This window comes from Hypanus sabinus (genome assembly GCF_030144855.1).
Source record: "Hypanus sabinus isolate sHypSab1 chromosome 1 unlocalized genomic scaffold, sHypSab1.hap1 SUPER_1_unloc_4, whole genome shotgun sequence".
Lineage (NCBI taxonomy): Eukaryota > Metazoa > Chordata > Chondrichthyes > Myliobatiformes > Dasyatidae > Hypanus > Hypanus sabinus.
The window spans coordinates 484,417-556,505 of record NW_026778911.1 but is presented as its reverse complement, the minus strand read 5'-3'; the positions used below and the strand labels follow the sequence as shown (position 1 = coordinate 556,505).

At 43.0% G+C, this 72,089-nt stretch overlaps 1 long non-coding RNA gene across 2 annotated transcripts; it reads left to right on the top strand.

Moving 5' to 3' along the window:
• Positions 1 to 37,618: 37,618 nt before the first annotated feature.
• Positions 37,619 to 51,351, top strand: LOC132385401 (uncharacterized). Of its 2 annotated transcripts, none has more exons than XR_009509176.1 (5): positions 37,619 to 37,803; positions 38,051 to 38,251; positions 40,841 to 40,964; positions 43,079 to 43,232; positions 50,843 to 51,351. It is a non-coding gene; the product is annotated as an uncharacterized LOC132385401 (long non-coding RNA). The 2 variants fall into 2 exon arrangements; XR_009509177.1 differs by lacking the exon at positions 37,619 to 37,803 and adding an exon at positions 37,831 to 37,937.
• The last annotated feature ends 20,738 nt before the right edge of the window (positions 51,352 to 72,089 follow it).

Sequence of the window (72,089 nt, the reverse complement as noted above, 5' to 3'; positions counted from 1 at the left end):
AATCTGTGCAATTCATTGCCACAGAAGGCTATGGAGGCCAAGTTATTGGGTCTATTTAAAGTGAAGGTTGAGAGTTTCTTGATTAGTAAGGGTATCAAAGGCCATGGGGAGAAGTCTGGATATGGAATTGAGAGGGGAAGTAAATGAGTCATGATGGAATGGCAGAACAGACTTGATGGGCTGAATGGCTCAATTCTGCTCCTGTGTCGTATAGTCTTCTTATGGTTAGGGATTTGGACATTTACAGGAAACAACAGCCTCTCTGCTCACGTCAATCACTGCTGCTATGCCCATTTCTGCTCCTATAATGTATGGTCTCTTCAGAGATTTGTCTCACCTGGCTGGTCTGCACACTATCTGTGAAATATCCTTGTCTAGACATTTCCTTAAACCTATCCATTTCTTTCTTGACAACAGACACAACTAGCTCCCCTCCACCAGTGCTCTCCTTCAACTGGTGGAACTGGTCTTCACTCTCAATAATTTTTCCTTCAGTTTCTCCCACTAACTTTAGATCAAAGGTGTAGTTAAGCACACTCACTTAGGTCCCAGCTATGCCTGCCTTTTTGTTGGCTACTTGGAACAGTGCACATTCCAAGCCTATGTCAGTATCACTCCCAACTCTTCGCATGCTAAGTCAACAACTACATTGATGCTGCTCAACAAGAACAACACGCTGGAGGAACTCAGCAGGTCGGGCAGCATCCGTGGAAATGAGCAGTCCACATTTTGGGCCGAGAACCTTCGTCAGGACTGAAGAGGGAGGGGGCAGGAGCCCTATAAAGAAGGTGGGGGGAGGGTGGGAAGGAGAAGGCTGGTAAAACCAACCTCTGCTTAGCCTATTGCACATTACCCTGGATCCCCACGTGTGCTGAAGTATTATGTGCCCATGGACACAGGGGGTGTGGTTACTTACTGGAAGGGGGGGGGGGTGTCCACAGTGTGTGTGATTTGATCTACAGCACAGTATGCTGTTATCCTGTACTGTTGTCTCAGTATTAGCCTTCCACATCCACATGACCCCCTCTTCCAGTAACAACTTCTTCTCAATTGCATAACTTCGCTGGCCAACTTTCAGACATCTTTTGGTCTAATAAGTGTTCAACAATGTTTTTGAAAGAACCTGAGCACAAGGATATTGATTTGGTTCATAATAACTTGGATATATCAATATTTTGGCACAAATTTGACAGATTCCTGGATCTCCTCCAACATTAACTCCTTCACTTGTGAGGGTTGCAGCACCTCAACATACTCAAAGAAACAGTAAGGGTAGTGGTAGAGGGGGTGAGTGGATTGGAGATGGTGTTCTGTGTCTGCGACATCTTCAACCTTTAAGCATATTTTTGTGTTAACCCTTTGAATGCCCCAAGTTCTCATCTTTCATCATAAAGATGGGAACATCTTTTGGATACAAATCATCATATAATGAGAAACAAGAGAAAATCTGCAGATGCAGGAAATCCAAAGAAACACACAAAAAATGCTGGAGGAACTCAGCACCAGTCCATTAGCCCAACCACCACCCAGATTTAACAATGGGGACAGGTTATCATGGTGAGAAATATTTTGGTCTCACTAACTGTTTGGGGTATTCAGCCATCTCATGGTCTGGGACAGATTTGGACCTGAGGACCTGGGGGACTGAAAAAGACATCTTTGATCCAGTTCTCATCCACGGGTACCATCATAGACTCTCTGAGCAGCCAGGGCACAGTCAGGAGTCGGCCATAGAGGAGGGGGTCCTGTTACGAGATGAACCCAATCACGCCAGCTTCTGGTGTTTAGACACTATTAGGTTCCGGAGTTAGGATAACTGGCGAGGTCCCTTTAAGGGTTCAGGACCATCTTGCTAATTGGCATGTTTTAGTGCCAAGAATTCAGTATTTAATGTTCTCCTGAATGGAGCCTGAGTGCTCAATTGTAAGCTCAACTGGAGGTATTGTCCAGTGTTTGGTTTTATGTTCAGTTCTCGATCCAGTTTCATACCATGTCTCAATCTTTGCCTCAGGTACACCAGCAAATGGGTCTGAATCATCTTCGTCAAGGACTCTTGTCACACTGACAGGTGAGTCCAGGTGAGGGTGGAGGCTGGAGGTAGGTGAGTAGCTGGGAGGTGATAGGGAGAAAAGACAAATGACAAAAGAAGGAAAATGACAGTTGATAAAGGGACTAATTACTGGTCTATTAATGCATATCTTGCATTGGGAACACATTCCCAAACTTTGTCAAAGTGGAATACCATGTACCTCTGTTTAAGATATTGCACAGTACCCTGGATCCCCAAGTGTGCAGAAGTATTATGTGCCTATGGACACAGGGCGTGTTGTTATTTACTGGAAGTGGGAGGGTCCACAGTCTATGTGATTTGATCTACAATACAGAATGCTGTTATGTCAGTATTACCCTTCATGTGTACATCATGATAAAGGGTAATGTTGTTACTGTGAGCTCTTCCCATTTGTCGTGCCAAACAGACTTGCCCCAAAGTCTGCAATATTGAAATGTTTGCTTTCCACTCTGTAGACAATAAACATATCAATAGCAACAGCTCAGGAGTCACTGCAGATGTGCCTCTCTGTGACTTCTTCTTGTAACAGTTGTACCTCAGCCAGTTCTCCATATTGGCTGGAGGCCTCGGAGCCTTGTCTCTGTAAAATAGTCCCAGTGTCAGGGTTAAAAGCAGCTGCTTTGAAATATTGCTGTCCATTCTTCCACACAGCAGGATAGAATCTTAGACAACCTTCTCCACCACCCAGTATGCCACCAATTCTGGGGCCATCAGCAAACTTATGATTCATGCAAATTACCTTCTTACCCAAATTGGCAATACAGATGATGAACAGCAGTGGACCTAGCACCTTTGTACATTGCCCTCCAGTCTGAAAAGCAACCATTCACCACCACCCTCTGTATCCTACTGTCAAACAACTGATATCTGTTTGACTAGCTGACCCTGGATGATCATTTTTTGGAGTTCCGGTGATGTCATCATCAAGAATGGCAGCTTAAGTCACTAGCTGCTCCGGAAAAATGAGTATTAAGCCCCATCAACCCATCAAACCTAGTATTTTTTGAAAAATATTTGAACTGAAAAGAGGGTCAAGAATGGGGAAAAAGAATGGAAATAAAAAGTGACACTGCGGAGCCTGCAGCCGAGAAGAGTGCAGTGAGCTGCTCTCCTACCCGACCGCGTGCTAGCGAGGCAGACGCTGGGCCTCGTTCAGGCAAAGCGGCTAATATGATCAAAATTCTGAAAGATGTAAGGGAGTTCCAGAAAGATGTAAAGCAGCAACTACATGATATTAAGTCAGAGCACACCAACGTCAATCAAAAAATAGCGGTGGCAGAGACTCAAATTGAGAAGGTGGAAGATCACGTTCAAAACGTGGAATGGATACTGAGTAAGACAATATCTACCCAAGATAAGCCATGCTCAATAACAATTAAATTCCCTTGGTACAGTAGCAACGCGGAGATTCTATGAAGGGCCTGGGGTAAGAAGAGGGTGTTTTTAGGTGATAAATTAATATATTTTGACCAAGATTATCCCCCACTGTCCTGCAGAAACGTAAAGAATACTCTGAAGTAAAGCGAGCACTAAAGAAAAAAGGATTAGATTTCAAACTCTGTACCCTGCTAAACTTCAAGTGTTTTATGAAGACAAGACACGGTTGTACCAGACAGTGGAAGAGGCAACTACAGACATTAAGGCCAGAGGGTTGCCCATCAGCGTGATCAAACCAAGGGAAAGCCTGGCAGAGGAATTATCCCACTCCACTTGGGAAATAGTGTGGGAATCGAGAAGGCAGGAGATGGGAGGAGGCCGAGCGAAGTATATTAGGAAGAGACCAGGAGTTTCCCAAAGACAGTCGTCACCCTCTTCAAAAGAGCCATAAGGTTTGGCTAACTTTAAAAATGTTGAGAAGCTAAACAGAAGCAAAGGTAGACTGTGATATACCTATCTCGAGGAATACTTATTATAATGTGGATTTTATATTACTTAGTTGTTATTCTTTATTCACTCACTTACTGTTTTTCCCCCACCAAAGTGAGAATATATATGTGTGCATGCATGTGTATGTATGTAATATGCGTGTGTGTGTGAGTATGTATATATAGGAATATAGCAGGAGTACACGGGGAAATCTTTTCTATGTAATGGATTTTTTCACTGACTTTTAGGAGTACTGCAATGGGGGCCCTCAACTCAAAAGTAGGAGGGGTTATCCCCCACAGCTAGACATTTCTTCTAGCTCAATACAGGGTCATCTACCAGAAACCTCAGCCTTGGAATCACACGTTCGTTGCCATTTTTGTTATTATTTGCATTTCTTGGTTCTTATTTGTTCAGGGAGTAGGTCAATTATGTTTTATTCTGTTAATTTTGATGATACATTGACAGATAAATACAAATGGCTAAGGACAAGGTAAAATTCATTTATTTATATGTCAATGGGCTATTCAATCCAATCAAACGTAATAGAAGTTTATCCAAAATGAAAAGGAATAAGCCCATGTAGTATATTTACAGGAACCTCATTTAAGTAATAATGAGCATAGAAAACTAAACAGAATGGGCTTCACTAATCTGTTTTTCTCCTCATATAAATCAGGACATAGGAGAGGAGTAACTATTCTTATCTCAAGTAAGGTAAATTTTGAAAAAGTATTCGAAATGGGAGATAAAGAGGGTAAATTTATTCTGGTAAGGGGGAATATAGACGGAAATTCAGTTACTCTATTGAATATATTTGCACCCCCGGGAAGTGATATTGGTTCCTTTCAGAAAATTACTGATATTATGGTAGCGAAAACAGAAGGTCTCCTGATATGTGGGGGAGACTTAAATTTACAATTACAACCAAACTTAAGACTCTTAAAATAGAAAAACCTATGAAACAAAATCCTAACATAAGAAAGTTAACAGACTTTTTGAACAATTGATATATGGAGGGACCTTTCCCCGACAGAAAATGAAACTCATTATTCTGCTCCCCATTCTGTATATACAAGAATAGACTATTTCATAACATTTGGAAAAGACAAAGACAAAATAAACACCTGTGGAATAGGGACAATAGATGTAAGTGACCATGCACCTATATATTTACTGTTGATTTTGACCTACAACCAAAGAATACTCTTTGGAAACTAAATTCAAGTCTACTCAATGATCCGTACTTTAAGGAACAAATTAAAAAAGAAATTGGTCTGTACTTAGAACTTAATGATGATGGAGAGGATACGCTGAAGGCTGTCTTAAGAGGGAAATTTATAGCGAAATCTTTATATAAGAAAAAATAAGGAATAAAACATTAGAGGAATTACAAAATAGGCTGAAGGAACTAGAGAAAAAACACAAATTGAATTTGGCACAGTATACATTAGGGGAAATTAAAAGAATTAGGAATGAAATTAACTGGCTACACAAGAAATCAGGAAAAATTTAATGTTTCTGAAACAGAGACATTATGAAAGTGGATCAAAATCCATGAAAATACTGGTGTGGAAACTGAAAACAAAAGATAGCAGAACATACAATTCATAGAATTAGGGACCCAAGAACAAAAATGATAAAATATAAGCTAAATGAAATTCAAGAAGCTTTTGAAGTGTTTTACAAAACTCTATATTCCAAAGTTCCAGGGAGATGCATAACCCAAATTGACATCTTCTTGAATTCTGTAGAGTTACCCACTTTAAGTGAAGAACAAAATAGAACAATGACTGCTGGCATAACTGAAGTTGAATTAAAAGCTGCAATTAGTAGGTGCAAGTCACCAGGATCAGATGGGTATACAGCAGAGTGGTATAAGGAATTTAAAAATGAATTAATTCCCATTTTACTCCCCACACTAAAGTGGGCTCTAAAAAAGGCACAAATGCCACCCAGTTGGAAGGAAGCAATAATCTCAGCTATACTGAAAAAAGGCAAGGATAAAATGTAATGCAGGTCATTTAGACCAATATCCGTTCTTAATGTAGATTATAGATTATGTACCTCCATCATGGCCAAATGATTAGAGGAGTTTCTACCCATACTGATACGTAATGATCAGACAGGTTTTATACAACAACGCCAGACACGAGACAATATACAAAGGACACTTCACATTATGGATCATATAGAAAAAATAAAACCGAAGCAATAGTGATAAGCATGGACACTGAAAAGGCATTTGATTGGGTTAATTGGAATTTTCTTTACAGAGTTTCACTCTTTACAGAGTTTCCAAGACATAATTATTAAAACTATACAGACACTATATGACAATCCTACTGCTAGGATTAAAATCAATGGATATTTATCAAATAGTCTTACTCTAGAAAGGGGCACGAGACAGGGTTGTGCATGGTCACCACTAGTCTACGCATTATATCTGGAACCATTAGCTCAATACATCAGACAAAACGAAGATATCAGGGGAATTACTACTAAAGGGACAGAGCATAAATTGGCTTGTTATGTGGATGACATTTTGATCTATCTAGGGCAACCAACATACTCTTTACCTAAATTGATGAAATCCTTTGAACAATATGATCAATTATCAGGATACAAGATCAACATAGATAAAACCCAATTACTTTCATATTACTATAGCCCACCAAGAGAAATTGCAAGTAGATATCCCTGGGCATGGAACACAGAGTCTTTCAAATATTTGGGCATCATTCTGCCAAAAGATTTGGTAAAGTTATCAGAATGTAAATATCAGCCTTTATATAAAAAAAATTAAGGAAGATATGGCAAAATGGAACCTGATTCCTGTTTTCATTCTCAGTTGAGTCCATTAAAATGAATATTCTGCCCAGACTGTTATATCTCTTTCAGACCCTACCAATAGAGATTAATCAAAATCAATCCAATGAATGGAACAAGATGTTATCAAGGTATACTTGGCAGAGTTAAAGGCCTGGAGTTCATCTCAAAGCTTTGCAATTAGCAAAGGAAAAGGAGGGACGGGGCCTACCTTCTCTTAGTGATTATTATGTTGCAGCACAGTTGAGAGCTGTGATATGTTGGTGCTCAATGACGCTCAATGGAAAAGCACTGAGGAGCGGGTACTTCCCATCCCCATACAAACAATTTTGGCTGATAACAACCTGCAAAGATACATAAATACTATTGATAACCCATGGGTGAAATTGACTCTTAAAATATGGAAAACTACTATAAAAGAATATAATCTAGAGGGAGATATTGCAATTCTTAAATGGTGTGCATATGACTCGGATTTTAATGACTCGGATAAATTGGATACTAAATTTCAGGACTGGAATAACAGTTCTTTGCAACATAATGAAAGAAAGAACACTGTTCAATTTTGAAATGCTTAAAGAGAAACACTCATTAGAAAAGCAAGATTTTTATTGGTATTTACAGATGCGACAATATGTTAATAAGATGCTTAAAAATGTAACCAAGGCAAGTACATGCTTGATAGAGCTATTTAGAAAAGCATTTAATTCAGATAGCAGTAGTAGAATCATTTCAAGCATATATAAGGGGTTGTCAAATCTTAAAACACATTCGACTTCATACATTAAAACAAAATGGGAGAAGGAAGGAGTGATAATTATATCTGAGGAAGAATGGAGAACAATATGGAGGTATGAATGGAAGTGTACCAGTTCACACAAATGGAGAGAGTTTGGATGGAAAAACTTGATAAGGTATTTTATTACACCCTCTCAGAATTCCCAAAATGATAGAAACCTCCCTATTTGCTGGAGAAATTGTGGAAATCAAAATGCAAAACATTATCATAGTTTTTGGGACTGCCCTCTTATCAAAAACTATTGGAGGGGTTGTTGTGATGGAAAATAACTGGGTCTTTGAGTCTCAACAGTAGAGGCCTGGACACACAGTTTCAATAATAAGGAATATATTTGCAAGGGGACTGCAAGCAACAACAATACACAGGAAGTGGCGTGGGGACAGGGTACGGTTACACATACAAAGAACAAGGGAAAAGCACTACGACAGCTATCCCCCTTGACCTTGGATAGCTGCAGCTCTCTTACCAGGACAAATGATAGACCTTCCCAAACATAAGTCAATGTACTCACCTTCAATGAGGTGGTCTGTAAGAGAGACCGAGCCAGGCACGTCTCACCTTTTATAGCATGGGGCTGGGCGAGATAGTCCAATTAAGGTGAGCAATAATTTAGGTGTGTATTGATTAGTTGGGAGGGATCAAATGTTGATTGGCATGTGGTGTGTCCTCCGACCAGCCAGGTGGCAGTGCGTCAGTCATGTGGCCGGTATCTCTGGATACACTCCACCCCTCGGAAGATGCACCACATAGCCAACACACGTAAGAGGGTGAAACAATATGACATACCAGAAATAACCATTTTTAAGCAGCTAAATAAATTCAGAGACACTTCTAATCAGCTGGGATGCGCAACATAGTATAAAAATGGCTATGATTACAAGAATGAGTGCAATGGACCAGTGAATGACAGTTGCCCACCAATTGCCGCCCCATGAGGTGTCGTGCTGGAGGAGCTGGTCCCTTGATTTTTGAATTTTAGCCACCGAGTCCCGAATGTGAGCAGCCAAGTGAGTGATGTTGCTGGACTCATCAGGGATAAAGGTACAGTATTCCTTACCAACCACTGCACACGTTCCACCATCAGCAGCCAGTCGGTAGTCCAGTGCCATTTGTTTCTGCAGGGCGACCATCCTGACAGCTGTCAGTTCTGCTGCCGTCCGGGTGAGGGCGTCCTCCATGTGTTGCAGTGCCACTGCCGTCTCGTTGGCCAAAGTCTCGAGCACACTGGTCATCTGGATCATCTCCCGGGACAGCCGGGCCGGACCATAACTGGGAAAGGCTATCATCCAGAACCTTTCTGCCTCTGTAATGGCCCTCTTGTCTCGGTGGCCACTGTATGCCGGATGCTCCATAAGGTCATTCAAGGGATGGATGAAGGACACCACATATGCTGCAAAGCAGCAGCCATACCAGCTCGTGGGGAGCCACGGGTAGGCGCGGTGGCCGCAGATCCAGTGGGTCCCGTTTAGAGTCCAGGGAGCTCCCAGCTTAGCAGCATCATCGGCAGTGGTCACTGGGGCACCCGGGTACCAGTTTCGCTGACAGCTGCTGTGACCAATGGAAAAGTTAGAAGTGTGCTCATTGCGGAGTCTGCACCAGCATTTGTTAGGTTCTCACAGTGGTTGTGGAATATCTCTGAGTGTGGGGACTCGGGTGGAGGTCAAGTTGTAGGAAGGGAAATACCAGTTCCTGAAGCACCCACCCCATCGGGGGTCAAGGGACGAGATGTTGTGTAGTGGGGAGGAGAGTGGTGGGGGACTGCCAGCAGCCCCCCCCCCCCAAACAGATATACCAAAACCAGCAGGAGCAAACAGTCAGTGTAAACAGTTCATCTCAATGTCATCCAGCGGGATCGGCGTGAGTGGCAGCGCATCATCAGCGTGTGCCGGGGCCCGCAAGCAGATCCAGCAGTCTGATCGGTTGGTATTGCTGGTAAACTCGTAAGCGACCCTGAGGAAGGTATTGGCAGCTGTCACGGAGCCGATCATCGCAGCGACCAGGAGGGATGACTGGAGTCGCACCATTGTCCTGTAGAGGGAGACGGGGGTGGAGGGGTGGGGGTAGGTGTAGGAGGAAACTCATTCCCGTCTGGTTAAATGCCGGATATGTATACAGGACAAATCAGATTTGCCCGGAATGGCAACCCAGCGCGTGTCCCCTGGACCGCGCCCGCACAATTTATCTTTCTGGGGAGGCTCTGTGGCTGTCTGATCCATACTCTGCCCGTGTCCTCGGTCTCGGGTGGGGGGGGAGGTTCAGTGGTTTCCCAGTCGGGAGATGGGGACTGTGCCAGGTGGCGGGCCAGTGGGGATCCCCCTTGGCTAGTGGGCCGTGTGTTTAACCGGTCGACGGCCTGCTGAAGGACACTTAGCCTCCCCTGCAGCGTGCGGGAGGGTGTCAGAGTGCGAATTCTTTCCTTGAGCAGGCCGTTCATTTTTTCAATTAAGCCCGAAGCCTGGGGGTGGTGGGTTATATTGTACAGCCACGAGATCCCCGCCTCAGCCGCATGGGTCTGGGCTTTGGTCCCAGCAAAGTGTGAGCCCTGATCAGATTGAACCTCCCATGGGACCCCATCGAGAGAGGAGAGGTGCTGTAATCCTCTGATAGTGCCATTCTGGTCGGCCCTCTCTCAGGGCACCGCCACCAGGACACCCGAGTATGTGTCCACCATCGTGAGGACATACTGCTTCTTATTCAGTCGCGGGAGCGTCCAGTATATTCGATTTGCCATACCTGACCCGCTCCCGTGCCGCGACGAATGTGACCCGGTGGTCCTATCACCCAGACCCGTGGCTTGACTCGCTGGCAGATGGTGCAGTTATCTACAGAGGTTTTACATTGATCGAGTGTCAAGGCGACACCGAATTGTTCAGCCCAGCGCCGCGTGCCATTCGCCCCTAAGTGGCCACCTTTGCGGTGTATCCACGCTGCTAGTGCACTGGGGTCTGTGTCAGGGGTGGAAGTGGTGGCAGATGATATTTGGGCGCCTGGTCCACAGCAGCGTTAAACGTTGCCTCTTTATTATCTTTCCAGGTATGGGCATCCATATGGTGGAGAGAAATTTTTCTGTGGGTAGCCTGGTCCCAGATGAAACGCCAATGGTGCTGTTCCCCCGTCCGTGTATTTCCCACCCCATGTCTTGCCACCGGGCCATCCACACTGCAGTGCCGTTAGCTACTGCCCAGGAGTCAGTATAGATGTGGACCAGTCCGGTAGTGTTTTGGAGGGTGAAGGCTACTGGCGCCAGCTCGGCAAGTTGACTGGAAGCCCCCTCCCCCTCTGTGGTGAAAATTCTACCCGTGGCGGGAAGAAGTGCTGCCGCTTTCCAAAATTGTTTACCCGCTTTCCAGCGGCTGGAGCCATCTGTGAACCAGGCGCGCAGTTTGCTGCCGGGATCGAAGGAATCGAATCGAAGGGTTGACCCCAACATGCTGGGTACAACATGTTGTATGTCAGGGATGTCCGGGGCAGGGTCCTGGGACTGGGGGAAAGCCATGACTTGTTCATGGAGGCGTCTGACCCCTTCAGGACCGGGCTCAGCCACTTCCACTTTACAATGGAGGACCTCTGGGCACGGCTCTCCTTGTGGGTAGAATCAGTGGATTTGACCCATCGCATTATGGGGAGATGGGGGCGAAGGACGACAGGGTCGGTGCCTGTTTGGTGTTCTGTGGCGAGGAGCGTCAGGTAACAGTCTAGTAGCTGGCGCTCGAAGGGGCTGTAGCGCACTGCCGCTTCAGGTAGGGACTTAGTCCAGAAACCGAGGGGAACTCTACGCCCTGGGGTCTTCTGCCAGAGGCTCCAGTCGGCGACCGTTTCGCTCGCTGAGACCTGGGACTCAAAAGGCAGACCCGCCTGGCGGGGAGAAAGTGGCATGGCTTGTTCCACCACTAGTTTCGCTGTATCAAAGGCAGCCTGCTCCGCTGGGCCCCAAAGAAATGTGGATTTTTTCCTGGAGATCCTATAGTGGCCGGAGAAGCATGGTCAAGTGGGGTTTATGCTGCCGCCAATAGCCCAGGAGCCCCACGAATCTCTGTGTTTCAGTTTTATTCGAGGGGACGGCAAAATTTAAAACAAAATATTTTTGGCGGCATCGGGTATGCTTCTGTGCCCAAAGTTCCATTGTACTCCGAGGAAAATGACACCTCGGCTGGGGCCCTGTATCTTTTCCATATCAATGGCCCAGCCCCGTCCCCTGAGGGATTCGATTTGCATGTGAAGGGCCTTTGACACGATGGTCTCAGAAGGGCCTTGGAGAAGAATATCGTCTATATGTGCAATCGAAATCTCCGGCGGGAATTGGATGTTGTGTAAATCGCGGGAGACAAGGCCATGGCAGAGAGTGGGGCTGTGAATGTAGCCTTGGGGCAGGAGACAAAATGTGTATTGTCAGCTATCCCAAGTAAAGGCAAACTGGCCTTGCCTATCTGAGTGCAGGGGAATCGAGAAAAATGCATTCGCTAAATGGACAACAGCGTACCAGGGTTTATGGGGACGACCTGCGATGTCTTCAACAAGGGTGACAATGTCCGGTACAGCGGCGGCGAGAGGGGGTGCAGCCTTGTTCAATTGTCTATAATCAACGGTCATTCGCCAGGAGCTGTTCTTCTTTCGGACGAGCCGAGTGGGGCTATTGAAAGGCGAGGTAGCGGTTCTAATAATTCCCTCCCGTAACAGGGCTTGAATGGAGTCTGCGATTTCTTGGCGCCCCCCCCCCCGGCACTCTGTACTGACTGTTACAGATGATCTTGGGGGGGGGGATAATAATTGGCTCCCAATTGGCCGCCCCAACGACAATAGTGGCTCGCGCGATGCCGAAGGTGAACTTACCCCTGTTTGTTTCAAGCGATTGGCCCTTTAAAACATTGATCCCGAGGATACATTCCGGGGAGGAGGCAATAAAGTCTTGTACACGTCTGTGAAAATGGTTGCCTATGGCTAGGCCGGGGGTCGGCAACCCGCGGCTCCAGAGCCACATGTGGCTCTTTTACGTCTGTGCTGCGGCTCCCTGTTGCTTTGGGAAATAATTGGTTGTGGCGACCCTTTTCCTGGCACATCCGAACCGACTCACAATTAGATAGCCTACGGGGGTTTGCGAGCACAGAGCTTTGGAGCCTCTGCGCCATGGGGGGGGCAGGTTGAGGGAGGCTTAAAAGTGAGGCTGAAGATTTCGAATAAAGTTTTTTCCTTCGACTGCAGTTACCGACTCCGTGTCGTAATTTTAGCGCTGCGTGTAGCACACCGCTACATGGTCAGTATTTAATTAAAATGTATTTTATGTTAGTTTGTTAGTTTTTGAAATGTAATTCTAAATTTGAAGATTATGGTGATCTTGTACAATCTAAATAAGACGTTGTGGCGACCCATTTCCTGACACATCCGAACCGGCTCACAATTAGCCAGCGTTCAGGCTAAGGGAGATAGCCTACGGGGGTTTGTGAGTACGTGTCTTTTGCAGCATCCACGCCCATGGGGGGCGGGTTGAGGGAGGCTTAAAAGCAAGGCTGTTTAGTTCGAATAAAGCTATCTTTGACTGCAGTTTACTGACTGCGTGTAGCACACCGCTACAACGTGTTTTTATCGCTGGCTGTCCAGAGGGGAGGTGCTGAAACGCTTTGTCGCGTGTCTGGAAGAAGTGAAAACTTTCCTGGGCAGCAAAGGGCTCAACTTTCCTGAGCTGGAACAGCCAGAGTGGCTGGAAAAGCTACACTTCATGGTAGACATGACAGCGCACCTGAACACGCTGAACACAGCTCTTCAACGGGGTAAGGACGTACATGTTGGAGGATGTTTTGGCATTCGAGCGCAAGTTGACGTTGCTTGCCAGAGATTTACAGAAAGGCACATTGTCTCACTTCCCCAATTTGAGAGAGTTCAAACAAGGTCACGACATGATAAATTCGGAGTATTTACATTCTGCAATCATCGCAATGCAAACATCGTTTGGGAAACGCTTCTGTGAGTTCAGAGAGGAAAAAGACACATTATCCTTCCTGGTCACTCCCCTAAGCATCGATCCATCCCTACTGAATACGACTGCATTGTCAGGTGTGAGCCAACCTGAACAAGTATGATAAATATTTTAATTGCCTATTATTTTACGTATATTCATATGTTTTCATTGTTCAGTGAAATAGTCCTTTCATTTTTCAGGTTGACAGCTGGCTGACGTTATTTTTGGTTTGCTGCTGGCGGCAAATTTAAGTTTGGCGTTTTTCATAAATACAAGAAGGACTCAAATAGACGTTGAGTATTTTACTTAAAAGTAACCTTCAACCCAACGTCTTTTTTTCGGAGTTCAAAATGTTTTTGTTGCATGCAGAAATGTAATTTCGTTTTCTCTGCAGGAGTTCATCAATTTCATAAATGCAACACATTATAGTTTGTTTATACATAGCATAAAGGCAAAACAAAACGTTGTATGTAGTGTTATTTCATTTTAAATGTCAAACGGGTTTTGCGGCTCCCAGTGTTTTCTTTTCTGTGGGAAACAGGTTCAAGTGGCTCTTTCAGTGGTAAAGGTTGCTGACCCCTGGGCTAGGCGAAGTGTGACCTCCCTGGCGGGTAAAAGGGAGCCCCCCCCCCCAATCCCTCTATCTGTATGTCCGTACCCCTCCATAAGGCAGGATTGCCTGTGTCGACAAGCGCCATCCACCTCTGTGTGTTTCCCTTTCCCCAATGTACTGTGACGGGTATATGTAGCCTCAGGTCCCCTGGGCGGGAAAGGTCGAGAGAGCAAATGCGCCGGGGGCCCTGGCCTTCATCCTATGGGAGGGTGGAAGAGGGCTGTCACGCTGGGGGTGAGGCACTTTGCTGGTGGAGGTGCGACATTTCCTGCCCGTCAAGTTATCCGAGTTCTGCTTTGAGGGCCTTCGAGACAGTTTCAGGTAAGGAAGGCGCGGAGGGTGGCTCAGTGTCGGCATGGTCTGGCTTGGCGGTCCGGGGGCTCTGGACGCCCGCTGCATCGGGTATGGTGGTCTTTTTGTGACTAGTCTTCCCCCTGCAATGCTCCTTCCACAGGGCATATAGGTTGGGGGTGGGGATGCCATCTATATGGTTACAATCCACCCCTGCACGCAGCAGGTCCGTGTACAGCTGCCTGCGTGTACATCTGACATGAATAGTGTCCAGGGCCCTTGTCTCTGTCTTGCGGACCTGCGTAGGTGTACCTCTGCATATATTCTAATCCCTCCAGGAGGGTGATAGCATCCCGTACGGTCCTACCGCTGGCTGGTGCCATGAGGGGCAGGATTACAGACTTCAGATCGGGGCGCGCGGTGGTGACCAAGTATCCCGCTAGGGCACCAGTCACTCGTGTGCTTTCAAGGAAGGTACGGTCGCAGGCACCTTGATCGATGCCGTTGTCCAGTGCCCATTCCCGGATAACCCGGATGCCCTCACTGACCGTACCCCATTGTGTGCGCCCATGTAGATCCCACTCCAGAAGTGTGGGATAGCGAGCTCGTACCGCGGTCCCTACCCGATCCCACAGGGTTGTGCCGTCTCGGATTTCTGCTTGTGGCGCCCGCAGCGCATTGTTTATGCTCTGCTGGTCAGAGAGGCTTCCCAGGGCGCTTGCCTCCTGATGGGAGAGGCTGAGGTTGGGCCCCCCTCGTCTCACAGCCGGAGCAGCCCGGCGGCCAGGTGCTCGCCTGGTCGTTAGTGGTACCGATCCGCCAGTTGGGAACTCCTTGGGGGAGAAGTCCCGGATCTCTGTAGTCTCGGAATGACTAGGGGAAGGTCCGAGCATCTCCCCCTCGTTCCCTTTCTCCCTGCGGTGAATCTGGGACCGCGTGGTGACGGGTCGGGCATGTTGGAGCTCGCGTGAGAAGGGGGAAGGGCGGTTGTGGGACCTTGGCTCCTCGGGCAACCCCTCTTCGTCACTATCCAGGCAGATGCCCCCATCCCCCAGCCCTGCCAGCTTGTTGCCGCACTGGACTAAGGCTCGAACCTTTAATGGGTCCGGCTGCCAGCCAGACCGAGGGTCTGCACTGGCCTGCTGAAGTTTTATGAGGCGACGGGCAAGTTCAGTTCCCCTAACTTCAAGGTCGTTGGCTCGGGCCTGGGCAGCCTGTGCTGCTTCCTTCAGCGTGCAACAATGCTGACTGAGGTCTTCAATTTCCCTGTCCTTCCGACCACACAAGTGCTGCAGGTGATCAGTAATTCTAACCTAGAGTCTCAGCAGGGACGCAAACAACCAGAAGGCACCCCTTTGACTCCCCTTGGTTTTTGGGAACCCTGATTCCTTCAGGAGGGAGACCACATGATGGCCCAGCTTCTCTCCACGGGGCTCTAACTGCTCAGACCAGTCCACTGGTTTTCCGTGGTCTGCCAGCATGCTGGCCAGACTCTCAAATCCCTCCATTTCATCAGCCCACCCGGGGATCTTATCCTGGGAGCCTGCATTGGCTTTCTTCCCCTTATTCCAGAACATTATCCCCTGTGCTTGTGTCCAGCTAAATCGTATGAGACCCTGCTCTGCAGTGCCAAATGTTGTGATGGAAAATAACTGGTTCTTTGAGTCTCAACAGTAGAGGCCTGGACACACACAGTTTTAATAACAAGGAATATATTTACAAGGGGAAGTCGGGTCAACACACGCAACGACAATACACAGGAAGTGGTGTGGGGACAGGGTACGGTTACACAGACAAAGAACAAGGGAAAAACACTATGACAGCTATCCCCCTTGATCTTGGATAGCTGTGGCTCCCTTACCAGGACAAACGATAGAGCTTCCCAATCATAAATCAATGCACTTTCCTTCAATGAGGTGGTCTGTAAGACAGAGCGAGCCAGGCACATGTCTCACCTTTTATAGCATGGGGCTGGGCAAGATAATCCAATTAAGGTGACCTATAATTTAGGTGTGTATTGATTAGTTGGGAGGGACCAAATATTGATTGGCATGTGGTGTCCTCCAACCAGTCAGGTGGCAGTGTGCATGTCACGTGGCCGGTATCTCTGGATACAGGGGGATACACAATGCCCTACAAGACATCTTTAAATGTGAAATACCCTTAGAGAGTAAGACCATATATTTTGGATATATACCTCAGGAATGGTTGAAAATAGATAAATATTTAATGAATATACTGTTGGTGGCTGGTAAAAAGACTCTTACTAGGAAATGGTTATCACAGGAGAGCCCAACTTTAAATACATGGATGGAAATTACAATGGACATTTACAAAATGGAGAAGATAACAGCATCTGTTAATCATAAGCTGGAACAATTTGATTCATACTGGGAAAAATGGGTTAACTATATAATGCCTCATAGGCCTGATTTTATTCTCATAAATCAATGAACCTGTTGTAAAAAAAAAATCACTCCCTACCTGTATATCGTTTTTTCTTTTTGCTTGTTTTTTCTTTCCGCTCTTTTCTATAAGTGTATACCTCAGATAAATACTTTGTGGAGATTTGTGATATATATGTACAATGTCTGAAATACATCTTATGGAAATGTTTGTTTGATGAAGAACTTTAATAAAAAATAAATTACCAAAAAAAAGATTGAAAATTTTTGTGAATCAAAAAAAACCCTACTAAACAAGAAAAGTGAAGGAAAAAAAAGAAACACATTGGAGGTTCAACCCCGGAGCCAAACGTCAAGCAAAAAGCTTCTAAAAATAAACATCAAAGCACCAACAAGAAAAAAAGATATATCAAAAAAAAATTACATTTAGATTGTGCAGGAAATCTATCAATTAACTGTAATGATAATAACGAGCAAATGAGCCCCATATCTTCTCAAAATCAAATAAAGGTTCAAAGGTTCGACTTCTAATTTTCTCCAAGCTAAGACACAACATCACTTGAGAGAACCATTGTGACAAAGTAGCAGCTGATATATCCTTCCATTTCAACAAGATGGCCCTCAAAGCTATCAATGTAACAAACACAACAGCATGTTGGTCAGACTCAGAAATACCATGGATATTTTAAGGAATTATTCCAAAAAGCACAGTCAATTTATTAGGTTGTAAATTGATTCTGAGTGCTTTAGAATTTGTTGAAAAGACTGACTTCCAAAACTGTTTTTAATATAGAACTTGACCAGAACATAAGAGTCAGTGTAGCTAACTCAGTTTTACATCTCTCACAATACTTGTCAACATTGGAAAATATTTTAGAAAGTCTCTCCTTTGTCAAATGGTAACGATGTACAATTTTAAATTGTATCAGTGAATGACTAGCACAAATTGAAGAAGAGTTAACCAGCTTCAGAATCTGTGTCCAATCCTCCCATATAAAAGTCAAATTGAGTTCCTTCTCCCAATCCTGTTTAATCTTAAGTAAAGGATGCTTATCCCATTGTAATAATAAATTATAAATTCTTCCAATAGAACCCTTCAAAGAGGGGTTCAGATTCATAATAGTATCTAACAAGTCAGCGTCCAATATGTAAGAAAAATTACTTAAATATGTTTGTAAAAAATGTATAATTTGAAGATATTGTAAGAAGTGTGAATATGAAAGAGAATATATATCAACTGTTACGTATTCAGGCAACAATAAATATATGAGTTAGGCAAGGGTTTATATAACAAACAACACTTTTATTAAACACTGAAAACAAACCCCCTAAACGTAAACAATCACTAACGTAACCGGAAATCAGCTGCTGTGGAGCAGCTTGAACAGTTCTTAAAGCGATGTTGCAAAAACAGTTCTTTAAAGTAGTATTGCCACAAGTTCAAAATGCTCACAGTCCATTTAAGGAAGAGACTTTTTAAGACGATTTAAATTCTCTTTCACGTTGCTTTGCTTCAGTCCACGAAGTCGAACTTTTTCCCACGAAGAAGTTACAAAACATAACGGCTTAAAGGCACTGACCTTTCCTTTATCACACTGTCCTCAATCTTTCTGCTATCCCACAGAGATTAACACGAGAACAGTCAACAAATTCCTTCCGAATAAAGATTAAACAAGGTCGAACCCGTTTCACCATCGAAAATTGATTCTCCTCTATCTTTAACTCCTGAACTCCGATCTTCACTCTCCACTGATTCTCACCTAGCAGTATTGTAAAGAAACTGCTGGCAATGACCTTTTAAACTTTAGGTATTAGATAAAAACTTCATCCTTCAACTAAACTGCGTCATCACATTAAATCACGCAGTGGCATGAAGTCAACACGGCAAATCCATCTATGAACTGCCCCTCCTCACAGGGTGGGGCCTTCCTTTTATACCCTGTAAAAAAAAACCTGTCACATGAACTCTACTGGAGGGAAAATGACATCACTCCATCATCACAAGACCATTACCTCAAGTCCAGTATAGATTCAACCCCAGTCACGTGACAAGGGTACCACTGTCATGTATCACGAGTACATAACACGACTAATTGTACAAAAGACATCAATCTGCCTTCTTTAAATAAATCCAAAAAATTAATACCTTTATTTTTCCAAACAAAAAAATTGGATAACTCCAAGAAGGATTAAAAAAGTAATTACAATAAATTATACTACAAAGTTTAAATTTGTTTAAATTTTAAAAATTGTGGAACTGGAGCCAAATTTGTAAAGAGTGCTTAACCACAGAATATAGGTTTAAATTAGCAACTTTAGCTAATTATATAGTTAGAGCAACTCCTAATAATGAAGTTAAATAAAACTGTTTCACAGCTCTCAGTTCCAGGTCTACCCAAATTGGCTGAACATTCCTATCACCCCAATATAACCAAAAGGGCATATACCATAAATTAACAGCCCAATAGAACATTCTTAGATTAGGCAAAGCGAGACCTCTATCCTTTTTCAACTCTTGCAAATGGCATTTACCAATTCTTGGTCTTTTATTATCCCAAATAAAAGATAAAATAATAGAATCAATCCAATAAAAAAACTTCTTAGTCAACAAAAAACAGGAATATTCTGAAATAAATATAAATATTTTGGTAAAATCATCACTTTAACTACATGAATATGACCAACAAGTGAAAATGTAAGTGGGCTCCATCTACTAAAGGAATGATTCATAGAGTCCACTAAAGGAGGAAAATTGGCTTTATAAAGATCCTTATATTTTTTAGTAATTATAGCCCCAAAATATCTAAAAGAATCTGTAACTTTAAAAAAAATATTATTATATATAGAGACAGATTCATTTAAAAGAAGTAATTCACTTTTACTAAAATTTATTTTATATCCTAAAAAGTGTCCAAATTTGTCAAATAATATTAGCAAAGCAGGAATAGATTCTTCAGGCTTAGATATATATACCAATAAATCATCAACGTAAAGAGAGATCTTGTGCATGGTCTCATTCACAAAAATCCCATGAATATTTTCGGTTTCACAAAGAGCAATAGCAAGGGGTTCTAATATTAAGTTAAATAACAAATAACTTAATGGACAACCTTGTCTTGTCCCCAGTGATAGCTGAAAAAAGGAGACCTACAGTTATCAGTGACAACAGTGGCAAAAGGAGCTTTATATATCATTTTAATCCAATTATTAAAATTAATACCAAAACCAAAGTTTTCTAAAACATTAAATAAATATTTCCATTCAACTCGATCAAATGCTTTTTCACCACCCAAAGATATAACGCATTGTGGAGTTCTAGAAGAAGGCAAATATATAATGTTAAATAATCTCTGAACATTTGAAAAAGAATAACAACCTTTTATAAAGCCTGTTTGATCTTTAAATATGATTTTACCCAAAATACACTCCAACTGATTGGCCATTATCTTTGAGAGAATCTTAGCATCAGCATTCAATAATGAATTAGGTTTGTATGAGGCACAATCAGTAGGACCTTTATCCTTTTGGAGAATTAAAGAAACAGAAGCTTCATAAAAAGTAGAGGGTAAAACACTTTTCACAAAAGAATCTTTAAACATCAACATATATGGAGAAAGCAATTTTCCAAATTTTTTTATAAATTTCTACATGAAAACCATCAAATCCCGGGCCCTTACCAGTTTGCATTGAAAAAATAGCTTTATGAATTTCAGATTCAGTAATTTGGGCATCAAGAGTTTTTTGATCCTCAGCAGAAATTTTAGGAAAAGCAATCTTTCGTATAAAAGCATTCATTTCAGAAGAGTCTACTGGACATTTAGATTTATAAAGTTCAGTTTAAAAATCTTGAAAAATCTTATTAATTTCTTCATAATCCCGAGCCAGGGTACAATCTTTCCTACGAATTTTCAAAATTTGCCTCTTGGCTCCAGCTGATTTTAATTGAGATGCAAGTATTTTTATCTCCAAACATATAAAATTGGCTCTTTAACTTAAGTAGATAACCTTCAATTGGATGAGTTAATAATAGGTTATTTTGTGATTGAAGTTCCACCCTTTTTTTAAATAAGTCAATATTAAGGGAAGTCGCATAGATATTGTCTAAGTCTTTAATATATTTTGAAATTTCACCTAATTCTGCTTTAGTCTGTTTTTTAAGTTTAGCTGAATAAGAAATAATCTGACCCTGTAAAAATGCTTTGAATGAATACCATAAAATTAATTAAGACATACCTCCTATAAAGAAAAAAAATCTTTTATCTGGCTTTCGATAAAACTGATAAAGTCAGAGCTTTGCAATAAAATCTGAGACGTGCGCCATGGTGGACAGGCAAAAATGACATCGTCAAATTCATAGGACAAACTCAAAGGCGCATGATCAGATATAGCAACAGAGTCATATTCATAGTTTTTAAGATTAGGCAAAATGCAGGGATCAATTATAATATAATCAATCCTCGAATATTTTCTGTAGACATGCAAAAAGAAGGAATGTTCTCTATTGTCAGGGTGTAAATGTCTCCATAATTCGATCAACCCAAAATCAGTCAAAAAGGAGTTGATAACTGACGCAGAACAGTTTGGAAGTCTCTGATTAGTTGAGCTCTTGTAAATCATAGGATTTAAACAACAGTTGAAATCCTCAACCATTAGCCACATATACTCATTTAAATCTGGCAATAAAGCAAATACTTTTTCAAAAAAAGGATCATCTAAATTGGAACTGTACAAATTAAACAAAACAACCTTTTTATTACAAATCACTCCTTTAACAATTAAAAAATCTACCATTAGAATCTGATTCAACATCCTCTTGAGTAAATATATTAGATTTAATAAAGATAGACACGCCCTTAGTTTTGCTCTGAGAAGTAGCATGGAGCTGTATTCCATTCCACCGGTGAAAAAATCTATTTTGATCTCCCACCCTGATATGTGTCTCCTGAGCAAAAATTATATCAGGTTGGAACCGATTAATAATTTTAAAAGTCTTTTTTTGTTTAATAGGATGATTCCAACCACGTACATTCCAACTTCTTACATTAATCCATTTAACTGCCATACTATAATTTTATTCCATTTTGCTTTATACATGCACAGAACACATACCAATATGGGATTATCAAAGATGGCAGTAATGAAGAATACAGCCATATAGAAAACATACATGCCACCCAGTGATAAAAAAACCTCCTAACACTAAACCAACCCACCCTCCTAAAAGCCCGAAAAAAGGCAAGCAAACTAAGATAGATGTGAAGCCATGGGTTGCTCTGTTGGTCTCATCTCTCCCTCCCCCCCCCCCCCCCCCCCAGCCAGTACACAAAAAAAATAAAAGAACTTGCAGGAAAGACAGTAACGTCTCAACAAAGGAGAGTGTTTACATGTATTAAACAGAAAAAGAACAAAAATAATATAATCTCAGAGAGAAAAACCAGTGCCATCTTAAGTTTAGCTTTAAATCCCTAAGAAAACTTTAAATTAAAACAGATTAAAAAAAGATTAATAGTATATATAACCAAACAAAATTTATGAAAATGTTAATTAATAATATCATAGTAACCAAACCCTTCCAGATATATATATATAAAGATACCCTATTGGTAAGAAGATAACTACCAGTTTGTAAGTTAAGAAACAAAAAAAATCAAGCCAAATATTAGATAAAAGGAACAAATTCTTTTATCCTCTTTTCTCAGTCAAATATGTAATTAACCACTTAAACAGTCAAACTTGAACTGAAAATCTTTTTCCAAAAGAAAAATCCAATAGGATGTTAATGATGAGCAGGTTTTCTTATCTTTTTTTTATTAATCTGTCAATGAAAGATCCAGATAGCCTTCATATATCTGCTTTTCAAAACGTGAATAATATACAGATAATAAAACAGCTTTTCAAATAGTTCATTCAGTAGTAACATCAGTGGCGGTGACAGGTATAGCCTGGACAAAATCCAGCGCAACTTTTGGGTCAAAGAAAATACATGGGGAAGAATTAGGAGGAAAAACTTTCATTTTTGTCGGGTATCTCAAAGAGGGAAATAGTTTCGTATCATATGCTTGTTTCATTACCAAACCAAATCTTGCTCATTGTTCCATTACTTCTTTCGGATAATCTTCATAAAAACAGAGCTCAGACTCGTTGAATTTGAAAACTCTCTGTTTTCTTGCCTGTCACATTATTTGATCTTTAATTTTAAAGTGATGAAAGCAAACCAAAATAAATCTTGGTCTGAGTCTTTAAATTTCAAAGTGGACAGCCTGTGCATTCTTTCAATAGCAAGCGGCTGTGATAAAATAGTCAGAAATAGATCATGAAAGAGCTTACCAAAGTAAACCGTTAAGTCTCCATTTTCAGCTCCTTCTTGCAATCCAATGATTTGTATGTTGTTTCGGTGAGACCTAGTTTCCAAATCAATAATCTTATTGCAATATTTTTCCAAATGGGTTGTAGTTTCAGACAGTTTTTGCTTAGTTGACTTCAATTCCTCTTCATGTTTAGTAACTTGAGTTTCCACACCTTTTAATTTTTCCCAGAAATAACTTCATTTCATTATTATTCTTTTCCAGTTGATCTTTAATTGCCTTATTCTGATCTTGAATTGAATTCAGTGTCCGAACGATATCTTCAGCCCATGCTGCCATTTCATCAGATCTTTCCTTCGGCATCTTTCCTTTTCCATTACCTTTGTCAATAGGTTCATGCGGATTCTTCCCACTCCTCGTAGACATAGACATATTACTCCCCTTCAAGAACCAGCAATTAAAAATTTTAAATTCAAAATTTAAACTGGGGGGAGAGAGAGAAAACTAAGAGCAGCACAGAATTAGTGCTACTCCATCGACAGACAGAGGCGGTCTCCTATTTTAACAAAGTCATTCGATTTTGTGATGTGATGCTCACAACCCCCAATAAAGGGACGCAGCATGGTCATTAAGCATTGAAGCATATTCACCGGGAATGCACTAGATCCCTTTTTAACCATTTTTGACCTCACCCACATCCTCGCCCTCTAAGCACAAGTTCTCTTCTTCATCCTTGGGTGGTCCTGCCCTCTCCCCAGTTATCCTATTGCTCTGGATGAATGTGTAAAATGCCTTGAGATTCCCTTTACTCCGACTTGCAAAGAATTTTCATGGCCCACCTGGCTTTCTTAATTCCTTTCTTGAGTTCTTTTCTGACATCTGTGTAATCCTCAAGGGATCTGTTCGATTTTAGCTTCCTGAGCCTTATTTACATTTCCTTTCTCTTTTTGATTAAATTCACCACCTCTCTCGGCATCAAAGATTCCCTTGCTGTCCTTGTCCTTCCTTCTCACTGGATCACACCCATCCTGTATTCTGTGTAGTTGGTCTTTAAACAGCCTCCACATGTGAATGTGGACTTCCCCAACATCAGCTGTTCCCAATTAACTCTCCCACTAAATCCATACTTATCACTATCAATAGCTGTTTTGAATGTTAAGAAGTTGTGATTGCTGTTCCATGACTGTTCTCGCATTGAAAGGTTTTTACACCTTCCCCTCATCTACCAGGATAACTGTTCCTCGATGTCCCTGCAGCTGGGGGGGGGGGGGGGAGAGGGGGGGTGTTGTGGTGTCTGCAGTATCATCCTAGTGGAGTGAATGCACCTTTCTTACTTTTGAATTCTATCCATATAGTCTTAGTGGCTGAGCTCCATTATGTGCCCTCTGAAACCGACTGCAATATTGCCCCTGATTAATTATGTAACTTCACTCTCCAACCTTTTACCTCACTCCCCATGTTTTCTGAACCATCAAAGCTCCGGCACATGAAGTTCTCCTTCTTGTTCCTCTTTCAGACAAGTCTCATTATTGCCACAACATCATGGTTCTATGTACCGTGGTTTAAGTTCATCACCCTTACTCATAATACACCGCACATTAAAATATACACACACTTCAGTCTGTCCATCCCTTGTGTCGAAAACCTATTCTTACTGGTCATGAAATCCAACTTCCTCTCAATCCCTCCACTTCCTCTTCCTGCCAAACAAGTCTTCAACTTGTTTCAAACTGTCCTCAGGAGCACCAGTGACCCTCCAGTTAAGGTGTAACCTGTCCCTCCTTCTTTTGACGAAGGGTCTCGACCCGAAACGTAGACAGTGTTTCTCCTTATAGATGCTGCATGGCCTGCTGTGTTCCACCAGCATTTTGTGTGTGTTGTTGTTTGAATTTCCAGCATCTGCAGATTTCCTCGTGTTGTCCTTATCCCAACAGAGGTTCCAATGATCCAAGAACCTGAAACACTGTATTCTGCACCATTTTCTCAGCAATATGTGTTCTATCCTTCTATTCCTGCCCTGACTAGCACATGGCAACAGGAGAAATCCAGAGATTATTACTTCCGAGATCCTGAGTTTCAGCCTCTTTCTCAAATCCCTATTCTCACTGAGGAGGATTCTTCCCCCTTTCTACCAATGAGCACCATGACCTCTGGCTGCTCATCCTCCATCTCGAGAATGTTCAATAACATCCTCAACTCTGGCAACTAGGAGGCAACAAACCATCGAGGTTTCAGAGGAACAAACCAAGAAAATTAATAAAGTAGAATTGTGGAGGTCATCTACATGGAGTTCAGAAAAGTGTTTGATAAGGTACCTCGTGGGTCTCTCATCCAGAAGATTAAAACACATGGAATCTATGATGAACTGAAGTTTTGAATTCAAAACTGGTTTGTCCAGAGAAGACAGAGGACAGTTTCATATGGGACCTCTGCTGTCTGTGAGATATATAAATGACCTGGATGAAAATGTAGATGGGTAGGTCGGTAGTTTGCAGACAATGTGATGAATGGTTTTGTTTTAGATTACGTAGAAGACTGCTAAAGGTTACAGCAGAATATCAATAAGTTGCAGGTATGGGAGGAGTAATGGTATATGGAGTTCCATTCCAATTGTGAGGTGATGCCCTTTGGGAGATCCAATATAAAGGGACAGGACAAAGTTCATGGCAGGACCATTAACAGTACTGATATTACAGAAGCATGGTGGGGTCCAAGTCCACAGTTCTCTGAAAGTGGCTGCGCTGGTTAAAGAATGATAAAGAAGGTGTACTTGCCTTTATTGTTCATGCAGAGAGTTGAAGAGTTGGGAAGTTTAGTTTCAGATTTATCAAACTTGTGAAGCCACACATAATGTTGCACATTCTATTCAGTTTGCCCCATTGCAGGATGGATGTTGAGGGTTTGGACAGGGTGCAAATGATGATGCTTGGATTAGTGAGCATGTACTTTGAGGAAAAACTGAACAAACAAATGGTTTTCAGTGGAGTGGTGGAGGCAGATAGAGTTTATATGATCACAAGAAGTGTGAATAGAGTTGGCAGTGATTCTGTTTTCTCTACCACGCTTGACTCTTTTCCATGGATCAACATATCTAACAGAAAAGGGCATGCATTTCAGGTGGGTGGTGTGGTAAACACAAAGATGTGTGGGGAAATGTTATTTCTTTTGAACAGCATAAAGAGTGGTGGGAGCCTGGAATGTGCTGCCTGGGTCGGTGGTGAAGGCGGATATGAGAGGGGATTGTATGAGGCTCTTCAATAGACACGTGAATATACAGAGAATGGATGGATGGATCTGGACATTGTGTTGGCAGAAGGGATAAATTTAATTGGACGTTTAATCACTTGTTTAACTAGTTCAACACATAACCATGGACTGAAAGGCCTGTCCCTCTGTTGTACGGTTCCATTTTCCATGATGGACAGTGGAGAATGGTTTACTGCTCCTTGGCAGGTGGTAATAAATGTGGACAAATGGGAAGTGCATCAGATGGGATGAGAAACAGAAATGTGGTGGGGAGGGATGGAGTGATCTTGGTCCACAACTCAGGCCTAATGAGCAGCTTCAGAGTCACTGAACAAACACAAATCTTCTTTCTCAATAAGACAGCCAAGCAGTTCCCCCTTCTCCATCATGCTCCTCTGTCTCCAGAACTCATTCTAACCTTGAACCATTTTTCCTTCAATTCCTTCCACTTTCTCTACATTAGAGAGGTAGCCATGGACACCCACATGGTCCCCAGTGATGCCTGCCTCTTCGTTGGCAACGTAGAACAGTCCATGTTCCAAGCCTTCTCCCAAAATACTCCCCAACTCTTCCTATGCCCCACTGATAACTGCATTGGTGCTGCTTCATGCACCCACACTGAGCTCGTCAATTTCACCAACTTTGCCTTCAATTTCCACCTTGCCCTCAAATTTACTTGGTCCATGCTGAGCACCTCCCCCTCCTTTCTTGATCTCTGTGCCTATCTTTGGAGACAAACTGTCGACCGATATCATTCATAAATGAACAATTCCCACAGTTATCTTGACTCTACCATGTCCCACCCTGTCTCTTGTAAAAATGCTATCCCCTTTTCTCAGTTCCTTCGTCTCTGCTGCGTCTGTTCCCAGGATGCAGGTTTCCTCTCCAGGACAGCAGAGATTTCCTCCACCTTCAAAGAACGGGGGTTTCTCTTCCTCCACTGTTGATGCTGTCCTCACCTGCATCTCCTCCATTTCCCAAACATCCATGCTCACCTAGTCTTCCCAGTACCTTCACAATAATAGAGTTCATCTTGTCCTTTTCTACTATCCCATTAGCCTCCATTTCCAAAGTGTCATTATCCACAACTTCCTCATCTCTAAGGATAACCTACCACCAAACTTATCTTTACCTCCCCCACCCTCTCTCCGCTGTCCACAGGGATCGGTCCCTCCATGATTCTCCTGTTCACTCATCTGTCCCCTCTAATCTCCTTCCTGGCACATATCCCTGCAAACGGCCAAAGTGCTACGACATCGGTCCATTCACATTCACCCTCACCTCCAGTCAAGGCCCCAGACAGACCTCTCCGATGAGGTAACACTTCACCTGTGAATCTGCTGTGGTTCTCTATTGTGTCCGGTGATCCCATGCGGCCTCCTCTACTCTGGGAAACCAATTGTAAACTGGGGACTGCTTTGTCAAGCACCTCTGCGCCACCCACTAAAGGAGGGACTTCCCAGAGGCTAATCATTTTCATTCTGATTTCCATTCCCATTCCAACACGATGAGGCTGTCCTCAGGGTGGAGGAGCAACTCCTAATATTCCTTCTATGTGGCCAACCTAATGGCATGAATATTGATTTCACCTTCTGATTAAAAGGTTTTTCTCTCCCCATTCCCTCCTCTTCTACTCCCCACTCTGGCCTCTTACCCCTTCATACCTGCCTATCACCTCCCCTGGGTTCCCTCCTCCTTCTCTTTCTCCTATGATCCACTCTTTTCTCCAAACAGGTTCCTTTGTCTGCAGCCCGTTTACTTTTACTGTCTACTTGGCTTCACTTATCACCGAGTTGTCCTCTTGCCCCTCCACCCATCTTTCTATTGTGGCATCCTCCCCCTTCCTTTCCAGTCCTGAAGAACAGTCTTGGACCAAAACATCGAATGTTTTTTCATTCCCATAGATGTTGCCTGACCTGCTGAGTTCCTCCAGCGTTTTGTGTGTGGAATACAATGCTTTGTCTGTCTTTACTATCTTAGGTTTGGAATACCAGAGTCAATAAAACAGAAACAGAAGTGGATTGATGAACTGTTGTACCTACCTGCCCCTCCGAAGGAGGTCCCAGCTGATCACCAACCTCAAGCTCCTCCTTCCCATCCGGTCATCAGGTCTGGGATACCCATTCCACTGATTTTCCATTGAATATCCCCAACAACTGGGTAAACACATCTTCCCGGGGTAGAGATACAACAATTCACAACACTTCCTAATCTCAGTGCTCAATGCTCTTTGCCCCAGGACAGAAACCCCATTCCCAAATAATCATTACAGGGAAGGAATGGAAGCAGTGATCCACTGGCTATTTCATCATTCCAGCTCTCAGGAAAACAATAAATTCTATTGTGAGGGCATTCTCCTGGGAAAATCCATGGACAGAGTCCAACACAAGGTTACACATCAAGGATACTGTTCGGTGAACAGATTTTCTGAGCATTTCAAAATCAGGACAGAAAATGGAGATCTGGAATGTAAGTTGATCTTTGATCCACTAACAGATGTGAAGTCACTGACAGTCTCCATCTCTGCTACAGAACTGAACGGTTTCCCTGGCCAGTTCAGGGCATGGTGAAGAATCGACCCCTGGTGGTGTTGAGTAACCTACTGACCAGACCAGGTCAGCAGGGGGAAGGGTATCGTCACCGTCTCCACATCACACACTGGGATCAACACGTGCAAAACAGGTGACGTTGAAAACATTACTCACCCTGACGCTTCTCGATGGATGCTCTGATTTTCCTCATTGCACTTGAGTTGCTCCTGGGACCCTTCCGAATCTTACTAGCCGAATTCTTCTGTTTCCAGAGAATTCGGACAACCACAGTTTTATCATCAAACATTCCCTGGTGAGCAACATCCTCTGGCTCACTCTCCTTATCCAAAGACTTTTCCAGCAGGATCACAGCACAGATGTCTTCTCTACTCACCCCTTGTTTCTCTGTGATGGAATTACACAGATTTCACTCACCAGGTTGTACCCATCTTTGTTCATTGTGTTTATTCCGACACAACACAACCAAGTGGAGGGATCTCTGTGTGACCCAGTAGGAGACTGTCCCATCCACCCAGTCCTGTGATCACCAGGAGAGTGTCAGAACTGGAAGGGTCACAGAGAGAGGCAGAGGTGAGTTTGGGGACTTGATCTGCCAGTACTCCTGGCACAGCCATTGATTAACTGGCTACAGTTCCATCAGTCTCCAACTCTCCCATCCCAGACACATATCGGACACGTCCCTGATATTTCATGGGGGCGATTTACTGTGAAGAGTGAGGTGCAGCCTGATACTCAAACAGATTCTGTTTCCCCCATGGAATAAGCCCGGTTCTGTCACCATCGTATTCTCTGACCAACAGACTCACAACACAGATGTCTTCCTTCCATGCTGTCCCACCTCCTGAATCACAGAGTAGCATAGATTCATACAGCATTACAATACAGAAATAGGTGCACAGAAAGATCCACACACACCATTCCAGGCAGAGCAAGGGAGTCTCCAGCTCTATGTGTCACAGGTATTTAGTGGAAACACAGGGGACTGTAGGGGAATGTGAAGCAGAAAACAAGCAACTGGAGGAATGGTGTGGGTGAGGTCGGGTCTGTGCAGACAGAGGGATGGTCAATAATTTACAGTCCTGACACAGAGTTTCAACACCAAACATGATCAGTCGCTCTGCCTCTGCAGATGCTGTCTGACCCTGAGTTCCTCCAGGAGGTTGTTTTATGCTTCACAATTATTTAACAGCAGGAGAGAAGAGGCAGCAGAAATGCTGAAAGAGAAAACACCAGCTCACTGAGAGACAGGGAATGAGAGTATTTACCTATGACCCACTCGAGGGCATTTCGAAGATCCGCAGTTTCAAGAGACACTCTGTAGACAAACAGAAGACAGGGAACACCTGGATCTACACAATGGGTGATTTTCATCATCTTCACAATCTGCTCATGGACGTCTCCTCCACCGTAACACTGCACTGTAAAACACAGAACTGTGCTCACTCATCCTGACTCACACCAGGGACATTTCACTCAGGGTGATTCTCAGTAATGGAAAGGAAGGGGGGGGGGGGGTGAATAAATGTCTGTCTGAGCTCAGAGAACAGGCTTTGTACCAGTGTGAATCAGTCAGTGGAACAGGAGATCCCAAAGGATGTGAATGTCCCAGGCTGATTGTGATTTTACCTCAGGAGACTTTCATGTGATGCTTCACATGAGTGCCCAAGGACAGGAATCACACAGTGTATGGTCAAGACAGTGGAGGGATGGACGCTGATGGGATTGCAGGGAGTAAATCCACCTTCCCATCCTCCCAACATTCTGTTACCCTCCTATGACCCTCTCCCCAGAGCCCACTGCACCCCAGCACCCACTCACCCTACACTGGAACCTCCCCTACCACCACAGCACCTTCCCAAACACCTGTACCCCTTCCCCCCACTATCCCTCACCTCACCCCTCATACTCCTTACCACCCCCTCCTCGACATACAACAAACATTGCACCATCCTTTCCCTAGTGCTGGGGTCAGAAGGGGTCACAAAGACTTGCAGGGGTGCAGGATCCGGAGTGAATCACGGAGATGGGGAGGGGTGTTGAGCCAAAGGGGGGCTCACAGAGGTGGGAAAGGGTTTAGGAGCTGCAGCGGGTCACAGAGACGGGGAGGGTTGCTGGGTCCAAAGGGATTTACAGAGACAGGAAGAGGTGTAGAGAATGGTGGGCTTGGTGTCATAGAGATGGGGAGGGGTGTCGGAGAGTTTAGCAGACTACAGAGACAGGAGGAGGTGTAGAGACTGAGGGGAGTGTGGTGTCATAGAGACAGGGAGAGATGGAGGGACCACAGACACCCCCTTATGATGAGATATAGATCGGGGGTGATGGTGAGAATGCTACGGCTGGAAAAAGTTGGGACACTGCTGAGAAACCACTGTGAACTCAGGAGGCCTGTCACTGGCAGACTCTGGGGGTGGGGGAGACACAGTAAAGGTTATTCAGCCCATCGAGCTCACTCTCCTACCCCATTCTGTCACTCAACATTCTCCCAGCTCCTGGCGCTGTCCGTTCCCAAAATCAGAAAGTGCAAAGGATCTGATCCCCTGCTCGCCCTTGAAGTCTCGCCACCCTGTGGATCCTTACCCGACCCAAATGGACAACACATACACCACAGAAACCTGTTTCCCAGACCCCACTGGGGGTTCCCTGCCATGATCTCGCTCCCGACAGACTGGAGTACAGTTGTGTCCGTCTCCCATCAGTCAGACGGTGGAAGGGACGGACACCTACAGAAGTGCAGGGAGTAAGGTGGGGTTTAGCGGTGGGTTGCAGAGACATGGACAAGTTTAGAAACTGAACAAGTTACAGGATGGGTAAATGCGTAGAGCTGGACCCACCGTTGCACCAACGCTTCATCTTCCTCCGTCGCCGTCCCGATCCAAACAAAGCTACTTCCGCATTCACCGGGACATTCCGGGCGGACCCTTGCTGCCTACTCCATTGGACCAACCGGGAGCCACTCATCAGTGTACCGGTTTCTGAGTGGACAGAAAGGAGGGCGGGACAGCTTGGTGCAGGGACTCGGAATGTGATTGGTTCCAGTAGAGAGGGGCGGGGATGTTGGTGGAATCAGGTGTGGGGAATCAGGTTCGGGTCAAACAGACGAACTGGCGAGGGAGGAGACTCGGTTCTCAGACTTTTCTCGTCAGTCAGTGCGGTCAGGCCTCCAATCCAACTGTAATTTATTTACTTACTTATTTTTTCACTCTTTTTCTTCGTCTATAGTGTAACGTTTTGGGCGGGGTCGTGTTTGACAGCCCGCCCCTGCATTTCTAATAACCAGTACTGTTTATTGTTCTTGGGTTAAAATGGTTTTGTGCGATTATGGTGGGAAGTTCCAGTTCATTTATTGTTACATTTTAGCTTGGATTATACAGTTATTTGCTTGTGTATTTGTGGGTTGTGGTGAACTACATATACCTGTCTGGACACGCCCCCTGCTGTCTCCTCCTACAGACCACTGTATAAAGGCGATCAAGGCCTGAGCCCGGCCTCTCAGTCTCCAAGATGTAGTACGGTGATCACTCACTGCTTGTCCCTTCTTCCAGTCAATAAAAATCGATATCTCGCCTTACGTCTCAGAGTGAGTTATTGATGGTGCACCATGGGTCACCTCCCCCAGCTGTGTGAGGTTGTTTGGGTTCACCCTCCGGGTCATGGTGCCTCGTTTGTTTCGTGTTTATCACAATAAGTGGAGGGGGATGGAAGGGGCAGTGTCGAGGTTGATCCCCAGCAGCTGCGAGACAGGACTCTCTGATCGACGGACTGTTCCTGGGGACGCACACGGAGACCAACATCCGGTGCTGCTGGCAGATCAGCAACTCGGTCAAAGACGCCCTTTGGTCGGGCTGAAACTTGATGGTCTACCAGCACATGGAGATGTCCGTGGGGGAATGCTGCCGACTGGCACATTCTCGGCTGCAGGAGTACGTGATGAGGGACGCACTCAAACTCGGTGCAGCCACCGCAAGGGCCCGGTGGGGAAGGACCACAGTCTAGGGTTTTTCTCCCGTGGGAGTTGAGGGGTAGGGGTTATACCCACTGAATGTAAATGTGAAAGATCAAAGTGCCACGTGGGCAGCAAAACTTTTGAACTTTGAAAATGTAAAGACAGTAATGGTACCAACTGTAAAGAATTGAAAGTCTTTGAATGGTTATTGTATATAATTTTAATAAAACCATTGTTGAGTGCAAGAGCTTCTTCGTCTGTCATTATGGACCAAATGCTCGGCACAATATTATATGTTGTGTGGAACTGCTGCTGCTAAGTTACGCAAACACGAGGAAATCTGTAGATGCTGGAAATTCAAGCAACACCCACAAAATGCTAGTGGAACGCAGCAGGCCAGGCAGCATCCATAGAAAATAGGTGCAGGAATAGGCCATTCGGCCCTTTAGCCAGCACCACCGTTCTAAATGGCCTACCCCTTATTCTTAAACTGTGGCCTCTGGTTCTGGACTCCCCCAACATCGGGAACATGCTTCCTGCCTCTAGCATGTCCAATCCCTTAATAATCTTATATGTTTCAATCAGATCCCCTCTCATCCTTCTAAATTCCAGTGTATACAAGCCCAGTCACCCTAATCTTTAAACATATGACAGTCCTGCCATCCCGGGAATTAACCTCGTGAACCTACGCTGCACTCCCTCACTTTGCTCCTATACTCAACTCCCCTTGTTAAGAAGGGCAACATGCTTTCTTCACTGCCTGCTGTACCTGCATGCTTACTTTCAGTGACTGATGTAATCATGAAATCTGCAGATGCTGGCAATCCAATAACACACACAAAATGCTGGAGGAACTCGAAAGGTCAGGCAGCATCTACAGAAAAAAAGTACAGTCGATGTTTTGGGCTGAGATCCTTCAGCAGCACTGAAGGAAAAAAGACGAGGAGTAGATTTAAAAAATGGTGGGGTGGGGGGGGAAGAAGAGGGAGAAACACCAGCTGACAGGTGAAACCTGTAGGGGGAGGGATGAAGTAAAGATCTGGGAATAGATACAAGGCTGGAGACGGGGAAATTTAATAGGAGAGGACAGATGGCCATGGAAGAAAGAAAACGGGAGAGGAGCACCAGAGGGAGACGGTGGGCAAGGAGATAGGGAGAAGGGGAAAAGGGGGGTGGGAAATGGTGAAGTGGGGATGGGGGTTGGTCGGGAGGCATTACCAGAAGTTTGGGAAATGGATGTTCATGTCATCAGGTTGAAGACGGAATATAAGGTGTTGTTGCTCCAACCTGTGCCACCTTATTGTGGCAGTATTTGAGGCCATATCAGGATTGGGAATGGAAAGTGGAATTAAAATGGGTGGCCACCGGATGCAGGAGTGACCCCAACAGGCCCACAGGTGAAGTTTCACCTCACCTGGAAGGACTGTTTGATGCCCTGAATGGTTGTGATGGAGAAAGTGTAGGGGCAGGTTAGCACCTGTCTGACTACACCTCACACTCCCACCATCACACCAGGGGTAGTGTTCCTCTTGTCCTCACCTGTAAACCCACCAGCCTCCATGCCCAGCACATAGTTCCCTGGAACTACCATCTCCAAAGGGACCCAACCACCGAGTACATCTTCCTTCCACAACACTTTCTGCTTTCCACAGGAATCACTCGTTGCATGACTCCCTCGTCTATTCATCCCTCCTCAATGATCTCCCTCCTTGCACTCATCCTTACAAGCAGAACAAGTGCTATACCTGCCCCTACCAGTACCAGGCAGCCGTTGATCCCGGGGGACCATGGGTTTGTGCCTCTGGTGGACTGTGTCCACTCCAGGGCAGAAGCCAGGGTGAAAAATTTGAAGAACCGGCAGTTGTCCCTGCAGCAGATTCCCCTCTCCACGTCACTGATGTAGTCCAAGGGGAAGGCAAGCACCAATACAGCTTCACACCAGTGTCGTCTCAGAGGTTGCTAGAGTGAAGTTGTAAACAACAACAAACTGCCTGAGGGACCCGGGCTCCAGATTCCTTCATCAGAGTTTACCCCAGAACCTTTCCCATGGGAGGACATGGCTGCAAGGCAGCAGAGGTTTGAAATCAGAGTTTTCCTTCTCCTACGCGGGCTGCTGTCCAAGGCTGATGAGCCCCACTTACACAAAGCAACTGGTTTTGAGGCACCAATGGTCCAACTTTGCACCTTGAAAATGTGCGAGGAGGATATATGAGAACTGTATAAATCATGAAAGTGTGTGAGGAGGAGATACTAGAACTGTGTCAACCATGACAGTGTGTGGGGAGGAGATACCAGAACTGTGTCAACCATGACCGTGTGTGAGGAGGAGATACTAGAACTGTATAAGCAGGTACTGTGTCTGAGTACGGATACATGAACAGGATAATCCAAACTGAAATAATTCTGAAGACACTAGAACACCATAAATTCTGTCTGTCTGTGAGGGGAATATACTAGAAATGTATAAAAACCGACAGTGTGTGAGGATGAGATACTAGAAACGTATAAATATGGACTGTGTGACGGGATCCTGAATTGTCCCTATGAACTGAGCTTTTCCAGAGAGACGGAGGTGTCCAATGCAGACACTTTGTTATTAAGAGAGAGAGAGGTGCAGACGGCTCAGAGATGGTGTTATGGTTTCTCTGCAGCGTGTTTATATTTCTGCAAGGACACTGGCAGCTTCTGTATTCTTAAAGAGAGAGAAGGGTGGAAATGCTTGATGGACCGTTGGTGTTCAGCACGGTGAGTTAAATAGAAGGTCAGATGATAGACTCACAGACACATGGTTTTGGACATTGAGTGAGCTTTGTTGTGCCCACAGAAAGGTGGGTTTTGGAGGAGCGATCAGGAGAATCGATCAGTGGCTCTCGCGGTGACACTAACTGTGTATAAAGAGGAGACACTATTACTGTATAAACACTGACTGTGAGGAGAAAATACTGAAAACGTATAAACATTGACTATCTGTGAGGAGGAGATACCAGAACTGTATAAACAGTGACTGTGTGTGAGTAAGAGAGACTAGAACTATATGAACACTGACCGTCTTTGCGGAGATACATGAACAGTATAAACACTGATTGTTTGTGAGGAGGAGCAGACACTAGAACTGTATGAACACTGAACATGTGTGAGGAGGAGATACTAGAAATGTATAGTGCCTGTGATGGAGCTGACTAAGATTACAACTCACGTCTTTGTTAGTTTTCCTGCTTCTTCCTTTGGCTATTTCAAGGGCCCAATTGGTTTTCTTCACCCTGTAGCCATTCTGTAGGAACGCCATGCTTAATCATCTTATTTCATCCTGCAACTCTCAGAGTCTGAAATAGTTTTTGCACAGTCAAAGTAGAAAGGGCCACTCTACCTTGGGAGATGTGATGGTGGCTGTTATTGTTTAGGTACAAGTCCAAGTGCATGTGTTTCTCACAAGGAAGCTCAAATCACAGGTTATGCAGATCAAAGACAATATGAGACTCAGGGCAGTTGAAGTTTACGGGATTCCCTATGAATGCAGAGCAGTGTATATCAGCAAAATGGGGCTCATGACATTGAGGAAGATAGGATGTGTATCCACCTGGGTTACCCGGAGATATCGGCGGTAGCAGAACATTGCATTGACAATGCTCTTAGGCTTGACTTCAGTGCCACAAAGGCGTTGGGAACACATGGTGAAAGAAGCCTGTAACACTTACCCAACAGGCAGATATATGTCTAGGGGAAAAGGAGATCCAGCCACACACCAACCCCATCTCCCGTACACGCAGGTGCTGTGAGAATCAAGTTTATGCCGCGCATACACACACAATATTAAACTCACACCAGATACTGTTGACAATGCTCTTAGGCTTGACTTCAGTACCACAAAGGCGTTGGGACCGCATGGTGAAAGAAGCCATTAAAATATAACTAAAGGCAAAGAATTTTAACAAAGATGAAGATCTCACTCTAAGTAAGAACTAGAATTGAATTGTAAGCAAGTTGAGAGCACGGAAACCTGGTTGGATGAGGACTAACCCATTAGGAGGGATAGGGGTGTATATACCACTGGACGAGACATGCCCCCAGGGAAGATGGCAGATTTTGTCATTGAAAAGCTGACTAAAGTCGATACCTGTACCCAGCTGGAAGCCCGAGAAGAGTCTATTTGTATACATTGGTTGATGAAGCATTGTTGTTCATTTAATTAACCCAATATGGGGTGTGTGTATAAATACATAAATTGCATGTGTCATCAAACTACCACTTGGTATAAGCGCACCTCGCTTAAAGTAAACATGAAGTTACATCCACATTTTCAAACTTTCATGATTTGAATTAGTTTAATGTTTTGAAATTACAAAGCATTACAATTGCTGTAGTTATAAAGAAGATGAGTGATATGGGAAACTATGACAACATCAAGGAGCAAAGATGAAGCCGACGTGTTGGACAGGGGAGGGGCGTGAGGAGACTGAGCACAATGTCCACAGACTCACAGGGAAGGTGAAGGAATGGGAATTCGCCAGTAGGGTTGGAAGTCAACAACATTCCCTGGTGAAGCAATGTGACAGAATTTTATAGTGGAATAATGCGACAGATTTTTCCAGATGGAATAATGCGACAGAATATTCTTGATGGAACAGTGCGACAGAGTTTATTCGGTGGAAAGTCTCGTCATGTTTCCCTATCGTGGATGATAGTATTGTAAACGGAAAGGATTCTTTTTTGAGAGTTAACCTGTGTCCTGGGTGGCGTTGTGGAATCCGACCAACAGCAAAGACGGAATGAATGTGATGTGACTGTAAAACTCTTTATTGGTTCCTGCCTGACTTTGATCATCCTGACCAAGTTAGCGTATCGAAAGTGAAAGTGCCAGCAAGAAACAGACGTGGATCCCGCAGGCAGAAGCGCGGTCACTGGGTTTACACAACGCCAAACATGGAAAGCGGTGAGTTTATGTCTTCAATCCGTTGCTGAAAGCACCCCACCCCCCCAGATAAAAACAAAGAAATTAATGCTTTCACATTGTATTTCGGATTTTTCGAAGGACGGCTGTTTTCACTTCCCAACCATGGACGAGCGGTAGGTTCGCATAATCAGGCTGCGTCATCCTGACCGGACAGAGATCACTCTGTTGAATTCGTTAACCCGTTTCACCCAGACAGCTGATGCTCCGTTTCTCTGGTCTTTGTCAGGAATCTGTGGACTCTGAGGAACTACTTGTGTAACTACTACCCCCCGAGGGCTGCGGAGGCTGCATAAACATCCTGCTCTTTGGCATGGTGGGGACTGGTAAATCATCGACCATCAACATATTCCTCTCGGCTCTGGATCCAAAAGGAGTGACCGTAACCTGTGTCCCAACGGGGATGAATCCCTACGTTCTCACAACAGAGGTACACACACTGCTGTCAGTTTAATATAAACACACAAACAGTTATACGTTGCTCAATTCACTGTGAATTCACACCCCTTTTTCTGTCTTCCTGATGTCCACATCAGAGGGAGGGATAGGTCACCCCACTCCAATCACTTGGCTGGGAAGCACCTCGGAAGGTCCCGAGGCTGGGAAAGGTGCTTTTAAATCCAAGTCCCTGATACCAGTCAACAATTTGCTGAGAAATTAAAAGGGGAGAAGTGGGGGGTAAAAGACAAGACATTATACACCAATTAGCTGGAGGTCGGTGGTTGGGAAAATACTTCACTCCATCATAAGAACATAAGATATAGGAGCAGAAGTAGGCCATTTGGCCCATCAAGTCTGCTCCACCATTCAATCATGGGCTATCCCAATTCATCCAGTTATCCCGCTCCCCTGCTTTCACGCCATACCCTTTGATGCCCTGGCTAATCAAGAACCAATCTATCTCTGCCTTAATTACACCCAATGACATGGCCTCCAAAGCCTCTCGTGGCAACAAATTCCACAGATTTACCACCCCCTGACTGGAGTAATCTCCCATGACGGATTATGTTTTGATACGCTTAGAGGCATATGACAAAATAGGCCAAAGTCAGCATGGTCTCATGAATGGGAATTTTTTCTGAAAAATCTGTTTGGAATTCTTTGAGGAAATAACTAGCAGGATAGACAAAGTTGTGAATGTTGTTACCTTGGATTTTCAGAAGGTGTGTAACAAGGTATTACATACATGAAACTGCTAAACATGTTAATAGCCCATGGTATTAAAGGACAGTTATGAGCGTTGACAGAAGATTGGCTGACTGGCAGGAGGCAAATTTGGGAATAGATGGGGCTTTTCCTGGCTGTCTGCTGGTGACTAGCGGTGTTACACAGGGATCAATATTTGGACTGCTTTTTTCATGTTATATGCCAAATATTTGGTATATGGAATTGGCTTTGTGGCCAATTTTTGGGGTGATACAAATTCAGGTGGAGAGGCAGGTAGTGTTAAGGAAACATGGAGTCTGTAGAAGCACTGAGACAGATTGGGAGATGGCATTTGCAATTTTCCAGTCCTTCAGAACCAATCTAGATTCTAGTGTTTTTTCAAAGATCACAACTAATGCTTCCACAATCTCTTCAGGAACCCCCTTCAGAGCCTGGGCTGCAGTTTATCTAGTCTAGGTGACTTATTTACGTTCAAACTTTTCCACTTCCCATCACTTTCCCCTTACTAACAGCAGCTACACTCACTCCTAGTCCCTGACATTCTTGAATTTCTGGCATTGAGTCTCCACAGTGAAGACAGATGTAAAATACTTATTCAGTTCATTTGCCATTTCTGTGTCCCCCATTACTACCTCTCCAGCATTATTTTTTTAGAGATCTGATATCCGCTCTTGTCTCTCTTTCACTCTATATACCTGAAAAATCTTTTAGTATAACTGTTATATTCTTGGCTGGCTTATCCTCAAATTTCATCTTTCTCTCCCTATCACTTTAAAGTTATCTTCCGTTGGATTTTAAAATCTTTCCAATCCTCTAACTTCCCACTATTATTGCTATATTATATGCCCTCACTTCTGCTTTTCTGCTGACTTTGAATTTCCCTGTTAGTCACGGTTACCTCATTACGCATCCCCCACCAAACCCGATTTTAGAATGCATCTTCCACATTAGGATGTATCTTTTGAATTGCTCCCAGAAACACCAGCCATTGGTGTTCTGCTCTCATCACTGCTAGTGTGCCCTTCCAATCAACTTTGGCCAGCTCCTCTCTCATTTCCCTGTAATTCCCTTCACTCAACTGTTACACCGATACATCAAATGTTTGTTTCTTTCTTCTCAATGTCAGGGTAAATTCAATCATATTATGGATCTTACCTTAAACTCCATTATCAAATCCAGTTTATTTCATAACATCTAATCCAGAGTGATCTTTGCCCGAGTGGGTTTAACCAAAAATTCCTCTAAAAAGCCAAGTTGTAGGAATTCTACAAATTCCCTGTTCCTTTCTCCATGGATGCTGCCTGATATGTTGAGTATTCTCCACATATCTACTCTCTCACACTAAGACTGTCCTTATTAATTTGGTTTTCTCAGTGAACTGGAATGTTGCAGTTTGAAAGGGGAATCCAGAGAATCAGGATTACATTGCTGCAGTTGGAGTGTTTCTAGGTCTGTATATCGAGGACTCGCCTGCCCTCTCAGGAGAATGTAGACAGTCCCAGGGCAGCAAGGGAAGCGGCGTTTCCTTGTGTTATGAGACATCATGTGACTGAGTGAAGATCAGGGAGATCTCCCACAGACTGAGATGTCCTGTCACTGAGAAAAGAGCAAAGAGTTCTCCCACAGATTGGAATGTCCCATCAATGAGGGAAAAGCAGGGAGTTCTCCCGTGTCCCTGTGAATGTTTTTACCCATCAGCCAATGACACAAAGCAGATCTTCTGTTGATCACCATTCTACTGTTTATGGGATCTTGCTGTGTAAACACCGTCTGTCCTGTGTTCTACATTACACTGAACTTCACTCTCCATGAAACATGCCATACAAATGTACTCTTTTTTGAAAATTTACAGCTCAGATCCTACAGAGCAGGGAGTTTAAGGTTTTGGGATTCAACTGGATGGAATGCTCTGGCGAACACTGATCAGACAAAGAGAGTGTTACAGACGACCCTGGAAGGAAGCCAAAGGAACAAACGTGAGTTTCCTCCATTACTTCATATTCTTGATTTCCACAACCCATTAAACACTGAACAACCTCAGAGAGAGAAGGGAGAACTGGCTCCAAGAAAAGTTTCCGACAAAAATGCCATGGTTCAGAAGACTGGGTCCATGATCCGATTGAATGAAGCTATAATCTAGGCTGAGGGAGGCACTCCGTAAAAGGAGTTATACGGAAATACCAAACAAAGAGTAACATTTGAGAATACAGTGACAGAGATTAATCCTCGAGTGGCACATGTGGACACAGTGACAGAGATTGGTCAGGGAGTTCCACACCACACTCCCTGGCATCTCACTGCTGGCTGTCCTCACCTCACCTGCTCTCTACACATTGTTGGGATACGTTGAGCTCTTGTCCAGGGGAGGGAGGACTGAGTGGTGTGCTGACATCCTCCACATGATACAGGTCAGGAGACGGAGCAGTGATGGGGAAATGGATCAATCCCAGCAACACATGACCCCAGCATCCACTCCACTGCTAGTGAAGGTCACAGGGTCACCTGCCCCTATGATGGTCAGACCCCTGCTCCAACTCACCTGGAGCAGCTCCTCCTTGTCTCCCACATTGCCTTCTGCTGGCATCCATTATGGTCCATCCTCTCCACCATGTGGGGTTTGATGTTGGAATTCTGTGTGTGGACATGAGATCATGTCTTAATTCCAAACTGATGTGAGAACAGACACTCAGGAGTCAATGGCCATGGGCCAACAGAAGAAGGGTGTTGAGGCCCAGACTAGATCAGTTCTGCTTACTGGATTGGAGGAGAAGGCTGGGGTTAGTGAGGAATGGGTGGAGTGTGTTTGCCCTTGTAGGATTTTGTGAGTAAAATGTGAGATTCATTTTATGCACTTAACAAGATTTGCAGTCTTTTACTTTCATTTCAGAAAAATACAGAAGCAGTCACATTATACTGATGTTATTACATCAGACAGCATCTCATACAGTGAACACAACAATTCAATGATGGTGTTTGTGAATCATGTAGAACAGTTTCTATGATGAACAATATGTGCCATCTGTCACCCATTACATTCCCCTACACTCTGTCCCTGTTCCTGGTCTTATCTCTCTTTATTCGTCAAACCCACCATCCCTGGATCAGTCTGGTCAGCTATTGCTGTAATCCTTCCTTGGGTCAGGAATCCTGAACTGTGCACAAGCCTCACCAGGACCCGATATAATTGGAGCAGGTCGTCTGTACTACTGTGTGACACAGTGATGGAGCAGTTAGTAGTGCTTCCTCGCAGATCCAGTGATTCCGATTCCATCCCAGACTCCGGAGCTGTCTGTGTGGTGTCTGCATGCTCTTCCTGTGATGATGTGGGTTTCCCCTCCCCCCCGATGTTCTTTGTTTCCAGCTCCCGCATACCACTGACATACAGGTCATTAGGTCAGTCTGCTGCTGTCATTTCCAGTGGGTTGTCAGAATGGTGGGGACTTGATGGTGTGATGAGAGAAAGACTAAGGCTAGACTAGACTGGCAGAATGGCTGAAGGGAAATAACATGAACAAAAGCTTACTAAGTTTCCTCGTATAACCTACAATCTGGATACAAAACACACAATTGTCTCTCCCACATTACTGATGGAGACTGAACAGCTCACACTCCTCAGGATTAAATTTCCCATCTGTTTACACACTGACCAACCATCTGTATCATCCTGCAGTGTGAAGGACCAAACAGTTTCTGAATCATCTGAAAACTTTGTTATCATGTCCTGACATTTAGGGAAAAATGTTGATCCATTAAACAGAGGAAGGGACTGATTATTGAAGAGCAGAGCAAATTCTGAAACAGCTCATGGGACAGAGGGGACCCACAATGAAAGGAACTGAGAAATAACAGTGAACTAGATGGAGCAACATTCCCAGCTGGAGATTGTCAGGGACAGAGAGATCCCACTGATCCCTGAAGCAAGAGTGAGGTTGGGGCCTATCTGGATCTCAGTAGATCAGTGACCGTGACCACTGGACTTTGTCTGATGGGACTGGTCCCTCCAGACAGTGTTCACCTCAGTGCTGAGTGATTCTGATCATTGGTGTTCTTGCTGCTTCCTCTGTAACCAGTTCTTCATTGTCTCACTTAGTTACCGAATTTAAATCCTGATGCCAACTATCCTGTTATTCCGGAAAATATAATACATGGAGTTGCACTCATAGTTAACATCAACATCATAGACATGATCAGTGACAAGAATATGATCAAGTCTGAGGAGTTACAGACGATCGTGGCACAGAAATGTAAGTGGCTTCTTCAACATTACAGCTTCATATTGTTATTTGGATCATCTCTCTTTTCCAGATGTTCACAGGGTTGTGATTGGGACCCAGTTTGAATTATTAGGGATACCAGAGAAACACAATGCAAGGATTTATGAATACAAGCCACTGTAGCAGAAGGTAAAAATCAGTAGAATCAGAGAAATGATATCAATATCAGTATCACATAAACTGGGAAGCCAATTCTGTAAAAGGGCTGGATGGTTTGGAGTTTGTAAAATGTGTGCAGGATAGTTTTTTGGAGCAATACATAGAGGTACCAACAAGAGAAGGGATAGTGTTGGATCTCCTGTTAGTGAGTGAGATAGGTCAGCTGCCAGAGGTATGTGTTGGGGAGCACTTTGGGTCCATTGATCACAATGCCACTAGTTTCAATATAATTATGGAGAAGGATAGGACTGGACCCAGGGTTGAGATTTTTGATTGGAGAAGGGCTAACTTTGAGGAGATACGAAAGGATTTAGAAGGATTGGATTGGGACAATTTGCTTTATGGGAAGGATGTACTAGAGAAATGGAGGTCATTTAAAGGTGAAATTTTGAGGGTACAGAATCTTTATGTTAGGTTGAAAGGAAAGGTTAAAAGTTTGAGAAAGCCATGCTTTTCAAGGGATATTGTAAACTTGTTTGGAAAAAGAGAGAGATCTACAATAAGTATAGGCAGTATGGAGTAAGTGAGGTGCTCAAGGAATATAAAGAATGTAAAAAGAATCTTAAGAAAGAAATTAGAAAAGCTAAAAGAAGATATGAGGTTGCTTTGGCAAGTAAGGTGAAAATAAATCCAAAGTGTTTTTACAGTGATATTAATTGCAAAAGGATAGGGAGGGATAAAATTGGTCCCATAGAGAAACAGAGTGAACAGCTATGTGCAGAGCCAAAAGAGATGGGGGAGATTTTGAACAATTTATTTTCTTTGGTGTTCACTGAGGCGAAGGATATTGAATTGTGTAAGTTAAGGGAAACAAGTAGGCTAGTTATGGAAACTATGATGATTAAAGAAGAGGAAGTATTGGCGTTTTTAAAGAATATAAAAGTGGATAAGTCTCCTGGTCCTGACAGGATGTTCCCTAGAATCTTGAGGGAAATTAGTGTAGAAATAACAGGGGCTCTGACAGAAATATTTCAAATGTCATTAGAAACGGGGATGGTGCCAGAGGATTAATGTATTGCTCATGTAGTTCCATTGTTTAAAAAAGGGTTCCAAGAGTAAGCCAAGCAATTATCGTCCTGTAAGTTTCACATCAGTGGTGGGTAAATTCTTAGAGATGGTACATATAGTTATCTGGATAGACAGAGTCTGATTAGAAACAGTCAACATGGGTTTGTGAGTGGAAGGTCATGTTTGACAAATCTTATTGAAGTTTTTGAAGAGGTTACTAGGAAAAATGACCAGGGTAAAGCAATGGATGTAATCTATATGTACTTCAGTAAGGCCTTTAATGAGGTTCCATGTGGAAGGTTAGTTAGGAAGGTTCAATCGTTAGGTATTAATATTGAAGTAGTAAAATGGATTCAACAGTGGCTGGATGAGAGATGCCAGAGAGTAGTGGTGGATAACTGCTGGTCAGGTTGGAGGCCAGTGACTAGTGGTATGCCAATGTTGTTTGTCATATGCATTAATGATCTGGATGATGGGGTGGTAAATTGGATTAGTAAGTATGCAGATGATACTAAGATAGGTGGCATTGTAGATAATGAAGTAGGTTTTCAAAGTTTGCAGAGAGATTTAGGCCAGTTAGAAGAGCGGGCTGAAAGATGGCAGATGGAGTTTAATGCTGATAAGTGTGAGGTGCTACGTTTTGGTAGGACAAATCAATATAGGACATACATGGTAAATGGTAAGGCACTGAGGAATGAACAGAGTGGTCTAGTAATAATGGTGCATAGTTCCCTGAAGGTGGAATCTCATGTGGAGAGGGTGGTGAAGAAAGCTTTTGGTATGCTGGGCTTTATGTTTGTAAATCAAAGCATTGAGTATAGGAGTTGGGATGTAATGTTAAAATTGTACAAGGCATTGGTGAGACCAAATTTGGAGTATTGTGTACAGTTTTTGTCACCAAATTATAGGACAGATGTCAACAAAATAGAGTACAAAGGAGATTTACTAGAATGTTACCTGGGTTTCAGCACCTAAGTTACAGAGAAAGGTTGAACAAGTTAGGTCTTTATTCTTTAGAGTGTAGAAGGTTGCAGGGGGACTGGATAGAGATATTTAAAATTATGAGGGGTATAGATACAGTTGACGTGGATAGGCTTTTTCCATTGAGAGTAGGGGAAATTCAAACAAGAGGATATGAGTTGAGAGAGGGGTAGGGGTAAAAGTTTAGGGGTAACATGAGGGGGAACTTCTTTACTCAGAGTAGTAGCTGTGTGGAACAAGCTTCCAGTAGTAATAGTAGAGGCAGGTTCGATTTTGTCATTTAATAAAAAATTGGATAGGTATATGGACAGGAAAGGAATAGATGGTTATGGGCTGAGTGCAGGTAGTTGGGATTAGGTGAGAGTAAAAGTTCGGCACAGACTAGAAGGGTCGAGATGGCCTGTTTCTGTGCTGTAATTGTTATATGGTTTATATGGTATTTTTACAGTGTTACTGTCCCACTTTGTGAGTGTGCAGACACGTCTACTATTTATTAACCATCCTTGATCAGACTTGGATGGGTAACAGTGAACCATCATTTCCATGCAATTGTATTGATAACCACAGGGGAAATGACAGTTCAAAGTAAATTATTATCAAAGAATATAAATATCTCTATATTCAACCCTGATTCATTTTTCTGTGGGCATATTCAAAAATCCATAGAATATTAACTATAACAGGATCAGTGAAAGGCAGCACGAACTTGGACGTTCAGCCAGTGGCAAAAGACTGTGAGTGAGGGCCTGCACCAGTCACCAGTCACCAGTTGACCATGGATATTGCACCCTAGCTGTACAGATATGCAAACCTTGGCAGTACGATATGGAGAGCAAGCTGTTGCCCGTGTAGCAAGCTTCCCCTCTCCATGAAACTAATAAACCCATAGTAATACCAGAGCCAATACAGATTAGTACCAGCAGCATTGCAGGAGTGTCAAGTCAATATTGAACTCAGCGTCGGAATTCCTTAGGGCAGGGGTTGGCAACCTTTACCACTGAAAGTGCCATTTGGACCCGTTTTCCCCAGAAAAAAAATACTGGGAGCCACAAAACCTGTTTGACATTTAAAATGAAATAACACTGCATACAACATTTTTTTGCCTTTATGCTATGTATAAACAAACTATAATGTGTTGCATTTATGAAATCGATGAACTCCTGCAGAGAAAACGAAATTACATTTCTGCATGCAACAAGAACTTTTTGAACTCCGAACAAAAGACGTTGGGTTGAAGGTTACTTTTAAGTAAAATACTCAATGTCTATTTGAGTCCTTCTTGTATTTATGAAAAACGCCGAACTTAAATTGTCTGCCAGCCGCAAACCAAAAATAACGTCAGCCAGCTGTCAACCTGAAAAATAAAAGTACTATTTCAATGAAAAATGAAAAAAATTGAATATACGTAAAATAGTAGGCAATTAAAATATTTATCATACTTGGTTAATGGGATTTCTGCTCCTGGACCTCAGCGCACAGCGTCTGCACATCAGGGCTGGATGACGTCACCTTCATCTTTACACGGGATCGCAAGCTGTCATCTGTGAGGCGTGCGCGATGTTTGTTTTTAATAAAGTTCATGTTGGAGAACACCTGTTCACATACATATGTGGATCCAAAGATCGACAGGACTCCAAGCGCATACTTTTTAATGTTTACATTAATGTCGGGGATAGCATTCTATGTTTCGAACTGAAGTTTGTCCGGTTTGAGGAGGTTTTCAATATCACTCCATTTGTGATTCTGAACAAGAACGGCCTTCTGATGGGCAACATCTTCAAGGTCTGCTGTCAAGCGTCTAAACGTGGACACCCATATGTTTTCGTCGGCTATGTCGGCCAGTTCCATCTCAAGATCAGGTTTACTCACATTTGCCAATGCAGTCGTATTCAGTAGGGATGGATCGATGCTTAGGGAAGTGACCGGGAAGGATAATGTGTTTTTTCCCTCTCTGAACTCAGAGAAGCGTTTCCCAAATGATGCTTGTATTGCAATGATTGCAGAATGTAAATGCTCCGAATTTATCATGTCGTGAGCTTGTTTGAACCCTCTCAAATTGGGGAAGTGAGACAATGTGCCTTTCTGTAAATCTCTGGCAAGCACTGTCAACTTGCGCTCGAATGCCAAAACATCCTCCAACATGTGCAGGGCTGTGCATCCTTTCCCCTGAAGAGCTGTGTTCAGCGTGTTCAGGTGCGCTGTCATGTCTACCATGAAGTGTAGCTTTTCCAGCCACTCTGGCTGTTCCAGCTCAGGAAAGGTGAGTCCTTTGCTGCCCAGGAAAGTTTTCACTTCTTCCAGACATGCAACAAAGCGTTTCAGCACCTCTCCTCTTGACAGCCACCGGACTTTGTTGTGCAGCAGGAGATCAGAATATGCGCTTTCCAGCTCGTCCAGTAACAAACGGAATTGACGGTGATTTAAACTTTTTGCCATTATTTTATTGACAATCTGAATGACAACATCCATTACTTCTGTGCATTCCGGAGGAAATGTTTGAGCACACAGTGCCTCTTGATGCAAGATGCAGTGAAAAGTCAGCAGCTTTCTGTCCAGTGACTTCTGCAGTAAAGCCACAAATTGCTTGTGCGCTCCAGTCATACATGGTGCCCCATCAGTAGCTACTGACACCAGGTGGGTGGTCTTTATTCCTTTGGCTCTTAAATAATTCAAGACAGCCTCATAGATGTCCTCCCCACCCTGTGTTTGGCCTTTTAAAGGTATCAACTCAATCATTTCTTCCTGTGGCCCGGTAGAGTTTACATACCGGCAAAACAGCGCTATGTGTTCAATATCACCTTTGCCTTTAGACTCATCACAGGCAATTGAGTAGGCCACAGCTGAATTGATGTCTTTAATTTGCTGTCTTGTGATGTCTTCTGCCATTTTTATGGTTCTGTCTTTGACAGTCTTTGCAGAGAGGGGCATATCCCTGATTTTCTGCACAATTTCACTCTTGTTTTTAAAGTCCGTGAATAGATGTTCTGAAATCTTAATGAAAGATTCTTTTACATATTCACCATCTGTAAACTGCTTCCCATGCCTGACTATTTCCTGAGCGGCAGCAAAACTAGCATATGTAGTTGATTTTCCAGACTTCATCCACTTCTTGAAATGATTTTTGCTCAGATCAACCTTCTGCATCGGTTCCGAAATGGCTATTTTTGTCTCATCTCCATCCGGATATTTTCGAGCAAAGGCTGTGTGTTTATTCTGGAAATGCCTTGTGACATTTGACTTTTTGTTGTTTGCTAGTTTCTCATTGCATATTAAGCATACCGGTAAACCAGTCTCGTCAGCAGTGAAAGCAAATGAATCTGCCCACGTATCATTAAACGTTCTGTTTTCTTCAGTCACTTTACTTTTTCTAGAATTCTCCATAGTTAGCCTACCTTGGATCGAAAAATTAAAGAAATCGCGCACTGGCGGGTGTCAGGCATTGGCAGTGGTGACGTATATTAATAGCGACAAAAAACATGATTTATTTAGATTGTACAAGATCACCATAATCTTCAAATTTAGAATTACATTTCAAAAACTAACAAACTAACATAAAATACATTTTAATTAAATACTCATTTATTTTCCAAAGCCACAGGGAGCCGCAGCACAGAGATGAAAGAATCGCATGCGGCTCCAGATCGCGGGTTGCTGACCCCTGCCTTAGGGACTTCAGCTCCAGATTTACACTTAGGAATTTCTCCTGAAGTCTTCCCCGTTAGTGAGTATAGGCACCAAGCTGTGAAGCTAGAGATCAGAGTTTTCCTTCTTCTCGATGAGTTGCCAGCCACGGCTGATGAGCCCCGTCAGCCCGAAGCGACTGGTTTTAAGGCGCCATATCCCGCTTTTTTCCCTTGTCCTGTAACGGTTCTGCCAGTTTAAAGCTAAGCCACATGTGAAAGCCAGGAGGTGGGCTTGCTTGTCAGAGACTATGAGGCACACACCATTGAGAGTATTTGATAGGTGGTGTTAGCTTGGCCCCATTACTACCCCCGGCTATAACAACCTTAAGGAACAAAAGACTGTGCAAATAGTTGATCTGACTCAGACCACATCTCCTTCTGTCCCAGCTCCTGACACCCTTGATCCCCCCAACCTTCTGAACCAGCGGGTAGGTAGTCAAAACTGCAGACAATACTCCAAATTATGCTTAGAGTCAGAGTCACAGAAAACAGACCCTTCAACCTATCTAATTTCTGCTGAGCCATTTAAACAGCCTACTCCCATTGACCTGCACCTGGACAATAGCCCTCCATACCCCTACCATCCATGTACCGATCCAAACTTCTCTTAAACGTTGAAATCAAGCTTGCATGCATCACTTACAATGGCAGCTCAATACACATTCTCAGAACCCTCTGAGCAAAAACGTTTCCCCTGATGTTCCCCTTAAACTTTCACATTTTACCCTGAACCTGTGAGACTGCTTCAGTCTTTGTGTCAATTTGTGGCAATTTGCCACACTCTATGATGAACTATGGCCCTTCTCCAGCTGCTCCAGGATTCGGGTCTATGGACTCCATTTGGTTCGGAATGCAGTCACTTAATTTAATTGTTTACATGATTAGTGTGTTTTTCTCCTCTTTCTCTGCACACTGGGCATTGGTCATTTTTTAAATTGTTTTTTCAGGATTTTTGTTTTGTGACTGATTGTAAGCAGACAAATCTCAAGGTTGTACACTTCATACGTACCTTGATAATAAATGTACTTTGAATCCTTTGAATGCCCTAAGCTCATCCACCTTTCCTACAATACTCCCTGCATTGAAATATACAAAACTCATGGTCAAACTTTTGATTCCTGACCTTGTGTGTAGGCTCAGCAACCTCTTTCCCCACAACCACTCCACTATCTGTTCAGGTGCTCTGGTTCCCATCCTGTGTAGTTCTAGTTTAAACACCACCCCATCCCCCTTGCAGCATTAGCAAATCTTCATTCTGGGATAGTCGTTCCCCTCTAGTTCAGGTGCAAACCATCCCATCGGTACAGGTCCCATCTTCCCTGGACGAGAGCACAATGATCCAATAATCTGAAGCCCTCCTCCTCCTGCACCATCTCCTTAGCCATGTGTTAAACTCTATTACTTGGGCTTTACTTTGTGCTGCCTCATTTTACTGATATTTTCTGCCCCCTCCTGACACACATTGTTTGTCAAATCCCCCCTCACTCCTCTGTGCCACCGCTCCCTCACTTCCTCTTCAGTTATTAATCATTCTGCCCTTGGAACCCTCCCCTTTCTGTCTAGTCTGAAGCCTGGTCTACACAGTATTCACGTGATTCCCCAGGACACTGGCCACAACACAGTTCAGCTGAAGCCCATCCCAATGGAACAGCTCTCTCCGTCTCTGTTACTGCTACCATTGCCCGTGTATCTGAAGCCTGTGGACTTTATAATTCTATTAATACCCTCTCTCTCCTTCCTTTCTTTCAGTTTGAAATGTTGGCAGAACGTACTGGGATGGAAAGGCGTTCCATGTTTGTGGAAATCAGTGGAGAGGTGAACGGATCGAGATGATAAGATGCATCCTGGCCCTGTATATTCTGAATAATATGGTCAGAAAGATTGACCGATTTCTCAAAGCAGTGCAATGGTCACAGCTGACCTTGTCCAGTGTTGTGAATCTGATCCAGTTTCAGGAGCACAGACACTGCTGTGGGATTGATGTTTTTATTGTTTTCCCTATAGTTTTAGCATTCTTTATGCTTGTTTATATATTTGTACAATCACCTGTTTGTCTGTAGACTTTCAGTAACATTGTATAATTGGTTCTACAGTTGTCACCCTGCAGAGCTGATGCGCTGTATGGAAGCATCATGAACCTTGTCGAAAAGTTCTAAGCAGGAACTCTTGACCCCTGAAAACTGGTGAAGTGCATGTATTTTAAGATATAAAAGACCATGCTTGTGTTCGCTTTAGCAGAGTCTCTTAGTGGTCTCTCCGTGATCAAGTACTAAATTAATTTAATCAAATACTGGGATCTGTGCCTTTGTTTAAATATAATTGGCGATAGTAAATCTCTCTGACAATCTGGTGATGAGGATGGAATCCCTATAGATACAGGATCTAAGCGAACCATGACTGAGAGAGCAAAACTTCAGATAGGAGAAACTGACCTGTGAAACATTCTTGAAAAACTGGAAACAAGATCGGGATCACAGGAGAAAGTGACTGGAGTTCGGGTAAGAAACAAGAAGGAACTTGGAAGAGGAGACAAGACTCGATGTTTGGAATTTTGTTGATCTATCAAGGGGGAATGTTCGATAATAGGATAAAGTATAAGCATTTAATAAGACACATAGATACAGTATATAAGGTGGAAAGTCCTGAAGGAGAATCAAAACGGTAAGTCTCAGTCCGAAAACCCAAGAGGGACTTCCGGAGGTGGATCATTCACCCAGGTACGATCTGCTGATCCACTAACCAAGGCCCCAGTGAATGAGAGTACACGAAGAAAGATCGAAAATTATAAGACAGAACAACTCCCAGGTGACTCGTTGGTTCCCATGCGTTCACCCGCCAACAAGGTTTGCTTGGAAATGGGACAGCACGTACTCTGTAACATTCTCTAGTGATTTGTATGGGAGGAGTTGTGGTGATTGGCCGTATGGTGGGTGTTTTGATCTAAAGTGAATTAATTCAGTACTGGAAACACGAAACAAGTTTGGAAATAGGGGTCTAAACTGGGACTTAGAATATATGATGTGTTTTAATAAATGGGAAGAGGTGAAAAGACAGCATCAGCCACCAAATGTTAAACAGAAGAAAGAAGGGAAACTGACCGATCAGAAGGCGGGGTTACTCCCATCATGGCCCTCTGCTCCGACTGCCTTGGGAACCAGGCTATGCTGTTGGATAGCTCCGCCCATATCCTTATCTGGAGCTCCCCGAAAACATGGAAATAATAGAGATGGATGTGGGCATGTCTGGGCATCAAGACCGCCAGCAGCAGAGGCAGAAACATCTGTCACACGGTGTGTGGGGCTCAGAAGAGGAGCAAGTGTCAGAACCACAAGACTCTGGGGCAGACAGGGCGGAGCCAGATTCTTCGGCAAGGTCAGGAGGTGGTCCCACCAGTGGAACTCAACCCAAGACAATGGAGGACAAAAGGTCCGCTGACTCCACTAGTCAGCATCCCGGTATTATGGTGTAAGATGTGGCTATATTAAAACACTGGACCCTGGCTGAGGTACGAAGAATGATAAATGAAGTGTCAGCTCGCTACAAACACCACTGACTTTCCAGAACTGGTTGGTCCAAAACTGTCAAATTCTCAATCTGGTACCTAGGGATGTGTGGTTGCTGCTGAAAGTGATTTACGGAACTTCATGGCTTGGAGTAGGAACCAGTTTCCCTCCCATCAATTCAGGACCAAGGGACATCTGGGTTCCTCTTACAAATGGTACCCCCAGAGGTGGAATAAACAATGGGTCAGAAAGGGTAAAAGACGCCATTCTTGCGGAAACAAGACAACCCTGGGATTTTGTGAAGTTTCCTGGTGTCCACAGGAAAAGGGTGAACCCAATACCGATTTCATTGCCCGTTTCATGAATACCTGGGAGTCTAGTGCAGGAATTCACTCAATCAGCAGAATGCTCTGCTAGCCGTGCAGATGTTTCTTCAACCGGAGTTGGCTCACTCTTTTAAACTAAATAATCTAAACTGGCAAACACAGCATTGGAATGATATTACTACCTCCTTGATTAATTTGGAAAAGACAGTAAGTCCATTAGATATACAAGCAGAGTTGGGCCATTCAGCCCATCAAGCCTGCTCTACCATTCCATCCTGGCTGATCCCAAATCCCATGCAACTCCTACACCTGCCTTCTCGCCATATCCTTTGATATACTGACCAACCAGGAAACGATCAACTTCCACCTTAAACCATGGACTTGGCCTCCACTTCAGTCTGTGGCAGAGCATTCTACAGATTCACCACTCTCTGGCAAAGAGAAACTTCCATTTAGCTCTGTTCTAAAAGGTCACCCTGCAATATTGAGGTTATGCCCTCTAGTTCTGGATGCCCTCACGATAGAAATCATCCTCGTGAACATCCTCTGGACTCTCACCAGTGACATCACATTATTTCTGAGGTACGGGACCCAAAACTATTGACAATACTCCAAGTGTGGCCTGACTAGTGTCTTATAAAGGTTCTTCATTATCACCTTGCTTTTATATTATATTCCTGCCAACATTGCATTTGTCTTCTTTACCACACACTCAACCTCTAGATTAATCTTATGGGAGTTTTGCGCAAGTACTCTTAAGTCCCTCTGCACCTCCGATGTTTGAATCTTCTCCCCATGTAGAGAATATTCCACACTATTTTTCCGTTTACCAAAATGCATCATCGTACATTTTCTAACACTATTTTCCATCTGCCGCTTTTTGACCATTCTTCAAATTTGTCCAAGTCCTGCTGCAATTGCATTATTTCCTCTGCACTGCCTACCCCTCACTTATCTTTGTATCATCCTCAAACTTTGCCATCAATTCCCCATTATGCAAATCATTGACAAACAATGTGAAAAGTAGCGGTCCCAATACTGGCCCCTAAGGGCACCACTAGTCGCTGGCAGCCAACTAGAAATGGCCCCCATTATTCCAACTTCTCGCCTCCTTCCTGTCAGCCATTCCTCTATCCATGCCAGTATCCTTCCTGTAACACCATTGGATTTTATCTTGTTCAGCAGCCTCATGTGGCAACTTATCAAATGCCTTCTGAAAGTAAATGACATCCACTGCCCCTTCTTTGTCCACCCTGTTTGTCACTTCCTCGAGGATCTAACAGATTTGTTAGGCAAGATTTCCCTCGACAGAATCCATGATGACTTTGAATTATTTCATCGCTAGTATCCTTAATAATAGATTCCAACACTTTCCCAACCACTGTGATTAGGCTAACTGACCTATAATTTAATTTCTTTTGCCTTTCTCCCTTCTTAAACAGTGGGGTGACAATTGCAATCCTCCAGTCCTCCAGAATCAAGTAATTCTTGAAAGATCATGAACAATGCACCCATTATCTCGTCAGCAAACTCTCTCAGGACTCTAGGATCTAGTCCATCTGGTCCAGGTGACATTTTAAGACCTTTCAGCTTGCCCAGCAGTTTTTTCTTTGTTATAGCAATGACACTCACTCCTGCTTCCTAACACTGTCAGACACCTGGCACACTTCTAGTGGTTTCCACAGTGAAGACAGATGCAAAATACTCATTAAGTTCATCTGCCATTTCTTTGTCTCCCACTACCACCTTACCAGCATAATTTTCCGGTGGTCCAATATCAACTCTGACCTCTGTTTTACTCCTCATATAATCCAGTTACCTTTTGAAGTCCTGCTTTATATTAATGGTTAGTTTGCCCTCACGTTTCATCTTATAGCTTTTCTAGTTGCCTTTTATTGGATTTTTAAAGCTTCCCAATTATCTAGCTTCCCATTCACTTTTGCTATGTTAAATGCCCTTTCCTTTGTTTTTATGCAGTCCTTAACTTGCCTTGGCAGCCGTGATTGCCTACCCTAGCCATTTGAGAACTTCTTTCTCTCTGTGACATATCTATCCTGCACCTTGTGAACAATTCCCGGAAACATCAGCCATCTCTGCTCTGCCGTCATCCCCACCAGCATCCTCCTCCAACCCACCTGGGGAAGCTCCTCTCTCATGCCTCTATAATTTCCTTTGTTGCATTGCAATACTGATACAGGTGATATGCTTCTCCCTCTCAAACTGCAGTATGAATTCAATCATATTATGATCACTGCCTCCTAAGGGTTCCTCTACATTAAGCTCCCGAACAAGATTTGGGCTGTTACACAACTCCCAATCTAACAGCCTTTCCCTGAGTAGGTTCCAACACAAACTGCTCTAAAATGCCATCTCATTGGCATTCAATAAATTCCCTCTCTTGAATCTGACACCAACCTGATTCTCACAATCTCCTTTCATATTGAAGTCCCTCATTACAATTATGTTATTACTCTTATTACATGCCTTTTCCAGCCCCATTTGCAATCTCAATGCCACATCTTGGCTACTACTTGGAGTCCTATATATGACTCTCATAATGTTTTCCCCTTGCAGTTTCTTAACTCCATCCACTATGACTTGGGATAGAAAAGGGATATTTAAGAACCAGGGAGTAAAAGGATAGTACATGCTTAACGTAAGCATCGGGACAAGAGTCAGGATATCTGATGGAAATATGGTAGGAAAGGACACCGGGCTAGGGAGTGCCATAATAGGGATGAAGGACGAGGGTAAGGGGATTAGGCTGGAAATAAGGAAAAGTGGACCTTTGGGGCTCCATTTTCCTAATGAAATTCTGTTGAAACCCAACAGAGGGTCTGCAAATGACTGATAGTACAGGCAGCAATGATCAGATTTTCAGAAACCTCCCTAGAGTTCCCCTGTTAGAGATGGAGATAGGTAACAAGAAAATACCAGTCCTGATTGACTCAAGTGCTGCGGTATTGTCAGGACATCCTTCCATGATGTTTCCAAAAGACAATAAAAGTATTAAGATCATAGAATGACCAGAGTTCCTATGATAGAGTCCCTGTCTGAGCCGGTTGAAGTAAAGTTGGGGGGAAATTGGATTAATGTGACATTTGTAACAGCAGGAAATTTGCCTGTTAATTTGCTTGGATGCCAGGCCCTCTGTAAATTAAATGTTGTTACCATTGCACCCCTGGGGGTGAAGCTGACAGTATTAGTCAAATGAACCCGGTGTGGTTGGCACAACTTAAGAATTGTCTGGGGTTAGTTAAGTCCGTAGAACCCCATCTGGTCACCATCAAGTGAAACACCCGATCACCCTCCTTCGGGCAGCACCGTTTAGCCCCAAGGCAATGAATGGCTTAAGCCAGTGATTGGAGCCTTATTGCAGCAACGGATTCTTTGACTGACACAAAGACCCTGCAACACGCTGATGTTACCCATTTCCAAGCCAGAGCAACCGGATGAGTGGTGATTTGTACAGGACCTGAGGGCTATAAATCAAACTGTACTGCCTATATCACCTGTAATGGAGGACACTAAAGCGATTTTGGCCTCTGTCCCATCAGATAATTGCTGGTCTACTGCAATCAATTATTGTTCAGCCTTCTTCTCGATCTCTCCGCAGGAAGACCGTCAATACCTGATTTACCAATAATGGACAGCAGTATACATGGACAAGGTTCCCTCATGGTGAAACAGAAAGCCCTGCAATTACTGTCTGCGATGATCTGACAGAATTATTACTGCTGATACCATATGATACTGCAGTATGCAGATAATTTGCTGTTGGTTTCACAAACATTGACTAACTGTAGAAAGGACTCCATGACTTTATGAAATAAAGCGCTTAGCAGGAGAGGCCATGGAGCATCCCTATCAAAATGGCAGCTGTGCCAATCTACGGTGACATACCTGGGTTATCATTGCACCAAGAGACCCGCTGGCTGAGGCCAGAGTGTGTAACAGCTATTGTACAGGCACCCAGACAGGCTAGCAAGAAGCAGCTGATGGCCATTTTGGGCACAATGAACTAATGCAGGCATTGGGTCCCTGAATATTGGCTCCATGACGCTGCCCTGCAAGTTGACATAACTCAAGGAGCCCAGACACCTCTGTGGACAGAGGAGAAGGAGCAAGCTTATTAGGCATTGGAGAGTGCCCTGATCCAGGCACCCACCCTGGAACTGCCAGAGTACAGTTACCCATTCCAGCCGTACGTGAATGAAAAGGAGGGCTTTGCCAGTGGGGGACTGACCCAGGAACATGAGGGACCAAGAAGACCCATGGTGTACAATTCCACACTACTGCCCTGAGTGTTTAAAGGAATGCCAGGATGTTTGAGGGCAGTGGCAGCTACAGAGGTGATGGTTGAAAAGACTGCACCATTAGTACGAGACCACGCTTGTACTGTGTGGACACCTCAAGGGGTGATGTTGCTTCTCAACTGGGCAGCAACCCAAAACATTACCACAGCCCACCAAATGGGGAACGAAATCGAATTTAACCTTCAAAAGAGCACCGGCCCGCAAACCACTACGTTGTCACTGTGGTTGAAACTGTAACATCTCCCCGATCGAACTTATCCACAGTGCCCCTCGACAGCCCGGACTTGATGCTCTTTACAGATGGCTCCTCTTGTCAGCCTAATGACCACACCATACTGGCAGGTTCTGCAGTAGTGACTCCTTCGGAGACATTACAGGCAGGGCCCTTTCCCGAGGAAAGTCCACTCTTTACTCTGACACAAGCAGAGGGATACACAGTAACTGTTTATACGGACTCTAGCTGTGCTTTTGCGGTGGTGCATGATTTTTGGTCACTCTGGCAATGTAAAGGGTTTATTGCATCATCGGGGAAGCCAATACAACACTTGCACTTTATTCAAAGTTTATTGCAAGCAGTGCAGTTACGGAAACAAATTGTTGTCACTAAGTGCGAAGCTCACGCTAATGCTCCAGATCCCATAGTACAGGGTAATGACACCGTCAATAGAGCAGCTCCAAAGGCCGGCACTGATGAAAAAGCGATGCAGGTGCTCGTGAAGTGAAATGTACACAAACAGCTCCTTCTCCTAATTGCAGGATTGCTTGCTGCCCAAGAAGTGGTCCCAGAGAAGGAGAGGGGGTTATGGAGGGACAAGCAATGCCTCAGGGATTCTGAAGGGGTAAAGAAACAACCCGATTAATGTCCAGTGTGCCCCAGAAATCGCCTACATGCCCTTGTTCGATTAGTGCATGGGAAAGGTCATGCTGGGAAGGGGGAGCGGGATTGTAATTCAAATACAAATCAATGGTTTGCACCAGGACTGACAGGAATTGCGGGACGGGATCTATAAAGCTGTGAAATCCACCAACGAAATAATAGAGGAAGATCATCTGATAAATTTTATCTTTTTTGCCAAACTGCAGATAGACTTTGTGCACATGCCAGTTGTGGGGGGGGGGGGGGGGAGGATATGTACCTGTTAGTAATAGTGGATGTGCTGTCTGAGTGGGTGGTTAAACATTGATGAAGGAAATTATTCACAATTTTGGGGTGCCATACACATTTAATAGCGACGGCGGGACGCATTTTACAGGTAAACTAATCAAATAATTAGGCCAAGTGTTAGGTTCCACTTGGGAGTATCATCGTCCACATCAGCCCCAGTCCTCTGGATTAGTGGAAAGAATGAATGGAGTATTAAAGGATACATTGGCTAAAACATGTCAGGAAACTGGATTGAAGTAGCCAGAGGCTCTTCCTATGACTTTATATAGTCTAAGAAATCAAGTAAATCAGAAAACTAAATTAACCCCATTTGAGTGTTAATGGGACAACCTACGCCAACTGGTTCCTGACCCTCTTTAAGCAGTGTCCATGCTCTCTAGTCTGGACCGACAAGAAAACTACTGCAATTGTTTAATTTTCGTTGGGGAAATTGAATCAGGGGTGAGTGGCAGTTGTATTACCTCAGCTGGTGGAGAGGGGAGGAAATACTGATCCCTTTAATCCAGGAGAGAATGTGTCTGTGAAAACGCTGAAGAAAGACCCTTTCTCCTGGGTGGAAGGGGCCCTATCACGTGACTCTGGTGACAAGGACTGCAGCAAAGGTGGAAGGAAAGCCCGAGTGGATTCAGGGGACCTGTTGCAAATTCAGTCACAGCGAAGGACAGCAGGCGATCAAAAGAAGAATGAAAGTTGTTATATTATTGCTTGAACTTCTGCAGGCGTGAGCCTCTGAATAGATAAGTAAGGCCTTGCTACATAATACATTTTGATCTCTTAGTTACGAAGTTGCTGTATGCTTGAATGCTTCTGCTTGTTGGATTTGTACACATATCCGGATTGTGGGGGGGTGGGAGAGGGAATTTACTTGGTCCCGTTTCCTTCACCTTTCCCAAATTGGAGACATGGTGACATTTTAACAATTGGAAAGACCAAACAGAGGGCCGATAATACGGGTAGGGCAGAGGGAGATTGAGGGCAGTAAAGCTAAAACATCTAGAATCAATGTTGTCAGAAGACAAGACAGGAGCCTCCGCCTACGGCCTAAGGAGGATTCATTTATCATCCCCAATTTCACAGGAGAAGGGCTGGGAGTCTCTTCCTCAATCCATGGGGAGTTAGCAAAAGGCAGCATATACCACCATCCAGATCCTCATCCTCTGAATCAGTATCCCTCTCAGGGGTGGGGCCTGGCCCAGCCTCTCCTGCTGTGGGCCCCGCCATCACTCCACAATTCTACAGAGTCATCTTACGAGGTGTATACTCCAGGCCGGGCTCTGTGCCTACCTGCACCTCTTGTCCCAAGGGCAGCAGATGGTTCCGATGGAGAATCTTGACAGGCCCATTCCCATCCTGTGGTTTCACTTGGTAAACCGGTAAGTTTGGCATCTGACTCTCCACCACATACGGTGTAGCCACCCAGTGTTCAGCCAACTTATGCTTCCCAAGTAGCCCCAAATTCCTTTTGAGGACGGTCTCCCACCAGGAGTTGGAAGATCCTCACCATTTGATCTCCTCTTATTTCCTTGATTCTGCTTGGTAGCTGCGACCCCGGCTAATTCATAAGCCCTTTTCAGCTCTCTTCTCATATCAGACACATGCTTCAGGTCAGTCTTCGGTAGTAAGTTGCCCTCGTCAGTCCCAAAACAAAGGTTATTTGGCAACCTCACCTCGTGTCCAAACATCAGATAGTATGGCAAGTACCCGGTAGCTTCATTTCAGGTACAGTTGTAACTGTGGACAAGATGTCCACTTTCTTGCTGATCCCCAAGGTCCCGCACATGTCTAGCAATTAAATCAATTAAATCTCTCGGGCTGGGGATCACCCTGGGCGTGGAACTCGACTTCTTGACTCCAAGCATGTCCAGTAACTCATGGATGTGTCTGCTCTCGAAATCCCATCCCTGATCACTACATATCCCCCGGGGAGGCCATAATAAATGAAATACTTCTCCCATAACACTCTGGGCACCATGGACGCCCTCTGGTCCTTGGTAGGGAAAGCCTGCGCATATCTGCTTTAGTGATCCGTGAAGACTAAGACATTCTGCGTGTTGATGGCATCAGGTTCTATTGGCAGGAAATCTATACACTTCAGGTCCAGGGGCCCCGCGCTCTGCAAGTGGGACAAGGAATTTGCCCGCGTAGGCAGCGTCTTCCGCCGTATGCATCAAATGCACGAATTGTGGAATTCTTCAACCTCCAACTTCATTCGGGGCCAGTAAAACTGGTCTCTGAGCAATCTGTAAGTCTCTTCAACACCCAAATGCCCAGAATCATCATGAAGTGACTTCAACACAATCCTCTGATACTTCTCCGGCAGAAACAACTGGCAATGCCGAGGTCGGCCTGTGGGTGACGTGGCTCAGTATAGGATCTGGTTCCGCAACTCCAACAGGAGAGAACAGTAATGGAGGCACCACAGCAGGTTTTGTCTACTCCGCCTGAGCCATGTCTCCCTTTTCGACCGCTGATCAAATGGTACCAACGCCCAGCTCATCTCGCTGAGCAGCTGCACTTCCCCAGAACTTAATTCCGGCAGCTGATTTGTCTTCAGAGCATTCAGGATACAGTAAATTATGGGAATGGCGTCATCAGAAGCTCCCAATTGATCCACTGCTCGTTCACGTCCCTCCTTACCCTCTGCCTTCACAGTGATGGCAAACTGACACAGGGCATTCACCCCCCCGGGGCAGAAACACTCTCCCACTCCTCATCCCTGTCCAGCCCCTCATCCGACTGAAAGGCCTCCTCACATTTTGCATCCCCACCTTGGTCCAAAGGGCTCCAATGGGCTAAAATGCTCTCCTTTATCCTGCCCTTTTCTCCCCCTCCCTTTCTTCCCCAAGGGAGGGTAACCACACAGAAGCTGATTCAACGGGTGACTCACTTTCACGTAGCCCTTCAGGAACCTCCGATAGTAAGCACAGGATCCGAGGAACGAGCACAGAGTGCTCACAGTCTGGGGACCTGGTCACTGCCTCTATCTTAGCTGGATTTGTAGCAATTCCATCCCATGAGACCATGTGTCCAATGCAGCTAACAAACGTTTTGTAGATCTGGCACTTGTCCAGGAAAGTTTTAACCCTTCAGCTTTCCAGTGGCCCAGCACCTTCAGTAGCCTCACTTCATGCTCTTCCAAGGTGAATCAAAACACTACAAGGGCATCCAGATACACAAATGCCTCAAGCAGGTTCATATCCCCAGCGTTTTCTCCATAACCCGCTAGAAGGTTGCAGGAGCTCCCGATACGCCTCAGGATATCTTTTCAAACTGGAAGAATCCAAGGGGACGTATAAAGCCTGTCTTCTCTTTGTCAGCTTACACTCATGGGGATCTGGTAATATCCACTCCTCAAGTCCAACACACTGAATGACTTCGAACCACTCAGGCCAGCGCATCTTCAACCTCAGGACCGTATACTGCTCAGGGCCTGTTCATAGTCCACACCAATCCTTACCTTCCCATTCTTCTTTCAGGTCACTACTATTGGGGACGCATTGGGACTTCAGGACTTGGTGATGATCCCAGCTTCCTTCAGCTTACACAAATGCTGCCAAACGTCTTCCACCTCTGCAGGGGCCGGTCTTCGCAACCTCCCTCTAAACGATGTGTCCTCAGTCACTGGATAGTGTGACGAGTGCTCTTGGAACAGCCCACATCAAACCCGTCAGAGGAAAAGACACTTTCCAGCTTCTCTACCAACAGTTTCTCTACCAACCTCCGCTTCCAACCCACAGGAATGGGGAGCTCCTGAAGTTGAATGACTCGGCGGTCAGCTTACCTCCATTTTCCAATAGTTTTTCACAGGTACACCAGACATTAACGTCACCAGGAACAGATGCACCAGGGGCGTCCCCCGCTTGAAGGTGCCCTCCCTCTACGTAGTGCTCCTGACAATCACTGCCATCCTGCTTGCCTGTACAACCAAGGGTTTCTGCAATTCAGGCCTCACAAGTACCCAGCAAGAAAGCCCAACTCCCCCCCGTGGTCTTCTGGAGTGTCGACTAAGAGGGTCTTGCCCTCCGGCAATCTGGGAAATTTGGGGGTCCTGATCACTCTCACCACTTCCCCAGGCCGTAACACCATTGGCTTCGACTGGTTGAACCACACAGTCCATAAGACCAGAAGATATAATAGCAGTCCCTTGTCTAAATTCAGCATCCGGCCCAATGCACCAACACACTTCCTCAAATGTAGCTCAAAACACAGGTGCATGGACAATTTTCCCAAAAATCTCTCACCGGCCTTCTCCTTGCATGCCCCCCTGAGTCTCCTCACAAGAGGATTGCTGGTCCCTGCCAGAATTGAAACACTGCTCTTCTCAACAGGGTCTGGACAAACTAGCATTACTGTATCAAGGAACCTCAGACACTACTTCATCGGCCTCCGAGAACTCTAGCTTCACTGATAACTGACCATTATACGGATAATCGCCAGCACAAAGCTCCCAGATCTCCAGTGCACTGAAGAGGGTCAATGGTTAATGCTTCAGACACTGATTGTAAAATGAATGGTACAATGGCATGACCTATAACCTGGTGTCAAATATGGCTTTAGCATAAGTACCCTCTATCCGTAGCGATACACTGGAGCATGGTCCCATTAAACCTCATCAGCTCTATATGGGGGAGGAGGGCACACGTGTTGATAACATCTGAGACACCTCAGTTCTCAACTCTGCCACAATCTCCTCTACCGCTCCCCAGGGTAGGCTATCTGTGGTCACTTCACCACAGCGGACCAGTACCAATGACTGTAACCTGCTGATGGAGGCCTCCTGCACTTCTGATGCATTCTTCTTCTCTCGTACCTCTCTGATGAGCTCAACAAAAGATGGGCTCAACAACTTACAAGACTGTTGGAGACCCCAAGCAATCAGGTCCTGAGACTAGGCACCCTTAGCTATCTGGTCCACTCTTTTTTTTTAAAACTTTTTTTATTGCATTTTTAAGTAGTTACAAAGTGAAGTATGAAAAAACAGTGTATATAACCCTTACCCCCTCCCCTTAACCCCTCCCCCCTGACTGCCCTATAGAAAAAAAAAGAAAGAAAGAAAGAATGCCTGGTTGTTGGAAAATCTCCACATGCTCCATGGAATTCGTAATAACTTTAATATGTATATTTATTTCTTTCCCCTAATAACCAATTGTTTCATCTTCAGAGCATCTATATATTTAATCCTGTCTTTTGTAAATAAGGGCTCCAAATTTTCAGAAATGTTTCATATTTATCTCTTAAATTATGTAATTTTTGCTAATGGAATACAGCCATAGATTTCTTTCTTCCAAGAGTCTATACTTAAATGTGTATCCGATTTCCAAGTAACTGCAATAGCTTTTTTGGCTACTGCCAGTGCAATTTTTATAAATTCTTTCTGATACTTATTTAGTTTGAGTTTCGGTTTTATCCCTTCAATATCACCTAGTAAAAGTAATATTGGATTATGAGGAAATTGTGTTCCTGTAATTTGTTCCAGTAAAAGTCTTAAATTTGTCCAAAAAGGTTGAATTTTAGAGCAAGACCATGTCGAATGTAAAAAAGTACCAGTTTCCTGGTTACATCGGAAACACTGATCCGATAAATATGGATTTAATTTTTTTATTTTTTGTGGTGTAATATATAATTGATGTAGAAAATTATACTGCACTAATCTTAACCGAACATTTATTGTATTTGTCATACTATCAAGACATAGTCTTGACCAATTTGTTTCTTCAATTTTAATATTCAAATCACTTTCCCATTTTTGTCTTGACTTATGGACTCCTTGTTTAATTGCCTGTCTTTGAATCAAATTATACATATAAGATATAAATTTTTTAATATTTCCTTTTTGAATTAAAATTTCTATTTCATTAGATTTCGGCAATAACATTGTTTGACCTAATTTTTCTCTTAAATAAGCCCTTAATTGAAAGTAACAAAATAAAGTGTTATTTGATATTTTATATTTATTCTTTAATTGATCAAATGACATTAATATACCTCCTTCAAAACAATTCCCTATATATCTAATCCCATTTTGAATCCAATTATATAAAAGTTGATTGTCCATTGTGAAAGGAATAAGTCTATTTTGAATTAAAGATCTCTTTGCTAATAAAGATTTTTTTATCTCATTGTCAACATTTATCTTATTCCATAAATCAATCAAATGTTTGAATATAGGAGATTCTTTCTTTTCCCGTATCCATTTAGATTCCCATTTGTATATAAAATCTTCTGGTACGTTTTCTCCTATTTTATCTAATTCTATTCTAATCCATGCCGGTTTATCTTTCTCGAAAAAAGATGCAATAAATCTAAGTTGATTTGCTTTATAATAATTCTTAAAATTTGGAAGTTGTAATCCTCCTAAATCAAATTTCCATGTCAATTTTTCCAACGATATTCTTGACATCTTACCTTTCCAGAGGAATTTCCTCACATATTTGTTTAACTCTTGAAAAAACTTCTGGGGTAATTGTTTTGGTAATGATTGAAATAAATATTGTAATCTAGGGAATATATTCATTTTTATAGTATTTACTCTACCTACTAATGTTATTGGTAATGCCATCCATTTTTCAAGATCTTCCTGAATTTTTTTCAAAAGTGGTAAATAATTTAATTTGTATAAGTTTTTTATATCATTATCAACTCTTATACCTAAATATTTTATACCATTTGCTGGCCATCTAAATTGAGTTATTAATCGACATTGATTATAATCTCCTTTAGTAAGAGGTAAAATTTCACTTTTATCCCAGTTTATTTTATAACCCGATATTTTCCCATATTCTTCTAGTCTATAAGATAATTTGCATAGTGAATGTAATGGATCTGTTAAATAAAGTAGAACATCATCAGCAAATAAGTTAATCTTGTATTCTTCCTGATTAACTCTGAAACCCTTAATATCTGGGTCCATTCTAATTAATTCGGCTAGTGGTTCTATTGCCAACACAAATAAAGCAGGTGATAGTGGGTAACCTTGCCTAGTTGATCTTGTTAACTGAAATGATGTTGAAATTTGACCATTTGTCACTACTTTAGCTTTGGGATTAGTATTTAAGGTTTTAATCCATTTTATAAATGATGTTCCTAATCCATATTTTTCCAGTACCTTAAATAAAAAATCCCATTCCAATCTATCAAATGCTTTTTCTGCATCTAAAGCAACCGCCACACTCATTTCCTCCCTCTTTTGTGCTAAATGGATTATACTAAATAACCGAGTTACATTATCTGCCGATTGTCAATTTTTGATAAATCCTGTTTGATCCATATGCACTAATTTTGGTAAGCATTTAGATAATCTATTAGATAAGATTTTTGCTATTATTTTATAATCGGTGTTTAATAAAGAAATAGGTCTATATGATGTTGGTTTTAAAAGGTCTCTATCTTTTTTTGGCAATACTATTAAAATAGCTGTTAAAAAAGATTCTGGACGTTTATGCGTTCTTTCCGCTTGATATATTAACTCCATAAAAGGAGGAATTAATAAATCTTTAAACTTTTTATAAAATTCAGGTGGAAAACCATCTTCTCCTGGAGATTTATTACTTTGAAGTGATCCCAAAGCTTCTTCAACTTCCTTCAATGTAAAAGGCATACCTAATCCTCTCTGTTCTTCTATATTTAATTTTGGAAGAGTTATTTGTGATAAAAATTCTTCTATCTTAACATCATCATTCTTTGATTCTGATTTATACAACTCAGAATAAAAATTCTTAAAAGCCTCATTAATTTCTAGAGGTTTATAAGTAATTTCATTCACTTTTGTTCAAATTGCATTTATTGTTTTAGAAATCTGATCTGTTTTTAACTGCCATGCAAGAACTTTATGTGATCTTTCACCTAGTTCATAATATCTCTGTTTAGTTCTCATAATTGCTTTTTCTGTTCGATATGTCTGGAGTGTATTATATTTTAACTTCTTATTAATAAGTTGTCTTCGTTTTTCTTCTGTCATATTTCTTTGAGATTCTTTTTCTAATTTTATAATCTCTTTTTCCAATTGATCTATTTCTATCATATATCCCTTCTTAATTTTAGAAGTATAACTTATTATCTGGCCTCTCAAATATGCTTTCATTGCTTCCCACAATATAAATTTGTCATCAACTGAATGTAAATTTGTGTCTAAAAAGAACTGAATGTGCTTTTTCATAAAATCACAAAAATCTTGACGTTTTAGTAGAATTGAATTAAATCTCTATCTATGAATTAATTCCTCTTTATCTATCATTATCATTGTTATTATTAAAGGAGAGTGATCAGACAATATTCTTGCTTTATATTCCACATTTTTCACTCTATCTTGAGTATTTGTTGATAATAGGAAAAAATCTATCCTTGAGTATGTTTTATGTCTATTTGAATAAAATGAATAATCCCTTTCTTTTGGATTGATTCTTCTCCATATATCAATCAAATTTAAATCTTTCATCAATGATAGTTAATTTTGCTACTTTTGATTTTGTAATAGCCTTTGTTGATCTATCTAAAACTGGATCTAAACAAAAATTAAAATCTCCACCTATTAATATTTTATCATGTGCTTTAGCCAAATTCAAAAAGACCTCCTGTATAAATTTTACATCATTTTCATTTGGTGCATAAATATTCATAAGAGTCCATAGTTCTGAAAAAAATTGACAATGTATAATTAAATATCTTCCTGCCGAATCAATTAATACATTTTGTATTTTAATTGGTAAATTTTTATTAACCAAAATTGCAACTCCTCTTGCCTTTGAGTTAAATGAAGCTGCAATAACATTTCCAACCCAGTCTCTTTTTAATTTCTGATGTTCTATATCCGTTAAATGAGTTTCTTGTAAGAAAGCTAAATCTATTTTCATTTTTTTAATATATGTTAAAATTCTTTTTCTTTTTATTGGTCCATTAAGCCCATTAACATTAAAACTTAAAAAATTCAATAAATTAGTCATTATTTTTATTTATGTTACTCCAATCTATAATAATACCTAATTTTTCAACTTTCATTGTATCCTGGGAAATCTTTTTAGAAGTTTCCTTGTTGCTATGTGTGTCCCCACCAATCATCCAGGCAAAAGAATAGAAGAAAAATAGAAAATAAAGAAAAAAAAATACCCACCTACTAATGTTGCGAAAGAAAAAAAAACACAACATTACCCCCCTCTATTGTACGGGTCATGGCAATCGCCATGATTACACACGTGAATCCCGTAGTAACCAATTCAAAGCTCCCCAGCCCCCCGCAACATAAAAGTATATATATAAAAAAACATACTATTCTCAATTAATATTTCTAAAATTTTACTTTCCTCCCTTATATCATCCTTAAATGTCCATCAGTTCCATTTGCTTTCTCTGTCTTTGTCTTTAACCATTACATTTAGAAGTCTCTACGTTTAATTAACGAAGAGATGGAAGTTATTGTGCGAACACCTCCGCATCTTGATGATAATCAGAAAAAAATCTTTTTCCTTCCTCCAAAAAAATTATCAGTGTTGCTGGGTGACGCATTAAGAACTTATAACCTTTTTCCCATAAAACATTTTTAGCTGGATTAAATTCTTTCTTTCTCTTCAAAAGGTTATAACTTATATCAGGATAAAAAAGAACTGGTTTCTCTGCTATCATCAACGGACCTTTTCTTCTTTTAGCACCCTGGGCCGCCGCCCTCAAAATCTTTTCTTTATCCTGGTATCTTAAACATCTTATCAAAATTGATCGCGGATTTTGATCATCTTGAGATCTTGGTCTTAAGGCTCTGTGCACCCTTTCAATCTCAATTAAAGTTTCTTCTCCCATTTCCAATTTTTCAGGAATCCATTTTTGAAAAAAATTTATTGGGTCTTCTCCTACGGTACCTTCTTTAAGTCCAACAATTTTAATATTGTTGCGTCTACTAAAATTTTCAAGCTTATCAATTTTTCCCACGAGTTGTTTTCTTTCTGATGTCCAGGCATCATTATCATCTTCCATCTTCTTCATTCTTCCATCCATTTCTTCCATTTTGACATCCAAATCTGTAATTTTCTTTTCCATTTTTTCCTGCTCCTTTGTCATTTTATCAAACATAGCCTCCATATTTGTTATTTTTTCTTTAATTACTTTTTGGTTACTTTTAATTACTTTTTCTAATTTTCCTAATTTATGCATTATTTGCCTCAAAGCCTTTTTTGTATTTTCAGAGGAACTTTCATCTTCTTCATCTCCATCTTCGTCTGATTTTTCCAGAGAGTCCGGCTCTCTCTCAGACTCACTTTCACTGTCGGTTTCAGTCGTTGCTGGGTTTTGTAGTTCTGGTTGCTCTCTTTTGCGCATGCTCGTTCCTTTACGCTTGTGCAGTTCTCGTTGATCTTTTCCTTTAGAAATGGCCGATGCTGCCGCAGTCTCCTTTTCTGTTTCACCGGTGGTGTGTGTACCTGAGTCCGTGGTTCTTCAGTAGAAGTAGGCTTTGATTCTGTTCCAACTTGAGCGGTCTTCGCGGTAGCAGTTTTCTTCGTCCTCTGTTTATGAGGCATAGCTTAAAACAATCCAAAGTAATTTATAAGTAACCTTAAAAAAGTATTAATTAACCTTTCTTCATTTAAACATTAATTTATTAACTTTTTTACGGGAGGGCTGGGTTCCAGCGTCTCGATCCTACGTCATCACGTGACGTCCCCCGGTCCACTCTTAACTGATCCACCTCAGCCACCTGGATGACCCCTCTGTGCCATTAGCAATTTAGCTACTTCTCTAGTCAAAAAATGTAAGCAGAAAGCTTCTCCCCCTTCTCCTGAAGCATGTTCTGGAATCCCAGCATGAGCCTCATTGGACTTCCTGTCATGCCAAAAGAGTTTTCCAGCACTCGCATGTGATCAACCGTGGTTGTTAGGGGATACTGAAACCTGACAGCTTTCACAATGTCACAGCCCGCCCACTCAAACTCTCAAACAATCTCTGTTGCTTTATGTCATCAGATCACTGCCAATCATCGAACAACTGAAAGGTCTTCTCCGCCCAAGTTTCCAGAGAATACGCAAAGCCTACTACAGCTGAGATTTGAACCTGGATATTTTTCCACATATTTGCCAGAGAAGTAAGGGCAGATACTAACTCAGAATTCTCACTCTCCTCAGAGACTAATTAGACATTTCAAATCTGATTACTCCTTCCCCTCACTCCTCAGAAATGATAGAATGCTGCCTTTGAAATCTCTGCCCCCAGCTACGGTAACCAAGACTTGTGATTCGGCCTGCCTGTTGCCATTACGTTAGTGCTAGTCTACATTAAAATCAGAGCTGTGCCTGCCATTTTATCAAACCTCCAACCCGCAATCATAACTTTAACAGTACTTAAGAGACAAATTAACAATTCATGTGGAGTGTGAATATCTGCTCCAATGGTTCAATGCTCAGACTAATCATACAGCATCCAACAAAATCAATCCTGGATGAGCCCCCACAATTGTAACCCTCAGGTTCAGCTAGTGCCTTAATCTAGGCAAAGACAGCCTCCAGCCTGGCCAAACAAGAAATCTTGTTTGGGTAGATATTACATGATGTGCTCCCTTGTTGCAAATCAGTACCCTGAAATTAAAAAAAAAAACAGTATACAATACGCAATTAAATGATTGAGCTTTATAATTCTTAATTTGACTATAAATTAGTAAAGAAACAAAAAAGAAAGAAAAAGGGCCCATTCTCATGAAACAGTCTAATGCACCATGTTGGAGCTCACTGTGTTCCTGTCTGTTAGTTCTCCATCGATTTTCCCTTTCAGCATCGATTACTAACCCCATTCCAAGTCCACTCCGATCTGGAGACTACGGTTTCCCCATTCTGGCATCTTCTCTCTCCATCTTTAGCCAATCAAAGAACGCAAATCCTTCACTCAGACACACAGGAAAGAAAACATCTTTCCTCATTGTCAGCGCACATTACAAAGTCCCTGTTATCTCTAGTCATAACCCAAAACTGCTGCTACAGAGAAACCATTACATTAGCATGAAACATTACAGTGCTTTAAACGTAGACAACTGAGAAAGCTTCTTCGACATCTCGGAAAGCTTCTGATATGTTAATCAGGTAGTTACTCACAAATTGTGCCTGGATCTAAGATAAAAGAGAGTATAAGAAGTTTCAGGAAAGTTGCAAGCATTCAGCTTTCGTGAAACAAAAGAATCAAGAGGTTATTACATGAAATTTAAGTGGGGTACCAAAAGCTGCTTGAAAAAGTAGGTGCGAAGACCAAAGCCCAGCTGGATAAATGAAAGATCAAAAAGAAATTAGTCAATGGAGATACAAAAACAGAGGATTCATCAGATGATGATGTGAATGAGGAACCCAAGAGGAGAGATCAGCTCATAAAGGGAGCAATAGAAGGATTAATAAGAGAATACTCCAGTGAATTAAATGCATCTTCCTGAGATCAAGATGCATAAACTCAAAGAAGGAAAAGGAAGAAGTGTGAGGTATTGCACTTAGGAAGGAAAAAACAAGGTAGAATATACAAGGTAAATGGTAGGACACTGAGGAGTGCAGTAGAACAAAGGGATCTAGGAATACAGATACAAAATTCCCTAAAAGTGGCGTCACAGGTAGATAGGGTAGTAAAGAGAGCTTTTGGTACATTGGCCTTTATAAATCAAAGTACTGAGTATAGGAGTCGGAATGTTATGGTAAGGTTGTATAAGGTATTGGTGAGGCCAAATTTGGAATATTGTGTGCAGTTTTGGTCACTGAATTACAGGAAGGATATTAATAAGGTTGAAAGAGTGCAGAGAAGGTTTACAAAGATGTTGCCAGGACTTGAGAAACTAAATTACAGTGAAAGGTTGAATAGTTTAGGACTTTTTTCCCTGGGATGTAGGAGAATGAAGGGAGACTTGATAGAGGTGTATAAAATTATGATGGGTATAGATAGAGTGAATGCAAGCAGGCTTTTTCCACTGAGGCTAGAGGAGAAAAAAGCAGAGGTCATGGGTTAAGGGTGAAGGGGGAAAGGTTTAAAGGGAACATTGGGGGCGGGGGCTTCTTCACATAGAGAGTGGTGGGAGTGTGGAATGAGCTGCCAGATGAAGTGGTAACTGCGGGCTCACTTTTAACATTTGAGAAAAACTTGGATAGGTACATGGATGAGAGGTGTATGGAGGGATATGGGCAGGGTGCAGGTCAGTGGGACTAGGCAGAAAAATGGTTTGGCACAGCCAAGAAGGACCAAGATTCCTGTTTCTGTGCTGTAATATCCTATGGTTCCAAGAAGAAGAAAGATGGCTACCGCTTTCAGAACTACTTCTTGCAGTCTCAGAGTCAACTCCTACAACAACCATAGAGGAGGCCTCAGAAACTGAGATTGTTTCACAGCCACAGGTCCCACTTGCCAAGCAGAGTGATCCACCTTGTCAGGAAAGATGGAGTGCCACAAGGGTACGAAAGCCAGAACAGCAATTACATTTAAAATGTACAATGCTGTTGCAGTCTGAATGTAGAAGTTCAATTATATAGTACACTGTGTATATATATTTGAGATGCATTCATAATTGAGTTGGACTTTGTAGCTAAGCATGGAGGAATGTTGTATATTTGATATTTCAGTAATATTTCAGCAGCATTTCAACGCTCTTGTATATGTATTTTTTGATTAAGCATTCCTGTTTGTTTAAATAATTAATTATGAGTTATATCTAAAAATACATTAATTGTGCAGGTATACATCATTACA